At 32.9% G+C, this 72,089-nt stretch overlaps 2 protein-coding genes and 1 pseudogene across 3 annotated transcripts; all 3 read left to right on the top strand.

The window, feature by feature from the left end:
• The first annotated feature begins 6,620 nt into the window (after positions 1 to 6,620).
• On the top strand, positions 6,621 to 25,430 carry LOC129747947 (ATP-binding cassette sub-family G member 1-like). 2 transcript variants are annotated; one of them, XM_055742375.1, is made up of 6 exons: positions 6,621 to 6,954; positions 17,111 to 17,368; positions 23,552 to 24,126; positions 24,190 to 24,285; positions 24,347 to 24,637; positions 24,696 to 25,430. In XM_055742375.1, exons 1-6 carry the CDS (start codon positions 6,890 to 6,892, stop codon positions 25,289 to 25,291), a joined length of 1,881 nt encoding a protein of 626 aa, XP_055598350.1. In that variant the 5' UTR covers positions 6,621 to 6,889; the 3' UTR covers positions 25,292 to 25,430. The 2 variants fall into 2 exon arrangements, with proteins under 2 accessions (XP_055598350.1, XP_055598351.1); XM_055742376.1 differs by having other exon boundaries at positions 6,623 to 6,904.
• A 12,903-nt stretch (positions 25,431 to 38,333) lies between these two features.
• Positions 38,334 to 62,933, top strand: LOC129748390 (ATP-binding cassette sub-family G member 4-like; annotated as a pseudogene).
• Positions 62,934 to 68,854: 5,921 nt separating this feature from the next.
• LOC129741305 (uncharacterized) lies at positions 68,855 to 69,538 on the top strand. Its single transcript, XM_055733028.1, has 4 exons — positions 68,855 to 68,951; positions 69,010 to 69,128; positions 69,180 to 69,307; positions 69,413 to 69,538. The coding sequence occupies exons 1-4, from the start codon at positions 68,855 to 68,857 to the stop codon at positions 69,426 to 69,428; spliced, it is 360 nt and encodes a 119-aa protein (XP_055589003.1). The 3' UTR covers positions 69,429 to 69,538.
• Positions 69,539 to 72,089: the final 2,551 nt, after the last annotated feature.

Genomic DNA, 72,089 nt, shown 5'->3' with positions numbered 1-72,089 from the left:
TTCGCCGACCCTTGAGTCAAGATTTGAAACCTGAAAGCAAAAGAGCGTCCCTCAAAACTCCTATGCGGGAATTTTCATCTCAATCCAATGTAGAATAACGTCAAAATCGCAAAAAACACTAAAGTTGGGTATGGACGACTCCTTCAGCCGACTTCTGATCCGCAAATCGATTGCTCGTCTCTCAAAACACTCATGTGCAAATTTTCATCACAATCCAATGTAAAATAAAGCCAATATCGCAAAAACATTAATCAGTGGATATGGACGACCCCTTTTGCCGACCTCAAACCCTAAATTTGATAACTGTAATCGATTGCTCGTCTCTCAAAACACTCATGTGCAAATTTTCATCACAATCCGATGTAAAATAACGCCAATATCGCAAAAACATAAATCAGTGGATATGGACGACCCCTTTTGCCGACCCCTAGCCCTAAATTTGATAACTGTAATCGATTGCTCGTCTCTCAAAACACTCATGTGCAAATTTTCATCACAATCCGGTGTATAATAACGCCAATATCGCAAAAACATAAATCAGTGGATATGGACGACCCCTTTTGCCGACCTCAAACCCTAAATTTGATAACTGTTATCGATTGCTCGTCTCTCAAAACACTCATGTGCAAATTTTCATCTCAACCCGATGTATAATAACGCCAATATCGCAAAAACATAAATCAGTGGATATGGACGACCCCTTTTGCCGACCCCTAGCCCTAAATTTGATAACTGTAATCGATTGCTCGTCTCTCAAAACACTCATGTGCAAATTTTCATCACAATCCGGTGTATAATAACGCCAATATCGCAAAAACATCAATCAGTGGATATGGACGACCCCTTTTGCCGACCTCAAACCCTAAATTTGATAACTGTTATCGATTGCTCGTCTCTCAAAACACTCATGTGCAAATTTTCATCTCAACCCGATGTATAATAACGCCAATATCGCAAAAACATAAATCAGTGGATATGGACGACCCCTTTGGCCAACCCCTGACCCTAAATTTGATAACTGTAATCGATTGTTCGTCTCTCAAAACACTCATGTGCAAATTTTCATCACAATCCGATGTAAAATAACGCCAATATCGCAAAAACATAAATCAGTGGATATGGACGACCCCTTTGGCCAACCCCTGACCCTAAATTTGATAACTGTAATCGATTGCTCGTCTCTCAAAACACTCATGTGCAAATTTTCATCACAATCCGACGGAAAATAACGTCAATAACGTGAAAACAATATTTTTCTTGTATGGACGACCCCCTTCAGAAGGGGTCGTCCAAAAATCTAAAAACATTTTTCATCATTCCAGGTCCTAATGAGCATCCATGCCAAATTTCAGATCTCTAGCTCTTAAGACGGCTGAGTCTATAGAGGACAAACAAACAAACAAACAAACAAACAAACATACAGATAATTGCTTTTTATATATATAGATGTTCAAATAATTCTCAAAATTCCTATCAAATAAGCTTTTGTTAATTAGTAGCGCAATTATTCACAATTGTTTAAACTCATCTAAATAATGTTTGTCGCATTTTCGTAGATGATGGAAAGAATTAAAGAAACATGAGCTATCAACGAAACGAAAGAACATAAGCCGTAAATATCATGAACTTTTCGGAAAAGATACAACGGCTCACCGGCAGGACTTGAACCTGCAATCTCCGCTTCAGTACAACGGCGCGTTAGCCAATTTCACCACGGTGAACATGATGAAACCGGCGAACCCGAGCAATCGAGCTTTGCCGATCAACTGCTGGACCTTCTATCGAAAACACAATGTATATCCCGCAAGAAAGATCACATGCGGGATATACATTGTGTTTTCGATAGAAGGTCCAGCAGTTGATCGGCAGAGCTCGATTGCTCGGGTTCGCCGGTTTCATCACGTTCACCGTGGTGGAATTGGCTAACGCGCCGTTCTACTGAAGCGGAGTTTGCAGGTTCAAGTCCTGCCGGTGAGCCGTTGTATCTTTTCCGAAAAGTTCATGATATTTACGGCTTATATTCTTTCGTTCTTTGATAGCTCATGTTTCTTTAATTCTTTCCATCATCTACGAAAATGTGATTATTTTCAGATACAAAGATGTACCAAACGATTTCATAACATCAGTATTGCTTGTCGTTTGTCTAAACTATGTGTAATAGTTTTTGCAATCAGCCAGGTGCCGATTTATTTATTATTATTTATTTATTTTATTTATTTTACTTGCCTTGATAGAAAGTTACTATTTAAATTTTCTGAAATAATCTCTCATTGAAGGTTACGGGTATCCTTTTGAGTTTTGCATTTAATATTCAGAGAGTTGAGAAAAAAGTAATAGAGTTTGTTGCATGTATTTAAAAAATCATTGGAGGTTTGTTGTAACTCTTTTGCAACACAAAGCCATTTTTTAAGTTCCGAGGTTAGGTTAGAGTGTTTGCGTGATCTAGAAATTGTCGTGAATTTGAACTCCTCCTTATTATAAACAAAACGTTTTTCACAAATAAAGCTTTTGATTTGGAATCAACATCAAAATGTGTCAAACCACCTTTGCCGACCGGAAGATAAAGCTCATTGCTTGGAACCTTGAAAATATAATCTTTCCAGAGAAATTGTCTCTATATTCTTTTAATTAAAGAAAAATGTTTGTTTTCTGAAGTAGCATTTGACAGATATAACACAGCTTTGAACTAGCACTATAAACTTCAATTCTGTTTTAAAAACTTCGTTTATCCAACAGACTTTGTCATCTTTTCCAAGTTATTCTAATTAAAGAAATTTTACTGTGATAGTGTTTCAAATTTTTTAATATTTTTTAATTGTGGAAATTTGGTTAAGTGCTGACAAATATTTCAGAAGGGCATCCTATTTCAATATAGGTCCCTTAAACTTTTCAACTATATTTTTTTACTAAATTTTAGTATACCCTTATCCGCTTTTGAATGTCAAAAGAACACTATTGAAAGTTTGGCGGCTTGTTATTTTATTTGAGTGTATTCCATTAAAAAAAATCTGAGACCCTCTATATATTATTGAAGTTATTAACTTTGCATCATTACTCTTTTCATGACCGCACCCTGAAAGCCCAGACAAAAATACTAATCAGACCATGAGTGTCAATTTTACACTAATCGTTTGAAATTGCTATATCTCTCTTGGAAAACTTTGGAAAACTTCCTTATGCAACTTAAGTCTGTGTCTTGGCCAATGTTCAGCCACAACGCTTCAATTTATCGTTATTGAAAGTTTGAAAAAAGAAATCTGAAAAAACACGCTTTGGAAAAACTGTACATCTGCTATGATATGGTCATTAAATGTTCACTCAAATAGTATCCATGAAAGCTGAAGTTAGAAGGATTGTATCCCATTTACCCGAAAGCTATTGCCCAGAATGACTTTTCCCCAGAATGACAAATACCCGAAATCAAACCCCAGAATGAACCATTTCCCAGAAAAAATTTCCCCAGAATGCACCATTTACCAGAAATTTTTTTCCCAGAAGGGCACATTTCCCAGAATTTTTTTCCCCAGAATAGAACATTTCCCAGAATGACATAAATCCCACAATATTTGCTGCCATTTTTGCTTGAAATGTTTCTGAAAGAAGTGCTGTGCGGACAATTTTTATTTGTTACATTATATTAAGTTTTCAATTGTTGAATGGAAAAATATTATACTCGAAGTTTTCAAATTGTATATGGTCCAAATCAGGCCCGTGCGATGGACCCGTTCATGGAGGGGGGGGGGGGGGGGGGGTATATTTCATTAAATTTAAATAACTTGTCTTTAAAATTCGATAAATTGATTTCAAAATTTATAAAAAAAAACTGTACTTTAAAATTAGTTAAAACAATTTGAAAATTCAAAAAAAAATATGAAGTTGAAAATGAATAAAAGTCTTAGTCGTTGAATTCAAAATTAAAATTAAAAAAAAATGGAAATAACAAAGTTAGGTTTTGTTTTTTTGTAAAAATTTCCATACATACATATTTTGGTTAAGAAATCCAGGCTGAGAATATGAATAACAGTTTCAAAATTTAGATAAAGAATAGTAATTTCATGTTCAAGTCGCCGAATAGTGGTATTTGGTCAACGGTCGAATACCGAATATTGACTTTTTCATCTATTTGTCCAAACGAATATTTGATCGTATATTCCATTTAGTTTTAATAAAAATAACAAGAGCGATTGTATTATTTTCCTTCCATTTCTTCCCTTTTAATACCCCTCATTTTTATGAGTCGATTTTTTAAAACAAGATGATATAATCTGATGATGGTTTTTTTTTCAACCAGGGCTCCCTCTGATTTTCAAAATGTCAGCATAACTGAAATTATATCTGATGACTTGTCACTTCCAAGGCGTTTATGATCAAAGAGATTTGATTCCCGTTAAATCTAGGAAAAAACATGTCGAAACAGGTGGCAAGAAATTTGATATGGCTTATTTGATATTGAATTAGATGAAGATCGAATTTGTGCAAGATATCTTCCAAAGAGTTGTTTAAAAAAACGATGATCTTCTACCTAAAGCATACCAAACATTCTATCACACGTATCCACGTGGTCGGGTAATTTAGGACGATTATTGAGAAATTTTTAAAAGCAAATTTCTAATCTGCAAAAATTTAGGCATTTTTTTTTCAAACATACAAGAGAAAAAAAAATAAAGGAAATTACTTTAAATTTAATGTTTTCATTGAAACACATCAGCAGTGTTCAAATTGTACCTGAGAATTAAACAATTTATGTTCATTTTGAAACTTTAAAAAAATCGTTTTCAAACACAAAATTTAAAAGTTTTCAAAAAGAAGTTTAAGTTTTTTTTAATAAAAAAATAATCTGAATAATACCGGGCAAAATCCGGGAAGTTTTAAACAATATCGGGGCATGCCGGCCAGATTTGATTTGACTTACATATATCGAAATCTTTATTGGATTTAAGAGCAAACCTGGATATATCAAGCAAAACTGGAATAAACGATAATCAATGTATTAAGTGATACTTGTCAGCATTCTCCTGTACGATCTACGGTGAAAAATACATGGAAACGCCTAAGCTGATGAAATGTTTTTGATGATTGTGCAGCTTTTTCAACATTTCTTTAAGATATGTTATAAATTATCCAAAATTATTTGAAAATTTTGATGAATTTGTTTTTTTATCTATTAAAAAAATAATATTCGGCCTATTCGGTCTATCCGGCCGAATATTTACTTCAACAATTAACTATTAACTTTTTTTGGGCGGTATTCAGCCGATCGAAAATTTGTTAAATCTCTACTTCTGATTAGTGATGATATTAAAATAAAGATAGAAATTAAATTAAAATAAACATAAAAAAAAAATTATTTTGAAATCATTTTTTTTTTTTCAAATAATTGAGATAAGGTGTAACAAAGCGCACCGGGTCAGCTAAATAGTGAAGGTTATAAGAAATAAAAAACACTCAGCTTTTTTCTATTAAGTCTCTGTTCTACGATGCTATTATTTCGACCATCTAGATTTCTTTTTTCCAAATCCATTAGTAAACGCACAAATAGTTAAAAAAAATGGAATCGCTGCAATTTTTTCGAACACTACTGTGGAGTTAGCATTCAGTGTTCCTAAGGCTTACACACAGCATTCCCAGTTCAAAACGGACTGAAGAATCACCAACCGAGAACTGATAATAAGGCTGGTAGTCGAAACCTTGACACACAAAAATCATTGACAAAATATGGGAAAGATAAGAAAAATAAACATTATTTGGCTTCACACATTGAAAGAAAAGGACTTGGATGTGTCTACTGTCTCCAGATGCGAAATGTCAAAACCTCCTAATTTCGTAATTGAGCTCAGCCAACAAAATAGTCCTTTATAAGAGCATTGAATGTATGGTAATGTTTCAAAAATATTTTAAATACCGCTGACACCGGCCGGCCTAGAGGATAGCGTGGAATTCTTCTAAACCAGAGATTATAAGATCGAATCTCGGTCACTGCATACATAGTACTCTTTCTGTGGGCTGCTGGTGCTAACCATTATAACCTTGGAAGATGTACGATTTAGTCTTCTATTGTGTTTAGTCTTATGTAGATTGAAGATCTCTTCAAAAAAAAACATTAAGTTAAATATATTGAGATCCTTAATGTGTGTTTGATCCCATGGTAGGAAGAATATTGAATTCAATATTATGGTACAAAAGATTGTTCAAAAACAACGTAAATATTGTTAATCTAGTGTTTTTCATAGATTGGATACGATTGAAAAGAATTTTAAGATACAAGTCTAATTTGTCAAACTGACAATCTCATAGATTAAATGAAAGCAAAATCAGGAGCGGACTAGGGTTACGGAATCAAAGTGTTATAGATGCTAATATGAATATTTTTTTTTTTTTATTGATTTTTATCTGCTGTTACATAACAATCAATTACGAATAGTTTTGTGACCTCAATGATCGGAGCACTTGAATGGAAATAATCTTATCACGATCGGTGCTAACTATCCGGTTACATCCCTGAGTTGTGACTATTTAGTCTAAGCTAAAAGTTGACTGGACCAGGTGAGACGGCTGCTGCATGCCTGCCTGCAAATAGACGCTGGTACTGGTGGGTACTTACATCGGTGTTCCAAGCATTTGCGCTTCATGAACGCAAAGGTTCTTAGCTAGCCACGCCGCCAGGCAGCTCAGTCTAAACCGGGACGCCTTACAAGATAGTCAACAACGCGCGCAAACTGCTGCTTAGTGGCAAAGTAAGTAAGCAGGTATTCGATTGAAGCGTCATCATTGCCCGAATCATTGACCCGCGCGTGCCTTTGGACCGGAGCTCGAGGCCTATTCTAGACAAACCAAACCCGATTCAAAGTTCTTGCGCTCCTAGGCTTCTAGGCGTAGAGACGAGTGTGTTATGCGCAAGTGCAAGGTAATAAATTATAAGCAAACCGACAACCGATGTCATGTTGCAGAAGTTGGGTAAGCATGTTCGGTGAATTCTTAAAAAGTTTTTTTTTCATTAAATCGGAATCTGTGGAAGTTTCGAGACGCAGTGAACGGAAGAAGTTCTCAAGTTAAGCCCAGCAAGATCCGAAATCAATTACTTGAGATATGTATATGAAAAATATCAACCGGCTAGACCTTTTCGTGTGATCTTAGAGCGGAGGCGTTGCGTATAACACATATCGTCGATCGGATCATATGCCATTAGGCCGTACTGTCGCTTTATGCATATCAAGTTAAACGAAGTTGTACTTCAGAGATTGTTGGCTGCACTTTTTAACACCTGTGTTGCAATTTCATCAACCAGTCGCGCGAACTCTCGGTGAATTTTGCAAGCATTCGAAGGTTCCAGTACAAGAAGTCACCTACTCGAAGACGTACAAAGTTCAACCGGAGCCAGGTTCGGGGAAGTTAAGATTCCTTTTAATCTTTCCGTTGGATCTGTAAAACAGGGCCATTAAAATTGTAGGTCGTATTTTCGTCAACATTTTTAGTTCCATCAAACTTCTTCTGCTAACGAAGGCCGATGACGAATAAAGTGTCTTGAAGCAAATAGCAAACTTAAACAAACAAACAAACAGTAAAAAAAACCTCGACCATAAAACTATTTTTGGTGCGGCGGCTCATGTGCTTTGAATATCAACTAACAAAACCCCAGGAGGTCTGTGGTTGAAAACAGTGTCTGAAAACTCTGTTTTAGCCCGGCAAGTCCTAAGTGCTCTGTCCGATTTCTTATATACTTAGTTGTGATTTAAATCCCTGTACTAGTTAGTTAGCCCTAGTATATAGTGTGTAGAGTGTGCACAAATGATGAATGTTACCTGGCGGGGTTATTAAACAAACATGTTCTCCACCCCTCGGCTCAGTCAGATCCACGTGCAACTGGATTGTGGATTGCGGTTTATTTGCTTTGGAGGTTAACCTCCATTCGGAATCAGGAAAGAATTTCTTTGCGTGTTGGCGCGGAATGCCAAGATCGTCATCTTTGTTACAACTGAAATATGATCTCAGGGCTGCTTCCGAACCGGTGAATCTTTTAGTGCTCAACTGAAATAGTAAGGTTTAGCTTTAACTTGAATTGAAGTTAAAATCAAAGTAATTCAGCTATCTGGTGAGTGTGGCTTTAAGGCTGAATAAAATTACGCCGCACTTTAGACAAAAAAAAGCCCTCAGCCCAACAGATGTGACCTTCAGTTGAGGTTTTGGGAAAAAAATCGATGTGTTTGGTTCTTAAAAATATGTGCCACAGTGTGAATTTTTTTTTTCTTTGCATTTACTGCCAAATCGTTCAATATATTTCAAATATTATAGAGTCAAATGAGTACAAATGCATTAACGGTCCTTCCGGCGACTAAAATTTTGAGAGATGGTTCTACATGGTGAAAAAAATTCTGAGGATTTTTTTTATCAAAACGAACACAAACACACACAGGATCTCAATAAAACTTGATATTTCCTCGAAGAGATTTTTTTTACTCAACCTTTTCGGTGACCGAGATTCGATCTCATGGCCATTGGCTTAGAAGACTTGGACGATATTCTCTTAGCCACGGTCGCCGGATTGCAATGATTCCTTCCGGCGAAAATTATTCTGGGGAAAAAGTTCTTTCGGACGATTGAAATTCTTAAAATTTTTCATTCTGAACAATTGTTTTCGAGGAAATGGAGTACAGCCTTGCTGATACGCTAATAATTTGAATATTTGTTTTCAAAAGTTTTTATTATTCAGTTAGTACCTTTGACGCGAGTTTAATTTGTTGGTCTTGCTTATTGCCATGGATGGCAAAACTCCTCAGATCGGTTTGTCCAGTGAAAGAAAGTGCTATATTTTTCGTGTGCTTCCCCAAGCTGTGCGGGAGATATAAATCGCACTGAAATCAGGAGTGACATTGTAAACACGTAAAAGTGAGCGAGAGCACTCACATCCGCCGATGAAAAGAATTCCCTTCTTCGGACAAATCTATTGCGCATTGTGTCGAGGAAAAATCAAAGAGCTAACACTTTTTTGTACGTTCACGAGAAAATACTCTGCTCTCCGAATCAATTGTGTCAGAGGTGTCCTGATTTCTCAGGATTGATTCATTGATTTTTCAAAAACACTCGAATTGTCCTGATTTTTGGCAAGTTTAAATCAATAATGAAGCTTTCATTTAAATACAAAAGCTTTTGAACATGATTAAACTGACCTTTTTTAGTTGAAAGTAGTTAGATAGCCACCGATGCACAGTGGTCCAGAGATGAAATTTGCCGAGAAACAATTATCTGCGCCCTTTCCTTAAGTTTGATACATTCGATGTCTTAGACAAACTTTAACAACAACTAAAGGTGGAGATTTGAAAATTGTTTTCAACCTGTGCTAAGATAGAGGTCTACATTGTTGTACAATATTGTAGAACCTAATAATTGAAATACACGTTTTAGGCAAATTGCTTTAGGGGTTTAGGGTGGTCCTACAAAAAAACAGTTTTTTCGTTATATCCTTCCGGGTTGATATTAAAGCAAAATTATTTGTTCGGCTAGATTTTAGATAATTATCATGCGCATCTCTTGTGGAAAACGAATTACCAAAAATGTTTTTTGTTTTAAAGTTATTCAGCAATTTGCGTTGAAAAATAACTCTTTTTGAGCCTCCAAATGGAGCCAGTCGAAAATTTTATCGTTGATATGACTTCAACATATACTTTAACATTCATCTGAACTTCAACATTCTTTACAATATAAGGAAATTATGTTTAAAGCGCTTAATTGTTGTTTGAAGCTTAGTAAAAATCGCCAAAATCTCTTTAAAACGATAGAATTTGTAACTGTGTTCTTCAAGAACTCAGAAACAACTAGACCGATTGATGTGAAATTTGACGTGAAAAAAGATATGTTTGTATTTTGCCTCCAATTTGGTAAGTAAATGCTGATTTTGTGATTTTTATAAGATCAATTAACAATGTATATGCTACGCATAAAAAAGTTGTAGTTTGCTAGATGTTAGAGGAGAATTTGATATTTTTGTTTAAAAAAACTTAAAAATAAAATGTTGAAATATAATAATCTCAAGTTAACCAAAAACGCATCTCCAGTTTTTTTGTATCCAATACTTGTATTACAACCTAGTTGATACAGTGAACAGCAGATTTTTGTTTTTGTCTTAATTCAAGATATAGCAGCTCAAAAATTGATAAACTTTTACTAAGCTTGCCATATTGCCCGGATTTTCCCAGATTGGCCCGGATTTTTGATGCAAAATTTCGAGAAAGTCCGGTCCAGCCCGGTTGCCCGGTTTGAAACCACCATGACTAATATAAATTCACAAACACGAAAAACAACACCATTCATCTTTCAGGCTTGTTTTTTTTTGTAAAATACTCGTGAAATCGTATTTTAAGCTTTGAATCGAACCTAAAAAATGATTTCAATTGAAACCGTCTCTGATTTTTTTTAATCCGTTAGAGTCCCTGGAGTGTCAATTTGACACCTCTGACTAGTACCAATATATCTCTCTTGTTTTTCAACCGATTTCAGTTACTCGTACAGTTACTCAAATATGTTTTTCAGACACCTGAACCACATAAGTTTTCCGTTATTCAATCTCTAAAAAAATCGGAAAATATCAAAAAAAGACACTACATCAGCTACGGAATGCTCAAAATGAATTCCTTTTTGTACCAAAAGGCTTAAGTTAGAAGCTAAACGTTGCACTTAAGGATACATTTTTTAGAGATTAGTCATGACCCCAAAAATGTGAAAAAGTGGTGTAAAAACCGTACTTTTCAATCAATGAACCGTCAAAATCTTTAAGTCTAACCAGATAAATTTTAAAACGAGGATAGAAAAGTTGACGTGATTTGGCTTATTTTGGCAATTTTAGATTGTCAAAATGCGGAACACATAGTTTTCAAAGGCAGCTGTTTTTTGAAATTTTGCCAATTTGCAATTTCTCAGATTTTCTTAGACTTAAATTAAATTTTGCACTGGATTTTAAATTTATTAACAATAAATCAATTTTTACTAGAAAGACAATTTCATACCGATTCTAATGGCGCAATTACATAAGCGCTACGATACTTAACAAATTCGTTTTAGTGAGGAGTGTCAAATTGACACTTAGGGTGTGATAGGGGATTTTTTTCCTGTGCTTTCAGGATGCATCCATAAAAAAGTTATGATGCATAGTTAAAAATTTCAAGGGTTCATTGAGGGTTTCCGATGAATTTGTTTTATTTGGATGCACCCGAATAAAGTTACAAGCCGCCAAACTTCCAATAGTGTCATATTGACACTCAAGAGCGGATGAGAATTAAAGTTGTTGGATGCCCAAATAAAAATATAAAGTGTTCTAATTTACGATTTTTGTTCAAATTTGCAAACAATTTCAATAAGCTTGGGAAAAATTCAGACTAATTCAAAACATTCGGGCTATTTGGGCAGATCAAATCCACCCAACCAAGCATATTACTTGCCTTATAGATAAAATTATTTTTATATTTAACAAAGGTTATTTAAAAGTCTAGTAAGATTCTTAAGTCTCTCATTTGACTTCATATTTGAACTGTATTTAGAACTATTTTTGTTGATTCTTGTCCCATTCGTAGCTTTCTCGAAAATTATATTTAGTTACACTTTTTACATGAAGCTCTAGTGAACATTGTGAGCACCAGGTGCAAAAACAATTTAATTTACTTTGAAGCACTTCAATATGAGATGTTTTATGTATTTCCGGAAAAATTTTCATATCGTCTACTTAAATTGAAACATCGTCAACAAATAAAGTAAACAATATCGGGCCAGAATGAGAACCTTGAGGAACACCTGATGTTACATTAACAACTGATGACAGACTTCCTTCAAATCGTACTTTTTGTGTTCTACCAGTTAAATATGACTCAATCCATTGCAAAAGTCTACACTCAGAAAAATACCATTATGCATGCCATAAGTTTCTCTTATGAACTGTCACCTCAAGAAAAATCATTGAAATTCATAAAACTATTTTATGACGCAAATGGATTCTTCAGAATTCTTACTTCAATGAAAGATTGCTACCCTTATAAGAGGAGATATGGAAAATGAAATTTCATGTTTGGTGAGAATAGTTCAAGATAATTAATGTTTAAAACAGGTTATTTATTTTCTGTCTAATTTATAACATCATGGTCACCATCAGCAGCACATAAACAAAATTATTCTGCCGCATCGGGTTCTTTGAATTTGTCCTTTTTGCCGGTCAACACGCAGAAAGAAAAAAAAACATCTGTTTGAGTTTACAAATAATTTCAACATTCACAAAAAAAAAATTACCATAAAGAATAACAAAATCAGTAATGACTTTAAGGAAAACTTTTCTTTTTTTTGATGCCTCGTATGAAGATTAAAAGTAACGACTGAAGGAATGAATGTTTTTATTATTTTTCCACAATGTCGCTTCTTTTTTTTTACACTTAATAATAGAACTTACAGAGGCGAATCTACCAAGCAAGCCTCTCTAATTAAATAAATTAAATTAAATTATAAGAACTTACTCTGAAAATTGAAAGAATTTCATCAAACTCTTATGAAAACCAAATTTACACTTTAAAAAGTGCTTCATAAGACGCATTTTATGAAAGTTGTATGATGAATTTACCTGAGTGTAGGACTAAAACCAGATATAAGATCTTTTAAAAAACCATGAAGTTCATTGGAGGTTAAATTTTTTACTAAATATGCAAGATAATATAGCATCTCTGCGATACTTTCGTACATCAGATTTGAAACCACTTTTGAAAATTGGAACCAAAAAAGATTCTTTTCATATTGCTGGGAGAATACTCGTTTCCAATGATGAATTCAAAAGCCAGAAAAAAAGGTTTGGCTGGAACTTTAAAATCTTTGGGGCAAATTATCTGGACCTGGACTACCGCTATTCGCAAGACTGTCCCATATGCATTTTCGTCATTTTTCAGTTTATCACACAAATCGTTCAAATACAGTTAAATCTTCAATTTAGACTAAAAACTTTTATAACTTTGTTCTCAAAATATATGAAAAAATACCAAGTCATGTCTGTCCCATATGAAATATACCCGCAAAGCTGTCCCATATGTCTATTTTTACAGAATGTTTTAAAAAAGCTCCTCTAATTTACCTTAATTTTACAAATATTCATACAATGAGTCCGACAAAATAAGCATTCATTGAAATTACGAAAGTTAGACTAGATAAAACAGTATCTACAGAAAAGTAAAAAATAACAATTTCCATAATATTTGCAAGCTAAGTTTAACCTAGAGGGTAAATTTCACCAAACTGATTTTTTGAATTTTGCATGAGGCTTATTGAATTGTTCGTTGAAAAACATGGAAAATAGTCATATTTTTCTGGATTTTTGTCATGCTGTTACTCGCTGGTTGGACTTTTATAAAATTTATGAACCAAAATACGCGTACCTGGTTGCAAACGCGTAAGTCATATTGAATTTATTGTTCTCGTTTAACATTTGCAGCCAAGATGCGTTGCTGTTTATGATTCAGCATTAATTTAATTTGTAGGTATTTATACTCTTTCTAAAGAGATAATCGACCGAAAAAATTTCGAAAAGATAAAGAAGGTACAGGTTGTTTAATTGATGGAACGTTGATTTTCCTTTTTTTTTTAGACCTACTCAATTCTTACGATAAACTTACGTTTCATTTATCTAAATATGTCATATACATCATTTCAAACTTATATTCATCAGTTAACAACCAGTGAAGTGAATAATATAGCGCAGATAGAGAGAATCGAATGATCAACTGACAAGAGAAAAGCCAAATATGGGCAGCTTTGCGGGTACATTTAATACGCATGCAAAATATACTCGCCAGGCTGTCCCATTATTATTTTCTCCTCTGCATAAACAAATTCCAAAGCAAAAAAACATTGGACGAAATTATACAACAATTATCTTAATATCTGTGAAGGAAGAAATAGAAAAGGTAACCCAGACAACCATTTGGTGGGTATTTCGAATTTGCAACGCAAATATACGTGCAAATATACGTGTAAATATATCGTATATAAAGTAGCAAAACCAGTATATACGTATCATTTTGGAGGCCATATAGGTACATTAGCAAACATATTCTTGATTTGGATTGTATTAAATTACGATTTGCACGACTTGTCATGCGCATCATTTACGACTACCCTGATTCTTTTTGGAATATACTATGACAATTCACATCATCATATAGATGATTGAGGTTGTAATATACGACATTTTTCGTAACAATATGGAAAGTTTGACTACTTATTTGGTCGTCTTTTGCGACTTGAGTGCAGGGCTCTCATTTTCCGTCATTTGAATAAAAATAGGATTATTTTTTTTTTGTACTTTAAACCAATTGGTTTATTCATCCCCAAAAATAATAAAAATAAGATTATTTCAAAGAAATGCGTTTTTGCTGTCAAATTTCAAGTTTATATCATACAAATTTATTATATGCCTGATTGCTGATTTTTTTCAACGTTCATGAAGTTATTGTTAGTACCTGGACTTGAACCTATGACGATACGATCTGCAGCTCATGATGGTTCCTCGACGCTATCTGGAATATATAAATTCAAGAGGATTTGCTTCAAAGGCATTAATCCAAAAACAAATCTTATATTTCTATAACTAAAATCTTTTAAATCGTAGAACACGTCATCGATGATCTAAAAATAGATCAGCATTTTGAAGCCTCCTTAAATACGAGTCGAATCATCGATGTCGTATTATCATAAACGATTTTATTGAACTTATTTGTATTCTTTTACGATTGCCAGCAAATACGTTTTACGAAAATCAGACATGCGAATTGATTTGCATAGGTATACGATTGCATGCACATTATTACGAATCGATGCAGTTATATACGTTTTTTGTTTCGAATTATTTTATGCATAAAACGACAAAATCTCTCAGTCACGACTGATCACCGTATATCGGTCGTTTCACGGATTTTTTGCGAATTGTCGTACACAAAGGTCGAGTTCATATGTACATAAATACGAGTCTCTCTTCTTGTCGTAATAAAATCATGCCATGCTTTTAAATACGACAAAGAATATGCATGGACCGCACATTGTAGGTGCAGATATACGAAAATGAGTATAAATAACATTCTATACGATGTAATCTGAAGAAGAAAATACGACTTCTGGTTGTCTGGGTAAAGTTTCAACCGAGAAAGCCACGAAAGTTTGTAAAAATCTTTGAAGCCGTTTTTCTCGTTTCGTTGTTTTTGCATATGGGACAGACTTGCCGGCAGCGGCAGTGGACCTTTCGATGTAATGCGATGTAATGCATCCAAAGAAAAAAGTATTTCACGGAAAAATATGTTATTGACATCAACATTTTGCCACGGATCAGCAAGTTATGAAAAATAATCAAAATCCCGATCATTGTCGTCATGCGTAGTATAAACTTCTTGAAAAAAAATTACAAATAGATTACTAAGTATTCCCTATTCTGCTAGCAAGTTTCATTTGTGTTGGTAAATTTTGAACTTTTTTGTCCTTCTTAATATTATTTTCCATCATTTTTAGACTGCGGAGTAACTGACTCAGTCACACAGAAATTATCAGTCATATTTGAAAAAAGTAAATCTAAATAGCAGTTGTTCTGATTTCTGGTATGATTAACTTGATTAAGACACATATCTGCGCATTTGCAAAAGAGGGTATGAAGTGTTTTATTTTCTCCTTCACTTTTATTAAAAGTGATTCATTTTCTTCATCATTAATAAAACTCGTCGCTCATTGGTTGAATTGGTTTCAGATTCAAATTTTGATAAAATGTTTTTAGCAAAATCAAAATATATTTCATACGAGCCATTTTGAGCGCTTTCTGGGGAGAATGACTGAGGCAAAAACATGTATTTGATTTTCGATAACTGATTTAACCCACACATGAACAGAGTATTCAGAGTCTGAAATTTATATGATGAAATTGGTTCTGAGTTATAATCTGTTGAAACTGGAATTGACACTCCTCCACCCGACTTTTTCTCAGACAGTGTTTTATCTCGATCATCTCTGAATACATCAAATCTATCAACGAAAACTTCCTCGCTATTCACGTCATGGTCTCAACTAGTTGAAGTTTTCCAAAATTATTCAAAACAAAAATCAAACAATCTGACATGAATTTGATTCTGAACCTGAATCCGTATTCTACCTCTTAAATTTTAGTAAACTCATAAAACCCGTTTTCTTTATTCCCCAAAGAATAAATTCATATATTTGGATACAAGATCAGCCTTAGTTATACAAACTGACACACCGAGCGCGCAATTAACAGCACGCGTCAGGAAAAATAAACCGGAAAACGGCACGCGTAAGCCGAAAGTCATTTAGAAGCGCAACTAATAACGTCCTCACAGGAGCATCAATTAATCAAAATAATTTCGTTACGTCGTGTTTGCCATCGGTGTTACGGTATCATTAAAATAACTGGTTTGATATTGTTGAAACAAAACTGTTTCAACGGATGTTATAAAAATTTAAATGTCGATAATGGTAATCGGAGTAATTTCCTTTCATTTGCTTGGGAATCACACAGGCTTTGTAGGAATTTGGATCGTTTATTTCTTTTGCGTCTGACCTGTTAAATATGTACTTAAAACTGAATTAATGAATTCAGTTAACCTTTAACAAATATTACTTACAAAAAAAAATGTCAAATATTTAGGGTTTGTCTTTCAATTTGTATTTATTCCGTGTATCGCCTTAAAAGTTCGTTTCTCTACAGTTCATTCGATATAGAAGACATGCTATACCCGATCATAACAAATGACAGTTGACAAGGTGTTTGAACAGACACGATTTTTCTTACATATGGCCTTGGAAGCATTAGCGACTTACAACCTGTGTTGTTGAATAAAAAATGGCATTTGAAGCTACTGCTTATCTTGCTGGTTGTCACCTCTCTCGTAGTTATGACCTACGACAAGAACTTTATTACCATCAGAACCTTTTTAGTGGGTGCAAGACGTCTTTCTAAGGACACCACCAAGAATAATTTCAACAGAACATGCTTAGGCCCCATGCTATGTGAAGTTGAGACCCTCCAAACCAAGCCAATGACCTTCAAACCCACGTAACAAAGTGACGTTTATGTTAATTCGTTTTTCCCCCACAGCCAAGCAATGGTTCAGGCTAACTTCAGCGAGGTGATCGTACCGCTTAAGAGCATAATCGAATCGAACGGAACAACGGGTGGTGGAACGAGTACTTGCCTACGATTCGAGAATCTCAATTACACCGTCCGGCATAATACGGTTTCGAAATGTCTACTGCACAATGTGTCCGGAACGTTCCGATCGGGGCGACTGGCAGCCATCGTTGGGCCTTCGGGTGCAGGAAAATCCTCGCTCATGAATGTTCTTAGTGGATTTCGGTGAGTACTTGGAAGTGTTGAATGAAAATTGATTTTCTGAACTGTAGTTATACTATACTATACTATACTATACTATACTATACTATACTATACTATACTATACTATACTATACTATACTATACTATACTATACTATACTATACTAGACTAAGGTTGCCAGAATTTATTCAGCACATATCCGTGCCGGACAAATCAGGTAATTTTCATATAAAAACGTGGCAAAATCCGAACATTTTATTTAAAATTGACAACCATAAATCCGGGCAGTATCCGGGCAATATCCGGCCAAATTTGGTCAAAACTCAAAAATTCCTCAACAAAAAAAAATGAAATTAAAAAAAACATTCATCTAAACTCATCGATAGATTTTGAACCGTATTTGAGGCTTCCATAAAACCTTTCATGTTTATTTTTATAAAATTTGCTCAAACAATTTTGTTTTGGAGGTGTTGTTGGTTTTTTTGTTTAATTTGCAAAATAAAATGAATAAATCTGGGAAAAATCCAGGCATTTTTCAATGTAATCCGGGAAACTGGGCCGGCCCGGACTGTTCTTAAATTTAGGATAAAATGTCCGGGCAAACCCGGATAAACCGGGCAATCTGGCAACCTTATACAATACTATACTCAACTACTTATGTTTAAAAAAATGTTCAAAAATACATATTTCATGCAAAAATGTCAAAAATGTCAAAAATGTCAAAAATGTCGAAAATGTCAAAAATGTCAAAAATGTCAAAAATGTCAAAAATGTCAAAAATGCCAAAAATGTCAAAAATGTCAAAAATGTCAAAAATGTCAAAAATGTCAAAAATGTCAAAAATGTCAAAAATGTCAAAAATGTCAAAAATGTCAAAAATGCCAAAAATGTCAAAAATGTCAAAAATGTCAAAAATGTCAAAAATGTCAAAAATGTCAAAAATGTCAAAAATGTCAAAAATGTCAAAAATGTCAAAAATGTCAAAAATGTCAAAAATGTCAAAAATGTCAAAAAAGTCAAAGATGTCAAAAATGTCAAAAATGTCTAAAATGTCAAAAATGTCAAAAAATGTCAAAAATGTCAAAAATGTCAAAAATGTCTAAAATGTCAAAAATGTCAAAAATGTCAAAAATGTCGAAAATGTCAAAAATGTCAAAAATGTCAAAAATGTCAAAAATGCCAAAAATGTCAAAAATGTCAAAAATGTCAAAAATGTCAAAAATGTCAAAAATGTCAAAAATGCCAAAAATGTCAAAAATGTCAAAAATGTCAAAAATGTCAAAAATGTCAAAAATGTCAAAAATGTCAAAAATGTCAAAAATGTCAAAAATGTCAAAAATGTCAAAAATGTCAAAAATGTCAAAAATGTCAAAAATGTCAAAAATGTCAAAAATGTCAAAAATGTCAAAAATGTCAAAAATGTCAAAAATGTCAAAAAAGTCAAAGATGCCAAAAATGTCTAAAATGTCAAAAATGTCAAAAAATGTCAAAAATGTCAAAAATGTCAAAAATGTCAAAAATGTCAAAAATGTCAAAAATGTCAAAAATGTCAAAAATGTCAAAAATGTCAAAAATGTCAAAAATGTCAAAAATGTCAAAAATGTCAAAAATGTCAAAACTGTCAAAAATGTCAAAAATGTCAAAAATGTCAAAAATGTCAAAAATGTCAAAAATGTCAAAAATGTCAAAAATGTCAAAAATGTCAAAAATGTCAAAAATGTCAAAAATGTTGAAAATGACAAAATGTCAAAAATGTCAAAAATGTCAAAAATGTCAAAAATGACAAAAATGTCAAAAATGTCAAAAATGTCAAAAATGTCAAAAATGTCAAAAATGTCAAAAATGTCAAAAATGTCAAAAATGTCAAAAATGTCAAAAATGTCAAAAATGTCAAAAATGTCAAAAATGTCAAAAATGTCAAAAATGTCAAAAATGTCAAAAATGTCAAAAATGTCAAAAATGTCAAAAATGTCAAAAATGTCAAAAACGTAAAAAATGTCAAAAATGTCAAATGTCAAAAATGTCAAAAGTGTCAAAAATGTCAAAAATGTCAAAACTGTCAAAAATGTCAAAAATGTCAAAAATGTCAAAAATGTCAAAAATGTCAAAAATGTCAAAAATGTCAAAAATGTCAAAAATGTCAAAAATGTCAAAAATGTCAAAAATGTCAAAAATGTCAAAAATGTCAAAAATGTCAAAAATGTCAAAAGTGTCAAAAATGTCAAAAATGTCAAAAATGTCAAAAATGTCAAAAATGTCAAAAATGTCAAAAATGTCAAAAATGTCAATGATGTCAAAAATGTCAAAAATGTCAAAAATATCAAAAATGTCAAAAATGTCAAAAATGTCAAAAATGTCAAAAATGTCAAAAATGTCAAAAATGTCAAAAATGTCAAAAATGTCAAAAATGTCAAAAATGTCAAAAATGTCAAAAATGTCAAAAATGTCAAAAATGTCAAAAATGTCAAAAATGTCAAAAATGTCAAAAATGTCAAAAATGTCAAAAATGTCAAAAATGTCAAAAATGTCAAAAATGTCAAAAATGTCAAAAATGTCAAAAATGTCAAAAATGTCAAAAATGTCAAAAATGTCAAAAATGTCAAAAATGTCAGAAATGTCAGAAATGTCAGAAATGTCAAAAATGTCAAAAATGTCAAAAATGTCAAAAATGTCAAAAATGTCAAAAATGTCAAAAATGTCAAAAATGTCAAAAATGTCAAAAATGTCAAAAATGTCAAAAATGCCTAAAATGTCAAAAATGTCAAAAATGTCAAAAATGTCAAAAATGTCAAAAATGTCAAAAATGTCAAAAATGTCAAAAATGTCAAAAATGTCGAAAATGTCAAAAATGTCCAAAATGTCAAAAATGTCAAAAATGTCAAAAATGTCAAAAATGTCAAAAGTGTCAAAAATGTCAAAAATGTCAAAAATGTCAAAAATGTCAATGATGTCAATGATGTCAAAAATTTCAAAAATGTCAAAAATGTCAAAAATGTCAAAAATTTCAAAAATGTCATAAATGTCAAAAATGTCAAAAATATCAAAAATGTCAAAAATGTCAAAAATATCAAAAATGTCAAAAATGTCAAAAATATCAAAAATTTCAAAAATGTCATAAATGTCAAAAATGTCAAAAATGTCAAAAATGTCAAAAATGTCAAAAATGTCAAAAATGTCAAAAAATGTCAAAAATGTCAAAAATGTCAAAAATGTCAAAAATGTCAAAAATGTCAAAAATGTCAAAAATGTCAAAAATGTCAAAAATGTCAGAAATGTCAGAAATGTCAGAAATGTCAAAAATGTCAAAAATGTCAAAAATGTCAAAAATGTCAAAAATGTCAAAAATGTCAAAAATGTCAAAAATGTCAAAAATGTCAAAAATGTCAAAAATGTCAAAAATGCCAAAAATGTCAAAAATGTCAAAAATGTCAAAAATGTCAAAAATGTCAAAAATGTCAAAAATGTCAAAAATGTCAAAAATGTCAAAAATGTCAAAAATGTCAAAAATGTCAAAAATGTCAAAAATGTCAAAAATGTCAAAAATGTCAAAAATGTCAAAAATGTCAAAAATGTCAAAAATGTCAAAAATGTCAAAAATGTCAAAAATGTCAAAAATGTCAAAAATGTCAAAAATGTCAAAAATGTCAAAAATGTCCAAAATGTCAAAAATGTCAAAAATGTCAAAAATGTCAAAAATGTCAAAAGTGTCAAAAAGGTCAAAAATGTCAAAAATGTCAAAAATGTCAAAAATGTCAAAAATGTCAAAAATGTCAATGATGTCAATGATGTCAAAAATTTCAAAAATGTCAAAAATGTCAAAAATGTCAAAAATTTCAAAAATGTCATAAATGTCAAAAATGTCAAAAATATCAAAAATGTCAAAAATGTCAAAAATATCAAAAATGTCAAAAATGTCAAAAATATCAAAAATTTCAAAAATGTCATAAATGTCAAAAATGTCAAAAATGTCAAAAATGTCAAAAATGTCAAAAATGTCAAAAATGTCAAAAATGTCAAAAAATGTCAAAAATGTCAAAAATGTCAAAAATGTCAAAAATGTCAAAAATGTCAAAAATGTCAAAAATGTCAAAAATGTCAGAAATGTCAGAAATGTCAGAAATGTCAAAAATGTCAAAAATGTCAAAAATGTCAAAAATGTCAAAAATGTCAAAAATGTCAAAAATGTCAAAAATGTCAAAAATGTCAAAAATGTCAAAAATGTCAAAAATGCCAAAAATGTCAAAAATGTCAAAAATGTCAAAAATGTCAAAAATGTCAAAAATGTCAAAAATGTCAAAAATGTCAAAAATGTCAAAAATGTCAAAAATGTCAAAAATGTCAAAAATGTCAAAAATGTCAAAAATGTCAAAAATGTCAAAAATGTCAAAAATGTCAAAAATGTCAAAAATGTCAAAAATGTCAAAAATGTCAAAAATGTCAAAAATGTCAAAAATGTCAAAAATGTCAAAAATGTCAAAAATGTCAAAAATGTCAAAAATGTCAAAAATGTCAAAAATGTCAAAAATGTCAAAAATGTCAAAAATGTCAAAAATGTCAAAAATGTCAAAAATGTCAAAAATGTCAAAAATGTCAAAAATGTCAAAAATGTCAAAAATGTCAAAAATGTCAAAAATGTCAAAAATGTCAAAAATGTCAAAAATGTCAAAAATGTCAAAAATGTCAAAAATGTCAAAAATGTCAAAAATGTCAAAAATGTCAAAAATGTCAAAAATGTCAAAAATGTCAAAAATGTCAAAAATTTCAAAAATGTCAAAAATTTCAAAAATGTCATAAATGTCAAAAATGTCAAAAATGTCAAAAATATCAAAAATGTCAAAAATGTCAAAAATGTCAAAAATGTCAAAAATATCAAAAATGTCAAAAATGTCAAAAATGTAAAAAATGACAAAAATGTCAAAAATGTCAAAAATGTCAAAAATGTCAAAAATGTCAAAAGTGTCAAAAATGTCAAAAATGTCAAAAATGTCAAAAATGTCAAAAATGTCAAAAATGTCAAAAATGTTAAAAATGTCAAAAATGTCAAAAATGTCAAAAATGTCAAAAATGTCAAAAATGTCAAAAATGTCAAAAATGTCAAAAATGTCAAAAATGTCAAAAATAACAAAAATGTCAAAAATGTCAAAAATGTCAAAAATGTCAAAAATGTCAAAAATGTCAAAAATGTCAAAAATGTCAAAAATGTCAAAAATGTCAAAAATGTCAAAAATTTCAAAAATGTCAAAAATGTCAAAAATGTCAAAAATGTCAAAAATGACAAAAATGTCAAAAATGTCAAAAATGTCCAAAATGTCAAAAATGTCAAAAATGTCAAAAATGTCAAAAATGTCAAAAATGTCAAAAATGTCAAAAATGTCAAGAATGTCAAAAATGTCAAAAATGTCAAGAATGTCAAAAATGTCGAAAATTTCGAAAATGTCAAAAATGTCAAAAATGTCAAAAATGTCAAAAATGTCAAAAATGTCAAAAATATCAAAAATGTCAAAAATGTCAAAAATATCAAAAATGTCAAAAATGTCAAAAATGTCAAAAATGTCAAAAATGTCAAAAATGTCAAAAATGTCAAAAATGTCAAAAATGTCAAAAGTGTCAAAAATGTCAAAAATGTCAAAAATGTCAAAAATGTCAAAAATTTCAAAAATGTCAAAAATGTCAAAAATGTCAAAAATGTCAAAAATGTCAAAAATGTCAAAAATGTCAAAAATGTCAAAAATGTCAAAAATGTCAAAAATGTCAAAAATGTCAAAAATGTCAAAAATGTCAAAAATGTCAAAAATGTCAAAAATGTCAAAAATGTTAAAAATGTCAATAATGTCAAAAATGTCAAAAGTGTCAAAAAGTCAGAAAAATCAAATATTTCAAAAAAAGTAAAAATGTTAAAAATGTCAAAAATGTCAAAAAGTCAGAAAAATCAAATATTTCAAAAAAAGTAAAAAAAGTCAAAAATGTTAAAAATGTCAAAAATATGAAAAATGTCCAAAATGTTAAAAATGTCAAATTTGCCAAAAATACCAAAGATTCTTTTTGCAATTTTAACAATTGATGAATGTTTGCCAATATAAATTGTAATTTCATAAGTTGGTAGGGAACAGTTTGTCAATTTTTTTCTGGAAAAGTTTTGTTCTAAGTTTTATTAACACTTAGGTATACATACGCTTAAATACTTGTTCAAATTTTATTTCCCAGGATAAGTGGCGTAACGGGAAAAATTTTAATCAACGAAGAACAGGTCGACAGGAGACGATACCGACGACTTGTAGCCTACAACGAACAGGATGCAGATCTGCTACCGAATATCACAGTCCGAGAGACTCTAGTCTACACCGCAGATCTAAAGATGCCCTCCAGGGTCCCTCGAATAAAGAAGATTCAAATGGTGAACGAGATCATAGCGTTGCTGGGGCTTCAAAACTGTTCCGAGAATCAAACTCGTGTCCTATCTGGAGGGGAAAGGAAGCGCCTTTCGATTGGCCAAGAGCTGGTTTCGAATCCTAAGATTATGTTTTTCGATGAACCAACCAGCGGATTGGATAGCGAGTCGTCCTATCAAGTCATTTCTTTTTTGAGACAGCTATCGAGACAGGATCGATGCGTTATCAGTGTCATACATCAGCCTAGCTCTGATTTGTTGGAGCTTTTTGACGATATTTACGTTGTAACCGGGGGTCGATGTTTGTACCAAGGATCGTTGGCCGACATGATACCAACTTTTGCCGACGAGGGATTGATCTGCCCTCAGTATTACAATCGAGCTGATTTTGGTTTGTTTAAGAACTAAAAATTATTATCAGTATCGCAATAACATGTTTTTTTTTCTATTCCAGCGATCAAGATGGCATCCAAAACAAACCCGGAGAAGGAAAAAATTCAAAAACTTATGAAACGGATGGAAACAGCATCACTCACCCACGATTCAAACAGCAAGTAAACGGATTCGGTACCAGGAATTCCGATAATCATTGCACTTTGTTGTCATTTCAGCACTCCAAAGTGGACACACCATGGTTGTGGAGCAGAAAAATGTTTCACAGTACGCCATATCGCAGTGGAAGCAGTTTAGCATCTTAACGCATCGAACCCTGCTGGGAACACTGCGTAACTTTACGCTTATGGTATTACGCTTTATCGGTCACATCATGGTTGGACTAATCTTCGGCCTAGTGTACTTTAACGTGGGCAACGATGGAGCCAAAGTTATCACGAACATTGCTTACTTCATGGCATCACTGTTGTTTTCCGTTTTCGCCAACTCCATGACCGTTGTACTTACTTGTAAGATCAACTATCAAACTTCAATTTCTCTCATTAATATCCAATTTGTTGTTTGCAGTTCCCATGGAGATGGCGGTTTTCATTCGGGAATACAAGGGAAACAGCTACTCGACGACGGCCTACTTTTTCTCGAAAATTGTTGCCGATTTTCCATCGATGCTTGGTGGAATAACGTTGTTTCAACTCATCGCCTACTTTATGTCGGATCAGCCGGATGATTTCATGAGAATTCTAATGTTTTGGTTTATGAGCTTCACGATGGCCTGGTTTGCCCAGGTTTACGGAATGCTTTGTGGAAGTATCTTCCCAATCGAAGTGAGTCCGTTCCTGGTGATTGTGACGCTCATTCCGTGCATCCTGTTCAGTGGATTCTTCATCCGATACGATGAGTTGTCGGTTCTGTTTCAACCGCTCACCTATTTGTCTCCGTTCCGATACACGTTCGAGGGTATGTCCCTGGCAATTTATGGAAACAACAGAACAGATTTGGCCTGTGATGAAATGTTCTGTTACTACCGGAAATCAAAGCGAGTTCTGGAAATGTTGGACATGGAAAAAAGCGAATTTTGGACGGATGTTCTGGGAATGCTGATTATTATCGTAACGCTGCATGTGGCACTTTATGTTAGTTTGAGGTGTAAGGTCCGGCGATAGGTTAAATTTGATCTGATATGATGCGAGAAGTGACAGTGCATTTATATGAAATGCAAACTAATTGTGATACTACTGTGGTTCAGAGCCACACTACTAACTATGTAAAGATGAATGTGAAATCGCTTTGAAATATAATGATGTGGAAACTAACCCTTATTTTAAAATCACGTGTTTTTTTTGGCATATTGGTCAACATTGTGATTCTTGAAGAATAATTTTAAGAATTGGAAATTTACAGATGAATGGAGAACAAGTGTGAAGAAAGCTTAAGGAAATTTTGCAATAACCAATCAGAAAATACCCGAACAAAGAGCCTACAAAATTGTTGTTAACACGAATTGCTGCTGAATATGAAAGGACTTATCATCACAAACGCCCTCTACAGTAAACGAACTAATATATGGTTCAATGTTTGATTATTTTTATCAAGTTCAAAGCTAAATCATTCATTGTAAAACGTTTCACATTATTTGAATGCAACAAAAGTAAAATAATAATTAAAAAAAAAACGAAATAGGTACTTGTTATAAAATGGCTGTTAGGGGTATATTAACCCAAACATTCAGTAAGCAAAAACAAGGTGTTGAAATGAATCTTTTGCTGTAATTTGAAACTTTTGAAAACAGTGCGTGTCGTAGAATGCCAGTTTGTTGCATTCTATGACAGGAGACCAAATGTCATAAACAGATCCCGCCCGTTCAATTTTGGCAACATGCTTGTACATTTTGTGTATTACATCATATACATTCTTCTAACACTTATTTCTTTGAAAATGATATACGTCAATTTTGTCAAATTTGCAGGATTGCGAACCGGAAAATCCGGGAAAAACTTTGGAATTTCATCGCGTCATCGGGAAAACCCGGGAATTTCAGCAACTCACTGGGAAAATTGTTATGCTAAAAAAATTTTCACGGAATTTCTAACAAATACGAATATTAATTTTTCAATGTAAGAGTAGTTTTGACAGTCTCAATATAGAATAACTTCATAAACGCTTATTTTCGTACATTAGTACACAAACTTAGTATGATGCAAATATAAGATATCCCATTTTTTCGCTCTCCGCAAGTGTGTTACACTAGACTGAGTCGATTTGGGGTCATTTTTGAGTTTCTCAAAAAAAAGTTATTAGCTGTTAAACAGGAGTATGTCTTTTTGCATTGATAAACAATAAACTTAATTGACATCACTGCTAGGTGCCTAGCGAGGTATTGCAAGACTACTTTTCATGCAATACTTCGCGAGGCTCCAACAGTGATGTCAATTGAATTTATTGTTTATCGATGCGAAAAGACATACCCCTGTTAAACAGCTGATAACTTTTTTGCCCAATAAGATACGCGGTTACGGTCTTCAAGAAAGTTGTTCAGTGGAAAATTTCCTTTAGGAAATTTATAAATTGGCACAAAAACCATCATTTGGCTCGGCTCCACAGAAGAAACAAAAATAATGTTGATTTTTCAGTACAAAATATCCAATTTTCTCATACAAACCTAAAAGTTCAAATTTACCCATGTAAACGTTACTAAAAATTTCTGCAAAAAATCATGGATGAGTTTTGGGCCAAGACGAAGCTTTTAAGACCCCAGGGTTTGAGGAATTCAAAAATGACCCCAAATCGACTCAGTCTAGTGTTACACTTACAAGTAGGGGGAAGTTGTCTACTACCGGACACTTAAGGTTTTTAAGCAATAACTTCAAAAATAGATTTTTGTAAATATTGATTCCTCTACTGATTTGAAGAGTGTCAATATTATGTTCACTTAAGTATATTCGAAAAAAAATAATTCACAGCTTATTCATGTGGTAAGAGAAGTCATTTCAGGTTAGTTTTCAAGTGTTGTCTATGGCCGGACACTACGAATCACTTCACCAAAGTTGTCACCAATGGCACAAAAACGTAGCAAAATTACTGAAATCACTTGCACAGGTCTTTTGAGTATGTGTTTTCCAATACTGAACGTTCTATGAAGCTAGTCATAAAAGTTTTTTGACAAACCGGAATGAAACATTTTCTATGACCGAACAGCAAAATTTAAAGTTTCTCAGAGGACCAAAATAGTTTCGTTATTGAATCCTTATCTTCTGCTAACAACATGAGGGTGCTATAGAGATGAAAAAATGAAAATTTCAAGTTGAAATCATCTATAATTTTGAATAGTTTCTTGTCCGGTCATAGACAACATTTTAGTGTCCGGTCATAGAAGAATCGCATTTTTTTTAATTTTCCTAATATTTCGTTTGAACTCCCGTTATGTTATCTTATATCTACTGTAGTCGAAAGATAACCAATCAATGATGTCGTTCATGTGCAGTTCAAATTTTAGAAGACGAAAACACTGACCACAATGCAAATGCACAGTTTAGGCGATCCTCTCCGTACTACTAGGCATAAGCTTTAGATGCCTATCATTGGTTTACCTTTTCAGATTGGATTACCATATTTCTAACACCATATCAGGCTACTATTTACTTTATTTTCATGGTGTTAAAACATTATTCGGATATTGTGTGTTCGAAAAATCTATGTTGTCCGGCCATAGGCGATGTCCGGCCATAGACGACATCCCCCTATAACTTAAATGTTATGTATTTATCAATGAAATGAAACTATAATCATCAAAATTAAACACAAAACGTTTGGTAACTCAATGATATCAAGTTTGTTTAATTTGGTCTAGTGGTTTCTGATAGAGATGAGGCGTGTTGAATTTCGGTGTTTCTCGACATAGATTTCTTTGCACATTATGTGTTACCTTATAACCTTTTCTGTTAGGGGAGATGAGGGCATAACGAGCACCCAGGGCATAATGAGAACTACGCTTTTCTACGAAAGTACGTTTTTTCTTAAATAAATTTTCATGAGGATTTGTTTCGTACTTCCTATAGTATTAATTTTTCACAAAAAAAGGAATCTCCTTATCATCTTTACAGAGTTATTTAAAAAAAACTAGCTTGGTTCTCAAGTTACGAAAATATTATAATTTTTGAGCACCACGAAATAAGCTCTTATGATCTTAAAATAACCTTGATCTATAATGTACGTACTGCAACATGATGTGCACATTGTTTCTCAATTTTTACCATCATAAAATTTTTGATTTTTCACTTTTATCAATTTTAAAACACGTTTTTACTTAAATTTGTTGACTAGGGGCATATAGAGCACCATATTATCGAGGCATAATGAGCATTTTCTGCCGTAGAATCTAGCAGAGAATTAAAATTGATTTATAGCGCCACACCTTGACTAGTTTTCATCCGACGATTTAGCCTATTGGTAAGGTGTCGGAGAGGTAATCAAAAGACTAGAGTTAGATTTCTGTTCGAGGTGATTTTTTTTCCATTTACAATTCATGATCGATTTTTTTATTGTTACATTATACGGCTAGTAGCATCATCCTCCGAACAAAGCACATAATGTATGAGCGTGCGTGAATTGTTTGTATTCTACAAACAGACCTAGATTATTTTGTTATTGCTTTGTTTAATGAATCTACGACTCACCTGACTTCATCGAATTGAATTCGCTGCTAGATTCCCCGGCAGAAAACGCACATCTTGCCCTGATTAATGGTGCTCATACTGCCTCAGGGGGGGTTCTCATTATGCCTCCACAGTTGCTGGTTTTCAGCTTTTGGCAAAATTTTTTAAAATGCATTTTTTAACGTTTTCATCTAGTTTTTCACGTTTCAGCCCGTTAGGGAATAGGCTTTTCAAGTGTCTGAACACGAAACAATAATGTAACCTCCATATTATAGCTATTTTCTATGGTTAAATAACCGTTTTCCTTAAGGTGGCCATTATGCCCCCATCTCCCCTACCTATCTATTTTTCACAACCAGTTTTAGTTTTAATTTCAAATGATTCAGTTTAAAAAAATAGTTTTATGCGAAAAGCAACTGTTTTGACAGCGTGAGATGGTTTTAAATAGAGTTACATTTTTCAGACGAAACGAATCTCTATGTCACCAGAAAAAGATATTATTCTTCAATGTTGTCGTTGATGTCGTGTATTTCGTTTGAATTGGCCTGACGATCGATGCCTCATACTTCAAGGGTTTTTTCAATCTTCCTATGATTTATTTATGCTTAAAGTTTCCTTCGCTGAAATATACGTCTTATATATTTGAAAATTGTGATGAAATCAAGCTCCTGTCGAAATCTAAGGTCTTTACTCTGATACAAAATGATATCTTACATTTTAACGATTGAAGTTCAGCCCTGTCTTATTCACGAATTTCTATATTTTCATGAACCATAAGTTCAAATGGCTGAGCTCTTATAAAAATATTCATTGTTTTGTATAAAAAACATTTTTTTTTTGAAAAACACAGCTTTGGATTAACAAATTCTGCAATCTTATGATTTTAAGTTTTGTAAAACAAATCCCTGCTCAAGTTGACAAGCTGATTTGGCTTGATGTTTCAATGTATTTTCAACATATTTCAATACGAACTATACTTTGTCTACAACTCTATATAAATTCTAAAAGAAACTCAAATTTAATCATAATTTCTAGATTTTTTTTTGTTATGTTTTTAAATCTCTATATTTTTCCAATATATTCTTTTCGTTCCAACACTGCAAGTTATATATTTCAAATTCCGTGGAGCTTGAAAATTAATTTCTTTGATTCAGGGTTCCGAGAATCACTCAATTCTTATGAGAGACACTGAAATGTTTTCAACAGCGAAAGCAAAACCTAAATTGTCGGTTGGTTTATCTCCTAGCGGGGCAAAGATTGTGTTCGACAGCGCTGCTCCGAGAATCAAAGAAATAAAATTTTAAAGAGAGACATTGCTTCTCCAGTAGGAATTCTCAACTGATTGAGGAGCTTCCTGATTTTCTCTTTTTTTGGAACGTAGAACGCAAAGCGACGCATTGTCGCCTCAGCATGACATCAACCTGAGTGAGTGGATTTTCGAATTTGATCTTGTATCAGTAAAGGTCTCAATCACTTCTAATGCACCAGGTAGTGAGCTTGAGAGATCGACTTTGATGCGAATCTGCTCTCGCTTTGGAATCTTGTTTACATTGATTTCGCATTGTCGCTCTGCCGACTTTCTAGGGAACTACAGGCAGCAGCATTCGGCTTTGAATTTTTCCAACTAAATAGAAACCTTTCAGGCGCTTTCTTCCGATTGATTTTCGGAACACTGCTTCGATTGCCACGAATGCTTCAACCCTTCCTGTTGATGTTCACTCACACAGCTCCTGAGCAATCAGAATTTAAACTCCATGCAAACATGTTCGCGTAGCAAGTCTTTTCAGAGTCCCTCCCAATCCATTGCTAGGACCTTTTCCTTGAGCGGTCGCGAAAAATTTCCATTCAGCTGGAATGCCGAAATCTTCTTCATGATGTATATTCCTTGTAAATAAATGCAAAATTCACCGAGAAATCTGCTACTACAAGTACTCTTCCAACTTTAAGGTTGTCTCTTGGTTTTTTGAAACAATCCATTTGTTTCTATGAAATGAATTGGTGTTTCGTAACAGATGGTAGTTGATCAATGAATGTTTCAACAAATGAATGTGAATCAACAATACAGTTGTTAAATTACACTTTTCTTGCTGTGTCCACTGCTTGTAAGGTATTTCTTCATCAACGTGGGTTCACAAGATCTTCTTAATTTTTTTAAGTCTCCACTCACAACCATTGCGATATACAATAGTAATCTACATACGTGCAGATTTTTGACATTTACATATTTAATAAGTCTCTTATCTTTACAAAAATTTGTTGCTTGTAGCTCTGCTAACTGCAATATGCTGATTTTAAATTGAATTGGACCAGGAAATTGTGAATGGGAGTATCAAAAATTTAAGGGGCGACTGTAAAAAAATATTTGATGGACAGTAAAACTTATATCTTTTATATCTCGAAAACTAGAAATATTATATCGTGATTATAGTTCGTTCTTGCGTTAAAATGCATTCATACTATATTATTTTACTTGGATATTGCGAAACTTCTTATAAATAGCTGACCTTTTTACGGAAAAACATATTCGACCAACAATAATTCATTTCTATGATGTTCAAAATAGTGAGTCAAGTAACGAAAAATGGATTGTATCCCATGTACCCGAAAACTTTTGCCCAGAATTATTTTTTCCCAGAATGACAAATACCCGAAATCAAACACCAGAATGAACCATTTCCCAGAAAAACATTCCCCAGAATGCACCATTCACCAGAAATTTGTTTCTCAGAATGAAATATTTCTCAGAATTTTTTTTCCCCAGAATGGAACATTTCCCAGAATGGCACAAATCCCAGATTTTTTCCTTTAGTATTTTATTGGTTTTTTCTAATGAATTCTTATAAATTTCATTTGATTCGAAATTTATTTTTTCAAATGATTTTTTAAATGAAACTACAGGTTTAAAATTTTCCAACTAAATTTATTTTAGAATTAGAACCAACATTGTGCTTTGTTTATGGTTTGGGTACTTTAATTGATTTAATGCTAACCATGGTCATTTAAAAAACCGTTTTGGTATCCGACTCCTCACGATGCGCGTTCGAACTTGAAAAACAATTTGTCCTTCACGCTGTCCCCTAGATCACCTCTAGCTTTTACGCAGACCTAGGAAGCCCCGGCAGACCTAGACCAATGTATTAGGGCCGCCGCTTCCGACGGCGGGTCGGCAGCCACCTCGAATTTTGAGCTTCGGAGGTTTTGTGCCGCCTCGGCCCCTTCATCCTCGTTGGTTTGCTGCAACAGATTAGTATTATGGAAACCCAACTTTTGTGGAAAAAAATCTATTTTAATTTTTTTGAATTTCAGGTTGGATAAATATATTTCATTTTCTGGGAAATTGCAATTCTGGTGAAAAATTTTCTGGGAAATGGTTCATTATGGTAAAAAAAAATTCTGAGAAATGGTCCATTCTGTTGATTGCAATTCTGGTGATTTGTCATTCTGGGCAAAGGTTTTCTGGAAAATGGAGTAAAACCCGAAAAATGTTTCAAAGATAAAAATATATGCGAATGTACTTTTCATCTAAATTAATTGACTAGAGCAAACATTAGTTTTATAGAAATCGGAATTTTTGTCTCAAGATTATAGAACTGTTCTTGCATATATTTAGCTACAAAAACTTTTGAGAACTCCTACATTTTAGCTTAACTCCACGAAAATGAAGAATTTTGCAAAAGATTTTGGTTAGTATCTCGAATATTGAAGTTTGAATAAAACAAGTCCAAAAAGGTAAATTTTCAAATAACTGCTGAATCACACATCACATTGGGGCCGTCCGTTAATGATGTCACGCGTTATGGTGGGGAAGGGGTTTCGGTTTTTGTAACAAATTGTGACGTAGGGGAGGGGAGGCAGCTTGAGCGTGACATCACATATTATTGCAAGAAAAAAGAAAACAGCAAAGCAATAACAAATAATTTTATCCTTAAATCAATAAAATTATACTAGCACCATTTCACTTAATGAATAATAATACTAGCGTAATCACTCTGGATAAATTCTATGTGTATAAGAAAGTTCTCAAGAACACCTCCACTGCAACACTCAGGAAAGTCCGTTCCACTAAAATTGAGGCAAAACGTGAGCAGGAATGCTTGGCTATTATGACCTGTGGAGAAGATTTGGATTGCGAATGGATTGAAGAAGAGGAACTAAATTTCCCGGTCATTGATATGGAAAGTCATCAGTGTTTTAAGCAATGATTGAAGGCTTGCAAAAAGTTTGTAACCTTGTTTTTTCCAATCTTTGAATAAAACTGATGATAAATAGAGATACATTTTTAATCCCACTTCTAAAGGGTTGAAAATTTTATTTTCAAATACGTTATGAAAACGTGACGTATTACACAAGGGGGAGGTTGCGTGAGTTGAGACAATATGTGACAAGGGGAGAGGGGGGGTCAATTTTTTCGAAATTTTTCGTGACATCATTAATGGACATACCCATATTTGAAAAACGCTTAATTACGTCAGTTTAAAGCGTGAAAGCTGGTCAATCTATGAAAAGAAATATGGATAAAATGCATGAAAACAAAAAATATCACGTTTAAAGGTTGAAATGAGTTAGCGCATGTGCGAATCTTTAATACTTAGATATACAATTTTTTGGTAACTAAGTTCCAAATTTTTTTTGAACTCTGTTTTGGTCTAAAATAATCATTTGAAGCCTTAATTTACGAAAAATATCATGTTTTATTAAGTATGTCGATGTTCCAATTAGTGCCATATAATTGTTCCTAATGTTAACATATGAGGAAAAATGTATCAGCGTACCTACCCAATATTACACTATTTGTTCCTGATTTTGCATATGGGTCTGTTTTTTTAATACTTTAATGAAAAAAATCTCAAAACTCACCTTTTTGTAAATTTTACAACGTTTTTGGAATATGGATAGAGAAAGAAGGACTATTTAAATATTCCTGAGCTTATTAAAATTCAAACTTTTACTTTTCCAATGGATACATACAAAGTAGAAAATTCAAATAAGATACAGTCAAACAGAGCATCATGCAACAGCATGGTTTGATGTTACATTTGTGTACCACAATACTTATTTTACTTTAATTTTAATATAATGTAATAAAATTATCATTTGATGATAACAAAATGATGATGCCATAGTTTCTCACATCGTGAGATAGTTTATTAAAGTTTTTCATTCCCATAGAAAACTTTACACAATGTGACAGATTGGCTTAATGATATTCCCTACAAACTTTATATTGATTTCATTATCCTATATCAACACTGTTGGTGTATGAATATTTTTCGGACAATCATTTAATTTAAAAAAAAATTCAAATTCCGTTACCAGTCTGGACTAAAATGCATCGACATGCAAATCAATGATTCACAGCAGGGCCGTAGGAACAATCGACTCATGGGGGGGGTTTTGGTGTCTGATTTTTTACCTATGATGTTTTGGCCAACAATGCACGAGTACACAAAATTGAAAACAAAAAAAATGTGTTTGTAACTATATGAATATCAATTTTTAAGTACTTAAACATCAAATTTTTTCGTAATTAAATCGTAACTTTAGAAAACTAGTCGTTAACCCAAAAGGTGAGCTAAACTCGTTGTCATCGATGGTTAAAATCTTTGATTTTTTTAAGAGTTTGGTAGATCAAACTTAGTTGATTTGGGCATAAAATAAGCTTCTTCTAGGCGAGTCTTCCATTTCTTAAAAAAAACTTATTCTTCACTCGAATCAAACAAGCCTAATCTTTCAAACTATTTTGCAAATTCAATAAATTTTAACCTTTCATGAAAAAAAAACCATTAAAAATTATCCGATTTTCAGAGCAAATTTCTCGATGCAATTCAAAGTTGCTGAGATCACAGAAAAATCTGTAATTTCACAGAATTTTGAGCAAATTTTCGTCACAGAATCTGTGTCACAGAACATAGAATTTTGAAATATTCACAGATTTCACAGAGTTTTTGAATTTTGAATGGATTTCAAAAATTATAATGTTTTTGGCCGATTTAAAATTTAGATTTCTTTCTTTAAATTTGAAAAGTATGATAAAGTTGGTTATTGTAATTGATTTTTCCTTATTAAAATATTGAAAAGACCTCATTTAAATATCATGAACTTCCAATGAAATTAAAGGAATCACAGAAAACCATCACAGAGTTTTTGAGTAAAATCACAGAAAGTCAGATTTTTTTTCTCAAAAACACAGAATTTTTTTTCGGCAACCTTGATGCAAACTTGAACCAAATGAATGGTTTTAATATAAAATTTGGCTTTGAAAAAACTGCAATATTAACACATTGCGGACCAAATTCTAAATATATCTTGTTTTTCGCTTGTTCGCTTTTTAAACAATACATTGAGAAAACATATAATTTCGTGCAGATCTTTTAGATGCGGCAGTCTCGAATTCTACTTTTTATTTGTTATTTTCAGCTGAATTGTGTTTACAAACTAATTTTGTTTAAAAATTGAAATCTGGTGATTGCATTGACAAGAAATCTTAACACATAAAGGACCGAAAAAATATATGACGAGAAACACCGAAATTAGGCATTCTACATCTCAGAAACTTCTGGACAAAATTTTACAAATTTAGCTTTTTTAAGTTACCGCAAATGTTGTGTTCAATTTTGTTGAATAAAAAACGCAAGCGAAAAAACGAGATATCTTGTATTTGGTCCGCAATGTGTTAAAATCGTGATCTCTTAAATTTCTCAACAAGCCTAATCTTTTTTTCAATTTAGAATATGTATTCTGAATCTGAATTCAAAAATTATGCTTTGAATCTGTAGCCAAATTTCCAAACGATTTCTGAAATGTACAAAGATTACGATTTCCGAATCTTAATACCAGATCAGAATTTTATGAGCCAAGTTTTAGAGCCCTCATTCATGATTAATCAAATTCTGTAGTTCAGATTAAATCTTAATTCACTGTTCAAATTATTTTCAAATTATTTATTGTTTATTTGTATTGTGAATTTGAATTAAAATATGAATTTACAAAGATCTGAATCTGACTTTTCAATTTTGCATTGCCATTTCGAAACTTTAAATTTTAGAATTTTGTAAAAGAATTAGGTTTGAGAACTCGATCTCGTTGATCATGTAGATTCAAATTTGATATGAAATTCACCAAATCTGAATCAAGATTTCGAAGAAGCTTTTAAACTCTAATTTCTTATGATTATTTGAACTGAATATCAAGAATCCCGAACTGGATACAGAATCGGAAATGCGAGAAAAGGAATACAATTTGGGTTTTGGGAGTTATGGAATGAGAACCTTCAAAATGGGTTTAATTTAATTCAAAATGTAATATCCAGACCTTAATTTCGATAAACAAGTGAGAAAATTTTGAAAAAGTGTAGCAGAATTTTGGATTTGAGATGAGTTTTTGAGGTTTTGGCATAAGTTTTTAGTCTAGATTGTTACTCTTGATTGGCCTTACTCTATTATCATAATTTGGTTCTGAATTTAAAATTTTGAGTGTAGAGTAAAATACCTAGCTTGCCGTTTTGGATTCTCATGGGGGGGGTTTAACCCCCAAAACCCCCCCCGTTCCTACGGCCATGATTCACAGTTTAAATGTTGTTTCCATATGCTTGAATATGATGTAAAATTGTAGTATTTTTTATCCCTGAATGTATACAGCACCCTTAGCTTTCTTTTTTTTTTTAAATCTTTGACAGAAAAAATATAAACTTTAATTCTTACAAATTCAAAAATAACAGCAGATCGTGCAGCAGATCACAAATATGTCAAAAACTATAATTATTCCAACTTTTTTTTTTGATTTTTCATTAAAAACAAAGGTTTTTGCAACTAACCCCTTTTTCTTAGTAGGGTGAAAATCGCATGTATTGTAAATTAAAAAATAACTGGTGGAACCAATTATTTTTCTGACTACGTTAATTTGATGTTCCATTAACCTTAAAACTTTTGATGTACAAACGGTAGGATTATCTGTAGACATTAGGTTTTTAGAAGCCATTGAAGTTGAAAAGTGTTCATGATGCCCCAGATGACGATATACAACGTATTTTATTGAGATTTTTTTTTATTTTACCTTTCAATTCTGTTCTCGTTGAGAAGCATTCTGTTACTTGATTGTTTCCTTCTCTGTCGCGAAAGGTGCGTTCTTTACAACCTAGCGAAAAAATTTTTTCAACATTTTTTGCTTTGAGATACACAGAAGTAAACAAAAATCATATTTTATTAGCTCAAAACAGTTTATTTTAACAGTTAATTAAAACACAATTCAATCAATCAAATTTATCTCAAATACATTCTATGACTTTGATATAGTTTGGAAAACTTTGACTTTGTCCATAATTAGGAACACATTGAAAATAGTGTTCCTAATTGTGGACATATGCTTTTTTCAGTTTTTACACGAAAAAAACATGATTTTAACATACTTATTACTTAAATCATGATAAAAAACAATCCGACGAAAAATTTCAAAAAAATCGGTTGACAAATTCAGCTATTATCTTCCATTTCAAAACAGGTGTTTTTTAAGAAATTTTCTAACAATTCCATTATATTTGGACATACTTTGAAACAATCCGAATATTACGAAAAATCCTGTGAGTTAGAAAACTTTTTAAAATTAAAGTTCACATGATCCGTTACATTATATTTTTTTTAAATAATTGTGGTAAGTGAAAAATAACGTCATAAACAGTCAAAATTGAAAAGTATGTTAACATTAGGTACACATGCCAAATTGGGAACACTTACCCTACTGTGAATCAATTCCACAACATTTTACAACGGTGACCAGAACAGGCACTCAGCTCGATCATTTGATTTTGTCTTCAAGCTTCCTGAATTTGAGAAAAAAATGTTGGCAACCTTGATCATAGTATTTTTAAAGAATTTGTCAAAGTGTGAAGATCTGGTCCGTCGTTGACCGTCCCTTCAAGAAGCCGGCCTTGACTTCCCATGAATCTGTTTGCTTGTGGCGTTAGACGGCGGAGTAAGATTTGGGACAGCACTTTGGCGCGTGACAGCGAATGGCTTCCTTAACTTCACTCATCGTCGTGATGTTGCTGTTTCGAGTCCCGAACACCACCAGGACGTTGTTGCCAACTCCGCTCCTGCAAAACGAAGATTGAGTGTATGGGGTTTAGAGTTGCATATTATCTACCATTTGGCAGTCATGTGCACTTGTCAACTCAAATTTTAACACTGTTTATCAGTGGTTACGGCGTTAAGAACAGCCGTGATAAATTCGAATTAAAAATTACGTCTTAGGTCAAGGTTGTGCTGTCACTGCTTCTGATTAATTCCCGAAAAGTTCATTGATTATGGTTTTTGGTTCACGTTTTACAACTGAACCATAAGAGCGATCCCGACATCACGCTGGATTGGCACAAGTTCAAGAGCAAAACAGAGAAAGTAAATAAAACCAAACAACATGTGTTGCGTTGTGTTGCGTTGCCTCTATGACTATGCATAGCGACGATTATCTCGCTTTTCAGTTTTTTTTTTCGTTATTTTTTTTTCGAAAATGAAGCGATAAACGGCTAGAATTCGAGATACGCCTGTCAGTTCAAGTAAACATACCTATCGAAACAGTCACGAGATGATGCTGCTGTTGCTGTTACGGCTAAAAAACTGTGAATTGAAGCAGCTTTCAAAGTGAAAGTAAATCAAAAATCATTTCCTAAACAAGAGCATAAGGTACAGTACGTTTTGCGCGGAACTGTCTCTTAAAGCTAGCCCTAAACGAGTAAAGGTCGCAATGTGAAATCAGGATATCAGTGCCGAATTTTCAACACTCTCATTCAGCCTTATCAATTCGGGAACAAGCTGTTGACGGAAGAAAAAGTCGCTCATTTGGGGAAAACGTGCTTTTTAATCGAAACGCTGCATTACGCTATTTGGAGTGAATATTGGAAGTTGGCGATTCTTCGAATAAAAAATGCTTAAAGTGAAAGCATTGTGATGTACAAATTTTAATGAGAGAGAAAAATATACATTGACCATCTATTTGGGAGAGCAATATAAGGAAAGGTAAACAAATTATTTTGTTTTTTTATTGAATTATTTAACAATGCATAATCAAATGACAAAAATGACAAAAATGACAAAAATGACAAAAATGACAAAAATGACAAAAATGACAAAAATGACAAAATTGTTCTGAATCAAGAACAGGACCTTTATATTTGTCGCTGTTTTGTCGCTTTGAGTTTCCTTATTCAAGGTTCATGGTTACACCTCACATGAACATGTTTTTTTTTTGTTGTTTAGGGTTACATTTTAACCTATTAAATGGGATGATAATTTCCAAGATTGTTTTAAGTTTAACTCAGCTCCGTTCTATAATTGCAAGTCATATATGTTGGCAAAATCCTAGGCATTACTTATATCTTTAAAAGGTCGTATGTGCATATTGGATTTTTCATATGTCATAATTTTTATTTCATTTTTGAGAAAAAAAAATTAACTTATGGGTATTCTGTTTGCAAATACATGCGACCCGTTGACAATAAAGATATTAGATTTGAACCCATCATAGTCGTGCGTCATTCAAACATGCGCCGGTGAAAGGCGCTTCATAGGAAGATGCCGCTCAGGTGTTGTAAAGGTAATTTGGAAGATCAAGAAAGATACATTCATCTCCCTCTCCAACTTTATTCACTTTGCACGTCAAGCTCTTTTTCTCTTGCTAGCTGATCTCGTCTAGTTTCAATTCAACGATCGTTACGGGTAGTTGCTTATTTCGCTTATAGGCACACACAGTTCGAGTTAGACCTACAAAACGCTGAAACTGGTTTTCCCTCGTTTCCGGCTTGCGATTTGGATAATTGTATAGAGTTGTAGTTGGTAATGTTTGAGCAGCGCCGCGACCGTTAATATTTTGCACATCTTGGTAAATAGATGCTGTAATTTGAATCCGAATGAAGTGTATACGTAACATGACTTACATTGAAGTGAGCCGGTTATCGTGAGTTTGTTACTATAAAATAAAGCCTAGTATTATTTTAAAACTTCGGAAGGTGAGTTTATAAGTTTATCTATTTGATTATTTTCTTTGATGCATTGATTTTAAGTAGATCAATTATTGTTTTTCTCTCGTTAAATTACATAAAATTTAGACAGCACCCTAAACGACAGTACTGTGACAAATAGCTTGTAAACTGATGAGATGTAAAGTCAGTTATACGATTTCAAAGAGAATGAAACCTTTTCGTGAAATTAAATTGCTCAAAAGTGAAATAAACTTCAAATTCTACAAATGCTACAAATACTACAAACTCTACAAATTCTACAGATACTACAAACCCCACAAAACTCAGGATAGTATACAAATTCTACGATTCCTACAAATTGTACAAACTCTAAAAATTCTCCAAACTTCAAGAATCAACCAATTCTGCACATTCTAAAAGAAAAATAATTTCTAGAAAATATTCAAAATTATACAAATTCTACAAAATTTTACAAATTCTAAAAATTCTACAAATTCTACAAATTCTTCAAACTCTACAAATTTCAAAATGTATAAAATTCTACAAATTCTAAAAATTCTACAAATTCTACAAATCTTACAAATTCAACAAATTCTTCAAATTCTACATATTCTACAAATTATAAATATTTTACAAAATCTTAAATTTTACATATTCTAAAAATTCAACAAATTAAAAAAAATCAATAAATTTTAAAATTCTACAAATTCTCCTAATTCTAAAAATTTTACAAATTCTACTTATTCTACAAGTTCTACAAATTCCAAAATTCTACAAATTCTACAACCTCTACAAATTTCACAAATTCTACAAATTTAACAAATTTCACAAATTCTACAAATAGTACAAATTATAAAAATTCTAAAAATTCTGAATATTCTACCAATTCTACAAATTCTTCAACTTCTATAAATTCTACAAATTCTACAAATTCAACAAACTCTACAAATTCAAAAAATTCAACAAATTTTACAAATCTTAAATTCTACAAATTCTAAAAACTCTACAACCTCTACAAATTCCACAAATTCTACCAAAAAAAAAAAATTCTACAAAATTTTCAAATTCCACAAATTCTACAAATTCAAAAATTTTACACATTCTTCAAATTGTACAAATTCTACAAAACCTACAAATTCTACAAATTCTACAAATTCTACAAATTCTACAAATTCTACAAATTCTACAAATTCTACAAAATAAACAATTTCTATAAATTCTACAAATTCTGCAAATTCTACAAATTCAACAAATTCTACAAATTCTACAAATTCAACAAACTCAACAAATTCTACAAATTCTACAAATTCTACAAATTCTACAAATTCTACAAATTCTACAAATTCTACAAATTCTACAAATTCTACAAATTCTACAAATTCTACAAATTCTACAAATTCTACAAATTCTACAAATTCTACAAATTCTATAAATTCTACAAACTCTACAAATTTTAAAAAATTCTACAAACTCTTCAAATTTTACAAATTCTAAAAATTTAATAAAAAGCAAAAAATTATACAAATTCAACAAACTCTACAAATTCTACAAATTCTACAAATTTCACAAATTCTAAAAAATTCTACAAATTCAACAAATTCCACAAATTCTACAAATTCTACAAATTCAACAAATTCTACAAATTCTTTAAATTCAACAATTTCCACAAATTCTACAAATTCTACATTTTTTTTAGATTCAACAAATTCTACATATTTTACAAATTCTACAAATTTTTAAAATTCGACATTTTCCACTAATTCTACATATTGTACAATTTATTCAAATTCTACAAATTTTACAATGGCTACAAATTCTTCAAATTTTACAAATTCTACTAATTCAACAAATTTTGCAAATGTTACAAATTCAACGATTTTTACAAATTCAAAAAAATCAAAAAATTCTACAAATTTTAGAAAGTAAGCAAATTAAAAAAAATCTTCAAAATCTACAAATTCAACACATTCTACAAATTCTACAAATCCTACAAATTCTATAAATTCTATAAATTCTACCAATTCCACAAATTCAACAAATTCTACAAATTCTACAAATTCTACAAATTCGACAAATTCTTCAAATTCTACAAATTCTACAAATTTTACAAATTCCACCAATTTTACAAATTCCACAAATTCAATAAATTCTACTAATTCTACAAACTCTTCAAATTCTACAAATTCTACAAATTCTACAGATTCTACAAATTCCATAAATCCTACAAATTCTTTAAGTTCTTGAAATTTTAAGAATTCTTTAAATTCTACAAATTCTTCAAATTCTTCAAATTCTTCAAATTCTTCAAATTCTACAAATTCTACATACTGTACAAATTTTACAATTTCTATAAATTTAACACATTCTTCAAATTCTACATACTCTTCAATTTCTATCAATTCTACAAATTCTACAAATTCTACAAATTTTACAAATTCTACAAATTCTACAAATTCTACAAACTCTACAAATACTACAAATTTTCCAAACTTTACGAATTCTATAAATTTTACAAACGTCACCAATTCTAAAAGTTTACTAATTCTACAAATTCTACAAATTCTACAAATTCTACAAATTCTGCAAATTCTAGAAATTCTATGTATTCTACATATTCTACAAATTCGACAAATCTTACAAATTCTCAAATTTCTACTAATTTTCAATTTCCGTTAATTATGGGAATTTTAAAAATTCTTCAATTTCTACAAATTTAAAAAATTCTACAAATTTAACAAATTCTTCAAATTCTACATATTCTACAAATTCTACAAATTCTACAAATTATATAAATTCTATAAATTCTACTTTTTCTTAAAACTTAAAACATTCTATGAATTGTACAAATTGTTCGAATTCTACAAATCCTACATATTTTTCGATGTCTACAAATTTATCGAAATCCACAAATTCAACAAAATTTTACCATATTTATTTTTCATTTCCAATTTCTCGAAGTAGGATAATCTTCTCTTGGTTCAAAATGATTGGGTTCACATATTTTTAAAATAAAAAAAAAATCAGTCAAAGCGTAGGTAATAAAAATTAGATCCCTACAACAGTCAAATGTGTCCTCTTTTCATCATCCCTTCACCTAAACCCCAAACCAATAAATTTTTTTTGCTAGGATGCAGAGATAAACTCGGTCCTAAAGCACAAAATTATTCTTTCATGCACTTCTCTCTCTTCAAACCTATCATTTGACAACTAGGACGAGGCCGGCGCCGTTATTGATGTTTAAAGTGAGCATCAGTGTTGAGTGTTGTGAATGTTCAACCAATTCCAGGTTACATTCTTTTGACCTATGAACAAAATTGATGGCATCGGTTTATCACGGAGAAGAAACCATCAAAATTTTGAAATAAAATATGACAAAAATATGATAGTAGGGTAAATGATCTTGAGCGGAACTGAATGGCTAAATTCGACGCAACTCGGAATAGTTGGTCAACCGGTATGGCTTTTGGTTATATCCGAACAAATTTTTTTTCATTTTTTTTTTTTTTTTTCATTTTTTTTTTTTTTTTTTTTTTTTTTTTTTTTTTTTTTAATTGTAAACCTATTTATTAAACACTACAAATTTGATTTTTACAGAGTTGCGATAGTGTATTTTTAAATAAGTGTATTAAAAGATGCTCAAATAATTCCCGAAATGCTTTTCAAATAAGCTTTTATTATTTAGGCGCGCGATTCTTAACAATTGTTTAAACTCATCCAAATTACGATTGCCGTGGTGCTCTAAATTATAACTAATAGTTTCTTCAATCAGCCAAAGTGCTGATTTATAACGAAAGTTTCTTTTGTTGATACTAATAGCAAAGATTATATCTGGTTCAGAAAAAGTTATACCGAGTCTTCGTCTGAGCAAAAGTTTTGTCCAGGTCCATATGGGAATTGAATCTGCACACTGCTTTATAATGTGTGTTGTTGATTCTATATTATTACAGATTTCACAAATTGATGTCTCTGCACCTTGAATTTTATTGGTGAACCGCTTTTCTTTACTGGGAAAAATATCTTTAAAGATTTTAAAAAGAGATGTTTTTACTTGTGTTGATAAAAAGTTACTATTTAAATTTTCTAAAATAATCTCCCATTGAAGGTTAGGGGTATCCTCTTGAGTTTTGCATTTAATATTTAGAGAGTTTATAAAAAAGTGATATAGTTTGTTGCATGTATTTAAATGATTATCTTGTTGTAATTCCTTTGCAACACCAAGCCATTCTTTGAAGTTCCGAGGTAAGGTTTGAGTGTCTGCTTGATCTAGAATAAAATTGTCATGAATTTGAACTCCTTCTTTATTTATAAACAGAACATTTTTCACAAATAAAGCTTTTGCTTTTGAGTCAACATCAACAAGTGCCAAACCACCTTTGCACACTGGAAGATAAAGCTCATTTCTTGGAACCTTAAAAATATAACCTTGCCAAAGAAATTGTCCACTTATTCTTTTAATTGAAGCAATATGTTTGTTTTCGGGAGGAAGAATTTGACAAATATACCACAGCTTTGACAAAATAAATGTATTAAGTATCCATGTTTTATTAAAAATATTCAAGTTTCTTCTGTAATGTGGTGCAAGAGTAAACTGTAATTTTCGTATATAATCGTTATAATTTTTTTCAGTCATTTGTTTTATATTTTGACATATTTCTACTCCTAGTACTTTTAACGTTTTCGTTTCTTTAATTAGCTGTGGGCCTGATGGGCCATTATTGATTCGTAAAAATGATGATTTTGTCAAGTTGAGTTTTATTTTAGAATAAATGCTAAAATAGCTCACTATCTCTAATGCAACATCAAATTCATTATTATTCTTAACGAAAATAGAAATATCATCTGCATAGGCAATAACGTTTATGAAGCTATCGCCTATGAGATGTCCATTGATATTTTCACATAATTTTCTAATCAGTGGTTCAATGTACAGAGAGAATAAAGCCATACTTAACGGACAGCCTTGCCTAACTGAGCTTTGTATTGGGATAGAACTTGTTAAAAATCCATTGAATAAAATTTTGGAACTAGCGTTTTTTGTATAACCTTTTTAAGCATTCTATAAACTGGACTGAAAAATTAAATTTTGATAGGATTGCCCATATAAAATCGTGATCAACACGATCAAATGCCTTTTCAAGATCCAAGTTCAATAGTAATCCCTTCAACAATTTTGATTTATTTGCTTTCACCATCAAATTTCTTATGTTTCTTAAGACATCTACACATGAACGATTCTCGACGCAGGCGGTTTGGTTGGGCCCTATCAACTTACCCATTAATGGCTGTATTCTATTCCATAATATTCTTGTAAAAATTTTACTATCTGAATTTAACATACTTATTGGTCTGTAATTGGATAAGACATGAGGGTCACCTGTTTTGGGAATAAGCGTGATGATGCCTTCATAAAATGATGCTGGATATCCTCCATCTAACAAATAATAATTAAACAAATTTACAAGGTCATTTTTAATGAGATCAAAAAAAATTTCATAAAATCTATAACAAAGGCCATCCGGACCAGGACTGCTACATTTTGATGCTTGTTTGATAACTTTTCTGAGTTCTTCTTCAGTAATAGGCTCGACAAGTTTTCTGTTATCGTTATCATCCAGAAATTTATTCAAGATGCTTAATTCACCGGTGAAATCTACTGATTCTCTGTTCTCTTTTTGAAAAATGTTTTGATAATAATTGAAAATTGTTTGCTTCAATTTCGTTACATCATTTGTTATTTCTCCTCCTATTTTTAATTTAATTGTTTTCCCGTTAGATTGATTAATACTTTTAGTCACTTGAAACATACTTAATTTTTCATCAGCTAGAAGATTTGTAGATTTTATTTTATAATTTGTCATGTTCATTCTCCTCATTTCGATATTCATCAACTGTGTTTTGACAATGCTCATTTCTGATGAGACATTTTCATTTTTGTTTTGTTTATCACATAATTCGCTTAAACATTGATAGTAAAAACTTTTAGTATCTTGAATTTCTTTATACATTTGAAAACTTGCGGTTTTGAAAAATTGCCTAATTTTTTGTTTAACGATTGTATTCCACCAAAAATTTAAATCCGTGTAAGATGATCTAGATTTCAGGTTTGTATATATTTCTTTGAATTTCTCTATAATTGTTTCATTATATAGCAAGTTTGAGTTAATTTTCCAATAACCTCGCCCAAGAAAATTCATTTGCATTGAATCTGTCACCCGGTACTTAAGCTTCACCCCATGGTGATCAGAAAAACATAGCGGAATAGTTTGAATATCAAGCACTAAATCACAAAATTTCCTTGACCCATACAATCTATCTAAGCGCGATTTCGAGTTACCACGAAAAAATGTAAAGCATTTATTTTTTCCTTTTTTAAATTGCTCAATATCAAGCAGATTCAATGAAGTAACTAAGTCCTTCAATCCGAATGAAAAATTCTTGACCGAACCATTCGAATCATCTGGCAACAATATGCAGTTAAAATCTCCAACTAAAACGTTCTCCTTTCCAGAAATCAAATGAGGCAAAATTTCGCATGTGAAAAGGTTGTCTCTTTCCTTCTTGAAGTTATTCCCGGAATGAGCATAGATATTGATGAAGTTAGTTAATCCTACGGTTATTGATAAAATCCTTCCATTAGGGTGCATTAAAACGTTTTCATACTCAATATTTTTTCTCAAGAGGATACCCGTACCCTTACCATCAGTACTTAAATTGATAAATGATTTATGTGTATTTATAAAACAAAAATTTTCAAATGCGACCTCTTGTAAGAATACAATATCAGCATCACAATTCCAGATAAGATCTCGCAATAACATCTTCTTCACCATTGAATTTAATGCATTCAAATTTGTTGTTACTAAATTACGAACCAACGACATAATGAAATAAGTGGAGGATAAACAATTGCAACCCAAAGTCAATTAAACAACGATAAATCGAACACAATTTGAGCATTTCTTAATACACTTACCATCTTATGCACTCTTTTTCATCGTAGCTGCTCTCTCTCGGGTTCGACGTCCAATGATTTCGATTGGGCTTGATTCCGGAATCGCCGCAGCCGCTGCAACCGATGTTGTTTTGCTCGTCTGCTTTTTCTTCTTAGTTTCTTTTTCTGACGCTGAGCTGGGATTGGATATAGTCCGCTTGATTTTTTTTTTTTTTTTGTTTCGATTATAGTCGTTTTACCATCTTTATGGCATTCGCGACTTTATCAACGTTGCAGTTGGCGGATCGTTATTGAAAAACTATCCGGTACAACTGTGTTCGATGTTTACTCTTGGGCTCGAACTCACGGACATCGGCTCAGGAGACAATAGACTTGCCAACTGAGCTATATCACAAGCCCATAGTCCGCTTGAGGTTCACCTTCTCCGAGTCCATTTCGTCGTCACCGTCGTCGTCTTCGTCGTCATCGTCGTCAACGTCAACTCCGTCATCGTTTTCGTGTTCATCATCGTCTTCGGCGCTGCTCACCACTTCAACCGATGGTGCCGATTTTGTGGCAACTGATGATGTGAGCTCAATCTCACCGAGGGAAGTGAGTTGCATCGGGGCTTCACGCTGTGGTCTAATTTGAGATTTAATCGGTAATGTTGTCATGTTCGCAGCGATATTGCCGATGTTCGGAGTAACTCCGATCGTCGCGTTCTTCAGAACTTGGCTGAACGATGGTGGTTCGGTTGATTTTTGCGCACTGGTACCGTTTTCTCCTACTTTAAGGCTTGCAAGTTTGGGACACTCGGCCTTTAGGTGGCCCTCGCACTTGCAAAAAAAGCATCGGTTTTTTAATCCTTCGTAAAACAATCTTACTTTAAAGTGCGCGATGAAGATATTTGGAGGGAGCTCCTTGGTGACCTCCATATGTATCCCTCGGATGCCGCTGAACACGGGGAAGCCCGAGTTCGCCGCAAACTTCTCACGAACTTGTTGCCGAATCGTTCCAAATTGCCCCAACACCGCAGCGATCTCCTTATCATCGATTTCGGGCGGCAAGTTAAAAATCCGCACATACCGAAAAATACTGCTAGCCACCTCCAGTCTAACCGTAATCTTGGTCCCATCTTGGTAGAGGAATGGATATTCGGCGTCCATTTTGCTCGTAAAGCTATTGAAATTTACTTCATCCAGAAACTTCAGGAAGAAGCAACGCTCGTTTTCGTCCTTATACAATGAATGGACAGCTGAAGCCTTTATCGCCAACTTATTCCCAACGAAATCGAAGACGTCCAAGTAAGCCGGCGGCTTAGCGGATGCACCGAAAGCAATTTTGATTGTATTTTTCCGCGTTCTTTCCATCTCGGAAGACTTCGAAATGGATTCCGTTCAAGTTGAAGGAAGATAAAAAATGATCTCACTGACTAGAGAAAAGACAAATCACGTGTGATCGCATCGACGTCCGAGCGTGAACTGGTTCAGCGGTTACATCTTGGTTTCTGCTTTCTTATGATGATTTTTTGAATATTTTAGAGTAAATCCTAATAACTCTAGAGCTGTTTTACTGAAGTAAGAATTCTGATCTTGAGCGGAACCACGCTGATCTTCAGCGGAACTAAAATATGATCTTGAGCGGAACCATTTTCTTCTGTCAACAACTTTAATAGCTCTTATTCCTAATTCTTGTGTAACTTTGAAAACTTCAATTAAATTTCATCATTGAAGATTTTAAATTTTAAAAATTAATGTTTTTACGTGAAAAAAAGAAACTTAACGTTCCAAAGCTGTTCTCAAAATATCCGTTCAAATTTATTTCTTGCTTAAAAAAAGTCCAATTTTCCCTTTGATGCACTGTATTCTATTTTGAAAGAATCGATTCTCTAAACTCAAATTTTAGTTTTCTCAATCTCAAAAATTGAATTCGTTAGTACATTTGATTGATTTTTTGGATGTGCGTGTTTAGGATCATACTGCCCCGAACAACTTTTGAAGGTAACGACCAAGTTAGTAATACAAAAGAAAATGCCTTGAATTACAGATTTGGCAAAAAAAACTGTACATTGCTCTAAATCAATGTTTTTGAGAAAAAACTCTTAGATTTTTTAATCCATATTCCCTAAATTCCTTTAATTTTTTTGGAAATTCGTGATAAATTGGGTCATTTTCATATTTTAGTTGGGAAAAAACAGTTTACGTTGGAAATCTTTTCATAGTTTTCTAATTCAAAGTAAAAAACCTTAATTTTCTATTGACCAAAAAAATTATAATTATGGAAATCCATTCGGAACTAAAAAAAATCTGTAAAATCTGTAAATATTTCAAAATTTCGTGTTCTGTGACACAGATGCTGTGATAAAAGTTTCCTCAAAATTTTGTGAAATAACAGATTTTACTGTGATTTCGACAACCTTGCTGTAAGCAACTTATTCATAGAATAAAGTTCATAACAAATTCCAGTTTCTTATGAATCACGTTAACATCTATTTATTTTAAAAATTTATGGAAACAATAATTATTCATCTCAATTAATAAAACAATTATTTCTCAAACCGATTTCCAGTTCGAGCTCAAGTGTAAAGTCAAACACAAGGGAATCGGATAGGTTTTCAACACCAGACCACCAATTGAATCGTGAAGTATTATAAAATAGCTAACCCGGTGTGCATTGCTACACTTTGTAAAACTGAAAGAATGTGTATAAAAAACAATTTAAATTATTGTTTATTAGATAGTATACAGTACCGTTCATAATTGTATAGAAATTTGAAGCACGCGCAGTGTCACATCGACTTTGAACTTCCATAACTTTTTACTCTAATGATATTTTTGGATCGAATTTTTTGCGTTAGATAGATCAACTATCACACTATTATATCACAAAATTTGAGCTTTCTGGAGTTCGTGTGGCCTGAGAAACAGTAAATCTACGAAAATCGGACTTTTCGGACTTTTTTTATTCAAACTGCAATATCTCTGAAACTACGCTACATTTTTTATTGAATTTTTGCACAGTGATTGTTGAAATATGAAGCTAGCATGTCTGAAGTTTTCGAGAAGTTCTATCGATGATATCAAAAGTTACGCGAGGTGCAATATTTCAGGCATGAACATAGAAATGCGATTTCTATAGAATTTTGGACGATTCATGAGAACAATATCGTTTCCACCACCAATCAGACAAAAAATGTCTGGCAAAAGCAATGAAGAAAAGAAAAAAAATGGAATAAATTATTCATTTGTGTTTTCAAATCAGAATCCCACGATTTTGTTTTGATTTTTCGGTTGAATTAAACAGAGAATATGATTTTCCTATGGAAACATTCGTCCAAAATTATATAGAAATCACATTTCTATATCCATGCCTGAAATATTGCACCTCGCGTAACTTTCGATCTCATCAATAGAACTTTTCGAAAATTTCAGACATGCTAGCTTTATATTTCAACAATCACTTTGCAAAATTTCAATAAAAAATGTAGCGTAGTTTCAGAGATATTCCATTTTGAATGAGAAAAGTCCAAAAAGTCCGATTTTCGTAGAATTACTGTTTCTCAGGCCACACAAACTCCAGAAAGCTCAAATTTTGTGATATAATAGTGTGATAGTTGATCTATCTAACACAAAAAACTTGATCAAAAAATATCATCAGAGAAAAAAGTTATGGAAGTTCAAAGTCGAAGTGGCAGTGCGCTTGCCTACAATTTCTATACAATTATGAACGGTACTGTATCTGTGGTATATCGTTTTAAATTGGAATGTGAACATCTAAAACAATCTCTTTAAAAGAAAGCTACTTCATAAAGTACGAATAGTAATGGCAATGAAAATTGATTCTTATTCTGAAATAATGACTAAACTTTATTGGCTTCATTAGTTCTCGAATTATGCCAAAAATATGTATGAAAGCTTTTCTTCTCCTTTTCGTCGTGCCTCCGAAAGAAAGATTAAAAAACACTTTTCTTGAACACCAGTAAATTAAACTTTTTGTGTGCCTTGTTTGGTACGCTGTGACACCAATTAATTAGTTTTTGTTCAATTCGAACTTAATTATACATTTTTTCTTTCCCTATAGCTGATAGAATAAGAAATATACAAATGTGCTGCATACATTCAGGGGTAAAAACTGCGTGTGAGACATTAGACATAAGGCAGCGCACCTAGCGGTTTATTTCGGAAGCTAGTAGTTCCGCTCAAGATCAAAGATGGTTCCACTCAAGATCATATTTTACTTTTAGAAACTACGCTATTAATTGATATTCTGATGGAAAACTTGATACAAAAACCCGAATAATGCTTTTTTATGAGTTTTTCTACCATTTTAATCATTGAGAATCAGTTTACAACGATCAAGGGTGATATAAATTGACGTTCAAATGACTTTGAATTAGATTGATGAAAATTGCAGCAGAAATGCGTATGTTTTTAAATCTCCTAATAACATTATTTCAGTTAATAAATTTTAGCAAAAATGTCAATGCTTGTGTTCAAGCCAAGCTTGAAAATCAAGATCGTCCTAACAATAAAAATATTTTGCGCCCACCCTAATTCTCGACATATGCGCACCACCCTATTCAACGGCAATCGACGAGAACCTGCGTGTGTATGCGTGAAAGAAAACGACCGTTGGCTTCTGCCTGCTGTATGAATACACACACACAGACACCCCGTACGAGAACGAGTGAACGATGTCGCCATTTTTTGAATTTTGAATTCAGTTCCGTTTTAGACTTCCGCTTGCGAGCACCTTATGAAAGTTCCGAAGTTATATTCCTCCATATGTTTTTCCAAGAAAAATCCAAGTTGTGTAAATAGTGTACATATTGTAAATATAAGTTAAGAGAACAATCTAGTATTATTATTTAAGTGAATAGCAAATTCCTTGCACTTCCGGCAAATTGTGTTTTCGGACTTCGAATCAGTTCCCAACGCGAGCAATTTACAGTCCACGGCTCCGACAGCTTGTATGAAAAGATCTTGAAAAAGTGTTTTTTCAACAATTTGGTAAGATTCATAAACAATCATTGCCTAGAACTTGAAAAACGTAAATGGTTCCGCTCAAGATCATTTACCCTATCTTGACAAAAAAATTACGAAGCTCTGAGAAAAACATGAAAATTAATTAAAAATTAAATTACGGAATTATGATAAAATAGTTTTGTTGATTATAAGAGTCGTTCTGGATTCGAACCTCAGTAGGCAACTGACTTGCCAACTGAGCTACATACATATATGACAAGCCCAAAGTTATGTCTTAGTTTTGTCATGTTTAATCATTATTTTATCATGTTTTTATCACATACTTCACAATTTTGTCAAATTTTTCTTATATTTTTGCAAAGAGCTACAAGTATCAAGATAGTCGGGCTGTTGTTTTTTCGTACAAATAGTTGGCGTCACCTACACAATGTTCATGGTGCTGCAGCCCTGCGAGATGGGATCCAAGCTTTGCAGCTTTCCTCACAAGCATTGCAGCTTTGCATTCAAGCTTTGAGTGGAAGCACATCATCACACTAACACTTAGGAAATCAAGCGTAACTAATTCACTCACACAATTGTTATGTTTATATTGTTTACAACAATGCAATATGCGCTGGTGCATGTGTGTGCGTGAAAAAAGTTCAAACTCAAGCTTGGATCTCAACCCATCAACCCTCATTTGACGCCAGAATTCAGTGGAAGCCGATAGCGTCAAAGTTTTTCCATATTTTTGCCACAGTTTTGTTAATTTTTGATTGCTTTATTTTGTCTTATTTTTATAACATTGATTATATTTTTGAATATTTTTTTTTCAGTGCTTTTTTTTAAATTTTTACTTTTTTTTGTTCAATTTTTGTTAGACAGTCTTTTGTCATGTACTTTATGAGCCCTTCCACTCCATGCCAATATTGTGGGGGGTTCATTCGATTTTCAGTATTTTTCAGCATTTTGAAGTTAGGTGGGAGCCGCCATGTTGGATTTCAAGATGGCGTCACTGAATTGACTTCTACGTATTGAGCCTTTCCACCAAATACCCATATTATGGGGGTTTCATGTGTTTTTCAGCTTCCAGCATTTAAAGTTAAACGGAAGCTGCCATATTGGATTTGGAGATGGCATCGGGCAACGAATTTCAACATCGATCTGATCAGCTCGATAATTTGTTCAATGAGAAGCGGTTTTTCGCGTGAATTGGAAACTCGCTTCGCGCTCACTGTGTCCTGATGAGAATGAGAAATTATTAAGCTTTGTAGGGAGACTCCAAGTCGTTCAAGTCATCTGTCTTTGCAACAATCCACACAATTTATCTTTCTATCTGAGCACTGGTTTATCTCATTTGAACTCACAATTAGTCTTTTTTTTCCGCACAATTGGGCACAATTTATCACAACTTCAGTCATTGAATAACTGCACAACTTGCGTGATCATTGGCGTATCTTCTCTCTTCATCTCAATCCCCCGAAAATTCTGTGTTCTCTCGAGAGAATCTCCTTGAATTCGGCGTGAAGCTTCTTTATGTGAAGCACTATGGAAATATAACCGAAATCAACTTTTCTCTCACATTTCTCACAGTTATGTCATGAAAAGAACAGAACGACGAAAGATTGCATTGATAGATTTATGATATTGGATTTCCGGCTTGTCACCGAGATTGTTTGTTATCTGAGGTTATCGAAGGTGCCTCGTAATGCAGTGAGGTTTTGATTTTGCGCCGAACTGGATCAGTTCACTTGCGATATCTTGCATCGTTTTCACATTCCGATTGCTTCCGAAATGCTTAAATAGGTTATTAATGTTGTAAAATTCTTTCCATAATTAGAAGCATTATTAAAAATTGCCGTCGAAAAACTTAAACCTACTGTTTTCAGATATTTTGAAAAAAAAATGCAATATTTGAAGAATGTTTAGACAGACAGACAGACATCGTGTAAACAAACAATTTCGATTCAACTCACCTGAGCAAACGTAGGTTCGAGGATATTTTTTGTATCGAATTAGAAGATGATTGTTTCAAATTATGCTTGTGCCAAAGGCCGGTTCTAACCTTTTATTTTCGTTTGGTCTCGTATTCGAAAAAAATGTTAATATTGCCATGAATTGTGAAACAAATTTATTTCCTAATGTTTTCCGTTTCTGCAAGGTCCATTAATGTTCACATTGTTTAGATTTGATCAAATTCGACTTGTAGTGTGCTCATACGTAGTGTGTTCCATAACTCTCTTCATATGAAGTAAATTTCCAGTTCGATTCAGTTCATACAAACTTAGCTATATCTGAATGAGTAAATTTTAATTTAATACAAACTTTGAAATGTAGTATTTTTTCTCTTTTTTAGATACCATTAAAATGCACAACGCAGCAGACGTCATCATACCGCTTATTAAGCAAAAGAGCTCTCTACCCGACTCAACCGTCCTATCATTCGAAAATCTTTCCTATAAAATTCATCAGCATGGCTCCAAACGGAAGCAACTACTCAAAGACCTATCCGGGTGCTTCCGTTCCGGAAGACTAGCCGCCATCATCGGACCCTCCGGAGCCGGAAAGTCCAGTTTACTGAATGTTCTTAGCGGTTTTAAGTTTGTGAAATTTAATTACATATGTTCCAATTTGTTTATCGAAATTCAAATTTTACATACTTCCAGGAGTAAAGGTGTCGATGGACAAATTCTCATAAATAACGAATCGTTGGGAAGAAATCGTTTCCGGCAGCTAGTAGCATACAATACTCAGAGTGCAGCTCTACTTCCAAACATAACCGTTAGGGAGACTTTGAAATACGCGGCCGATCTCAAGCTTCCTCCGAGCGTAACAACCGAACAGAAGAGCAAGATTGTTGATGAAATCACGGCACTTTTGGGACTGGAGAAATGTGCCAACAATCAGGCTCGAGTGCTTTCCGGTGGAGAACGGAAGCGGCTTTCGATTGGCGAGGATCTGGTGGCCAATCCCAAGATTATGTTCTTCGATGAGCCGACCAGTGGGCTGGATAGTGAATCTTCCTACCAGGTGATAGCCCACATGAAGGAACTGGCCCGGCAGGGTCGATGCGTAATAAGTGTGATTCATCAACCGAGTTCGGACCTGTTGGAGCTGTTTGACGATATATACTTGGTGGGCGGATGGAAATTGTTTGTATCGGGGGTCGTTGGACGATATGATACCAACTTTTGCCGAAAACGGCTTCATCTGTCCCAAGTTTTACAATCGGGCTGATTTTGGTATGAATGATTTGTGAGAAAAATAAGAAAATTCTATTATGATTTTTTTTAGCTATCAAAGTTGCATCACAGGCAAACGCTGAACCCGATGTTATGTTTAAATTATGTAAATACATGGAAGCGCAGCAGAATAATAACAAAGAAAAAGGTGAGCAAATTTATTTAAAAAAAAAACCAACAGAGTTAACGAATTTTGCATGAAATCTTTTTTGATGAAATCATTATTTTTGAAGCTTACTGTAGAATGGATGAAGAAATTATTTCAATTTCAACTGTTCAAAGATCAAGATTTCTAAATAACACTGACGATAAATAGATATTTGTTAAATTTAATAATCTAACTAGGAATTCAAGCAAACTCTGATTATTTTAAAACTTATTTTAGTTCATTTTTCACATCTTTGAGCTCCCTCATCTGAACGAGTGTGCCAATTACACTGTCGTAAGATAAATTGGTCGTAACTTAATCCACCTGTAGTGAACACAGATTTTTTTCTTAATTGTATCATAGCTTTTTAACTGATAACGTACAGCCCTTTATCTGACAGAAGCAGTTTGTTTTTGACTCCGCAACGGCTTCTTCTGTTTTTTTTTATGAGTTTACACCTATCTTACCTTGGCACGACGGTCAATGCTACGAAGAGGTCCCACTGTTTTGGCTACATCCCGAACTGAGGTCTTTTTTCTGCTGGACAGTGGTCCAAACCCAGAAAAGCTGGCAAAAAGTCGATTTTTTAAGCGGTCAAGATTATCTATCCATATATTTCACCGTGTTCCGGCACTTTCAGGCTACACGAAACCATGAAGATGAAAGTCATAAGTTTACTCGTTTAAGAGTTCTCAAAGAAATGCTAAGGAAAGTCTGAATTTTGTTGAAAAATTACACAAAAATTAGTTTACGTTGAATAAGAGGATTATAATAAAATCATAATTTTTTTTGCTTCACAGTAATAATTTTAATATTTTTGCTAGGCCTTCTTTACACCCATTTGAAAGAACATTTTAAGATAAAGTTGATCATTTTTAAAATGTTATTTATTCACAAAAATGATAAAATTTTCAAATTTTCGAACTTGAACTAGAGATTAAAAAAAAAACTCCACAAAACTCCACTCAAATTTTATGTGGGAAAATTTCTGAACTACAACAAATTGTTAATTAGGCTGCCTAATTTTTGCCATTTTTGGAAAACGGTTTCGAACAGTAGAAGCACTTTTACTTGAAATTTGACTTCTGAATGAATAATCATTTCGATCACGAACTAGATTGATTTCTAATTGGATCTCATAATTCAGTTTTATCGAGAATTCATTCAAAAACATCCCTATAATCTTTTGAAGCATTGGCAATGTTAATTTCTTTCTATTTTCAATTATAAGTTTTCCAAAATTATCAGGAATAACTGTCAAAATACGGTTAAATCTCGGTTTCTCAAATATTCTACTGGTTTGGATCTAATCATAGAACCTATTTGCTGATAAAATTTTATGAAAACTTATTGGAACATGAAAAAAAAAACATTAAAAATTTTTGGAAAAAAATTTTTTTCTTACGTTTATTTCAAAATTTTGATAAATATTAGCGAATATTAATAAATCTTACATAAAATATTTATATTGATTAGTGAAATATAGTACAGTTGATGAAAAATTGAAAAAATAATCAGCACCATATCGGGAAATTATGTAATGAATTGATTAAACTTTGTTTTTGTTATATTTGAGTGGATTTTACCGTCAATGAACCTTTCTAAGGTATGAGACATTTTGCAGCAAACTTTTGAAAAATTTAAACACTGGAACCACTAACTGAGCTTTTAATATTTTTCAATTTCTTCCGGTAAAGTTTGACAAAAAAAAATTTTTTTGGGTAATTCCCAAGCAACCAAAAGTCCCATAAAACAGATACAAAAACGCATACTCAGCCCATCATTGATATGAAGTACGATCTAATCAGCTCTAAATTAAAGTTCTTATCGATACTTCCAAGTTTTAAAACAAGTCTTAGTGATCTTTTATTCAGCTTCCAGCGGCCACTTAATTCAGCTTCCTAAAAATCGCAAAATAAGCAAAAAATCTCTCTCTTCCTCAACTGCACCCTTAGCATCGGTTTATGTCACCTTCTATTGATTATTTTGTATGTTTTGTACATGGTGCCGCCATGATGCCACGCGCCGGATTTCAAACTCGACAAATTGCTCAATTGCATGTTTTTTTAAATTTCCTACATATATCGCATCAGAATGGTCACTCAATTACTAAAATACTTATTGAAAACACTTGCCCGGCTTGGGGATCGAACCCCGACCTTCGTGGTGAGAATCGAACACGCTACCACGAGACCACGCCTATATGTTTTTCTAACTGAAACAAAAACTCAAAATGGTGATTTGTTGTTGAAAGCACATCAATGCACTTTTTGTGACTTACCAAATTCCGTTTTGAGCACTTTTGTGCCCTTTATGAGACTTAAGTCCCGTACAACGTACATATCAATCACTTTTTCAGCTTTTTAGTTCATTAATGAGTACATATAGTTCACTCAAGGAAATCGGGCAGTTGATTCTTTTTGTCAGCCAATGTGTATCTTTCAATGCCATCATTCAAGTAAATTTGTGACTTTAGGTTGCTTGGGATATGGAAAAAATAAGTTATATTCAGTGAAAATATAATTATTGAACAATTTCATTAAGTTTCAGAAGCAAAAATTGTGAAAACATACTTTTGGTCAGGTTTTTATTTGAAAATTTAACCACTGTCTGGCGTATGCATGCATGACTTTTTGGTCCAAATTTTTGTCCACTGGACTCGATTTCTGCCCTGTTTTTTGTCCACTTAGCAGATTTCCTCTCCATACTTTCGAATCAGATTTCAGAACCCTTACTTACTTCTTTCATTCTCGCCAAGTGACTCAGCAAAATGCTGGGTACACCATTTGTGCACGATATTTCTGCGCTTTTTCGGAAAAATGTTTCTCGTTTTCACGAAAATTAAGAAAACTGGAGCTCAAGATACACAGAGTTTTAAGTTGAACTATGAACAACAACACACAGTGAAATTTGGCTTTTATGACCAGGCCGTGCGAAGGACCCACCCATGCTAATTAAAATGCCAAAACACACAATAAATAAGTAAATGAATTTCTATCATTATTTTCTTATTCATATTTATCACACAAACTTAATAAACTAATGATCACATCAAAAAAAATTGCCAAATAAAATCACAATGAAAGTTTCAAATCAATGGTAATTTTGGTAAGTCGTTGATAACTTTATGCTCTTTACTCTGAACTAAAAATTTGCAAAAGAATTTCTAAGCAGTCTAGTTTTCAAATAACCTAATTAATATATTTTTCAAAACACAGATTTAAAAAAACAAATCTGAATTCTAAAATAATTGTCAGATCAGGTTAAAAATAATCCATCATAAATTGTTAGGAACTTTTTTTGTAATTGTTATTCATTATTCATCTTGATTTACATTGCTTCTTGATTGAAAGTTCCCACGGTTGTTTTTTTAATTAATGAAAAATAAAATCGCAATTTTAAAGGTGTATTTTTATTTAGATCGGAAAAATAATTTTAGAACCTGAACAAAATATGAAGATGATAAGATGAATTTTTTGGCATTTAAAACTTTTTTTTCTCTATGAACACTTCTTACCATTATAATAACTTATTTATAGAATCTAATTGCAGCTTTTCGGTGCTTATGTTTTAATTATTGATTTGGTAGATTTTAATCCTGGATGGACTAAGTCGAATTGGGGGTCATTTTTGAATTTTTCAAACCCTGCGGTCTTAAAAGCTTCGTTTAATCCAAAAATTATCCATGATTTTTTGCAGAATTTTTAGGTAACGTTTACATGAGTAAATTTGAACTTTTAGGTATGTATGGGAAAATAGAATATTTTGTACTGAAAAATCAACATCATTTTTTATTTCTTTTGTGGAACCGAGCCTGCTTATAGTTTTTGTGCCAATTAAGAAATTTTCCGCTGAACAACTTTGTCGAATACCATAACTTTGTATCTTTTCAGACAAAAAAATTATTAGCTGTTTAATAGGTATATGTCTTTTGGCATTGATAAACAAGAAATTCAATTGACACCAGTGCTGGGTGCCTAGCGAAATATTGCAAGACGTGGGGAACAAGCAGTGGTGTCAATTGAATTCATGGTTTATCAATCCAAAAAGACATACACCTGTTAATGAGCTAATAACTTTTTTGTCTAAAAAGATACGAAGTTATGATATTCGACATAGTTGTTCAACGTAGAATTCTCTTGAAGGAATTTATAAATTGGCACCAAAACCATGAGCAGGCTCTTTCACAGAAGAAACAAAAATAATGTTTATTTTTCAGTACAAAATAATCAATTTCCCATACAAACCTAAAAGTTCAAATTTACTCATGTAAACGTTACTTAAAAAATCTTCAAAAAATCATGTATAAGTTTTGGACCAAAACGAAGCTTTTTAGACCCCCGGGTTTGAAAATTTCAAAAATGACCTCAAATCGACTCAGTCTAGTCCTGAACTTGAGCCTTTTGTTAATTTGAGCAATCACATTTTGTTTTTATTATATGGATTTTCAAAATGTATCAGTTTCACGTTAAACCAATCGTTGGTAACTGATAAACTATCAAATCTAAGTTCAAGATGAAATATGATTCTGATTTGGTTTATTATACTTTATATAATATTTTCATGATGATGATGCATGATCTAAAAGTAAAATTCAACAGTTTTTTTTTCAAAATTTTGAATGATATCATAAAAATTATTTATGAAATCACTACAGAAAGCTAAAATAACTTGGTTTCTTTCACAAATTTGATAGAATCTGCAAGACGATTAAATTCGTGCTTTAAAAAGTATCTTAAATTCAAAACGATTAAAAACTTCTTTAAAAAATCGGTAAATGAGTCATAAAATTTAAACATTTACAATTTTTTTTCACAGAACTCAAAATTACTTGAAGTCTTGATAAAAGATGATGATAAATTTAAACTTATAATTTTAGAATGTAATGTTTTTGTTTTCAAATTTTGTCGAAAAGTGCAGAACTTCCTTTAAAGTTTTTACCTATTTTAAAAAGTTATTTAAATAACAAAAGTTGATAGGAAAATTGCTTATTAGATTCAGGGCACTCGAATTATTCAAAATTTCTTTTCAAATTCATTTTCATTACACCTCGCAAAATTCAAAACAAAACCCAGATCCAGACAGATTAAACACAACATAAATTTGAATGTAAAAAGCAAGACACACATCTTCATTGTAATTGTAATGGCCACCCACTTAAAGAATCGAAACATTTGCAAAAAAGTCTTAGATGATTTATGCGAATCCAGAAGGTCAGAGTCCAAATTTTTGCCAAATCTGATTACGGGAAGAAGTTGAACTGAATCTTATTGTATTCTGAAGAAGCATATAAAACGTTTTTTTTTTTAAGAAATACTTCTATCTTTACGAATCGATTGCTTATTTATGTTAATTTTAATAAAAATTCAATTAAGACTAACGTTTCACCTGAGGGCTGCAACTCGATTGGACCTAAAACAGAAAATTTATTGTGGTCCAAAGATTGTATGGTCGCAAATTGTCGTTTAACACGCAATGAGAACAATTTATTCATTATGTTTTATATATTTGTGGCTAAAATACGATCTTTAAACGGCAATAACGTTTATGTTTTAAGTCGAATCAGGTTGCAGTTTTCAAAAAAAAATTGAAAGAAAAGATTAAAACTTTAATAAAATTAACATTCATTTCATTTGTGGGGAAAATAGTATTCGATGAAAAATCAGTTTTTTATGCTTCTTCAGAGCACAATAATGTCGCAGAATCCCTTTAGCACTTGAGATTTAGAGCGACACCTTTCCGTTATCAGATTAAGCAAAAATTTGGGCTATGGCCTTCTGATGATTCCCTCAAATCATATTAGTCCTTTTTGCAAGATTTTTATTAAGACGTTTATCAATCCTGACAAAAATTTTACCACTAGAAAAACAAACCTTACAAATCAAGAGGCTGTGATTGGTTTCTCGGTACGACAACTAGAGGCGATGAAATAATTTAAAACAGCCCGATTCTAACTGGTACAAGCTTTAGTAAATGAACTTATCGAAAATAACTAAGGTAAGGTGGCCAAAATTTTTTCAGCACATATTCAGGCCGGACAAATCTGGACTATTTTATCTTATAACCTGGCAACATTCGGGCAATTGTTTTCAAAATTGACAACTGATAGTCCGGGCAATATCTGGGCAAATTTTGACGACACCCAGAATTTACTGAACAAAAATAAAAAAAAATTCGAAGAATAATTGTTTCATCAAAACTTAACAGAAGATTTTAAATCGCTGTATATACTTCCTTTCATGATTATTTTAGAAAAACTTGTTCAAAAGTGTTTGTTGAGGATGCAAATATAAAAAAATTTAGCATCACAATTTGTTTTTTTGTTGATTGATTTGGAAAATAGTGTGACTAAATCCAGGCAAAATCTGGCCAAAATCCGGGCTTTTTCAATGAAATCCGGGCACCCGGGCTGGACCGGACTTTTCCCAAATTTTGCATTTAATATCCGGGTAAACCGGAAAATGACGAGCAGTCTGGCAACCTTAAAATAAGGTATCCATCATCATTGGGTCACATTTTTGGAAAAATATGTCCCTAAAATCATATTTCAATTGGATATGTAGAATATTCACAATTCAAAAACTTTTTGTACATTTTTTTTTAAATATAGAAGTGTGATAAAAAGTTAACCTTTGTTTTACAGAAAATTCTAAAAAAAAAACACTATCCTTTCACAAGTTAGAATTGTCCTTGGAGTTTTAAATTCAAAGTAGCCGTGAACTGTTTTTAATTCAGTAAATTTGTGAACAGTACAGTATATCTTGCTAAAAATTGAGATTTAGATTCAATCAAACAGTCGGAATTAAACATTTTTTGCTTCCACAAAAAAGTTCAAAAGTTATGATAGTGATATTGAATATGTTTAGCTCTGACCTCAGATTTTTTTTTATCTTTTCCTCAACAGACTGTCAACCGAACGACTTGAGGCTGAACCCTGGGGAAACATCCCATTCCCAGTATCCCATCTCTCAGTGGAGACAATTCCTGATACTGACCCGTAGAACGGCCCTTGGAACGGTACGAAACTTTGTCCTCTCGGTGTTACGATTCCTTGGGCACGTATTCTTCGGATTCGTGGTTGGCAGCATCTACTACAACATAGGGGATGACGGAGCTTATGCTATCTCAAACATCTCGATGCTGATGGTCGTAATGCAGTTCATAGTGTTTGCCAATGCCATGACTGTCATTCTAGTGTGTAAGTATTCCAAATTTAATCCAAAAATCCCTCAAGTAAATTTTTGACATGATTACAGATCCCCTGGAGATGAGCGTCTTTGTGCGGGAGTACAAGAGCAACTGCTACTCGATAGGTGCTTACTTTTTCTCGAAAATCGTGGCCGATTTCCCGCCGATGCTGGTCGGGGTAACCATATTCCAGATGCTGGTGTACTACATTTCCGGTCAACCGTTGGACCTGACCCGGCTAGGAATGTTCTGGGTGATGTCCTTCTTCCTAGGTTGGTTCTCCCAAGTTTTCGGAATGGTCGGAGGAAGTGTGTTCCCCATCGATATCTGTCCGTTTATGGTTCCTGTTACGCTGATTCCGCAGATTCTGTTCAGTGGATTCTTCATTCGATACGATGAGCTACCGGATATCTACAAGCCACTGACCTATCTTTCTCCGTTCCGATATGCATTCGATGGTATGTCCCTAGCTTTGTACGGAAATGGCCGGCAGGATTTGGGCTGCAGTGAGCTGTTTTGCTACTATAGGAAATCGAAAAAGTTGCTGGAGCTTTTGGATATGGAGGAGAGCACCTATTGGATCGATGTTGTTGGAATAACCGTTATTGTGTTGGTACTACATGTGGTGCTGTTCGTGAGTTTGCGATCGAAAGTTCGGTAGCAAATTATGCTGAACGAATCTGTCAATTGGTGGAAATAAATTTCAATGAATATGACCTTTACTCCCATCATAATTTTTAAAAAGAACTCCTTGAAAAATAGACACTTTTTGTACTTTCAGAAATTCGAAGAGACAAGTTCTAGACAACATCATTGCATGTTAAAATTATCTTCGTAACGACATAGTCATACTGAAGGATATTCTATGGTTTTTCTAAGCAAATCCTCAAAAGATATTTCAATCTATTAAATGCATAACCGCATATACACTACATTCTCCTTCGCCTCTTCTGGACTGCCCCAAATTTGTATGGAAAATTTCAAGCTTGTGAAATGCTATGCGCTGCAGGCTTAAATTGATCTTAGGTCTAGTACAAGGTCTCATGCCAAATTTGGACCAGATCGGATCACGGAAGGGGGGAATATAAAAATCCAGTTTTTTCCAGACTTAAAAAATGGAGTAACTTTTTTTACTAATAATGAGTTGAATATCTCCCTGAAAAAAGTTACCCCATTTTTTAAGTTTAATATCTTTTGTGGCTTAACTCGAATCGAAATGCAGTCTTCGCATGAAATATTTGTCATAGTTTAGGCTTTAAGAAAACCCGAAACCCCTTCCCGTGCTCCGATCTGGCTCAAATTTGGCATGAGACCTTGTAATAGGCCTAGGATCAATTTCAGCCTGCAGCGCATAACTTTTTCAAATGTGGGGTCATTTGGGGCACACTACCCCACTCTTAAGTGATACAATATTTAATGATTCGATACCTTTTTCCATTGCAATTTTCCATTTTATTTCTAAATATTTTTCAATCATGCTCACATATTGAAGCTGTTCAAGTGCAGTTTTTTTAAATGAATTATAAAAATACAGCAACGATGAACGTTCGGTAACTTTAATGAAGAAATCACATTTATGTTTACAAAGTTTGCCAACATAGTGATAAGTACCTTTCGTTTATTTTGTTTCAAGGCTCAAAGAAGATTCAAACTTTATATTAATATCTCAGATTCAGACTTCATATCCAAATTACGTTTAATATTCATAATCCGAATTTAACATCCGCACTCCTTAGTTCTACAATTTTGTTATCATTAATGTATTTCGTAATAAATATAGGTTTAAGGCAAAGATTTGAGAATTGCTATTTCATGCTACAGGATTATTTTTGGTTTCAAATTATTGATCCAGTTTCGAGAGTACAAGAAATATTTTAGCAACTTGAACTTGCAAGCAAAACTAAATCCAATTTAAATATAAAAACTTAAGTTAGGTTTTCATGTTATATTCCCCAACGTTAGTATTTTAAAAATAATAGAATTGGACCTCTATCTTCAGAATTCGATTTGACGTGTCTTCATGAATAATATGTACATGTCAGATATGATTCAATAACTAGGATCAAATCGCACGAGATTGCAAGGTCATCTTTCAGACTCAGCTTCGAATTAAGATGCGCGGATTAGATTGATATACATTTTTTTTTATTAGACTCAGGTTTTAAGGCTCCAATCCAAATCAGACTAACATCTTAGCACAGACAAACAGACGGGACACTCGGTTTTCATTTTTCGCAAACCTGTTCCGAAGCTAGGCAATGTCGCCACAAGAGTGCTCTAGGATCACTAAGAAAAAAATCTGAGATTTCATCATGGTAGCTGTGATAATGATGATACATATATTCATCACCATGGGAGTTATTAAGCAAACACTAGCGACACCATGTCCTCCATAGAAAAGTTTCGATTAGTTAGGGAGCTTTTGGAAAGCTTTTGAAAACGGCCATTTGTCCTAACTCCGAAACGTCAAAAAATTTACCTGGCAAGGCGGATGGTGTTTACAGTATGTTTATTTCCGTTTGTTTTTATCCAGCAAAATCGAAATTTACAATGTTGGAAAAATTATCCGCAACAATCTGCAGAAATAATCGAACCAGAACATTAGTCAAAGGCATAATCCATCGGTATGTAAAGCTTTCTGTCTTCGTTTAGGATCGAGCTTCTAATAGCCAGTGCATTTATATTTTAGGAGTTATTTCCCTGAGAGTTGTGCAGATGTGTTGGGCGTATCCAGTTTCGCGGCTGATGCATTTTTTAACATTTGACACAGGAAATTATGGTTGCTGGAGGAATTACTAACTCTTTCGAAAGCTCAACGAATTTGGAAGGCTGTCGTACTGTATGCCTTCATGAATCATAAATTCAGAGCTAACTTTCGACATCTGTTCCGGAGCTAATGCGTTACCGAAGACGACGATTGGAATCTGACTTTTGGAATCCGACGACAACGGTTGCCTTGACCAAGGGTAGACGCTACCAGACTGCGGTGGATCCGTTCGAAAAGCAGGGTTAAAATCTGGTGTAACATGGCCACTACGTTATCACCATTCAAATCGAATCGTGCAAACAAAGCAGATCAATTACGAAAACCGCATTTTCAAAACGAGAAGAATGACTGATCCCCGAAACAATCTTTTTTCGTCCCTCTTCCATCAATGGTTGTTCATGTTCACGAAAAGTACAAACAACAAAGCAAAAAATACATTCGCATTCGCATTCGCAGGAACAGTCGCCTAAAACTTCGGTTGGCGCTACTCGTCAACTCCCCGTTTTATGAAATAACAGCCGCTCGGACTTGCAACATTTTCTATCGAGATTGTGAACAACAAAGCAAAAAATACATATATGAAAAAAAAAATCAAATTAATTCTTAGTCAATGAATCTGGAAGACCGCCAAAAATGCTTGAGGAAGCGAATTTATCGAGGATGATCCAAAATACTATCAGATGATTTTTAAAATAAAGATTAACCTCTAAAATAACTCTTGAAGCATTGTAGAGTAAGGCTTAAATTTTTATTCTGACAAAATCCTGAGAACTTGACACTTGACATTAACTCAGGTTCATTTTTTTTTTATTAAAAAAAACATCTAAAATTTCATGATACATACATAGTTCTCAACAATGTTGAAAACCTGACCAAAAAAATGGGTTACATGCAAAAGCTTAATATGAACAAACGTAAATTATTCACCTGAGGTCTCAAAATAAATTGCAATATGAAGGTACTAGGAAATCAAAAAAGTAGTAAAATGGTAGGTAGTTGTATTTTGAACAAAATATTTATTCACAATTGAATTCGAAGTAGTTCCATTTAATAAGTCTTCATCGGTTCCGGCTGAAGGAATGTTCGATAGTTCATTTGGTCGTCGACTCGAACCTTGTTAAAACCAAATGGTATCTATCGACGGGGTTTACTCATACTCAAGGGGTTACCTAGTCCGGGGCGATAAAGCTGTTAATTTTCATGATATGACTCTGCAACATAAAATTGTAATTTGAATAATTTAAAATATTTACGCTAACGAAATAATGAGGCTATGATTAAAATCAATCCGGTTCCATAAAATCTAGCTGTGTGGGATGACGAAATTCCGTTTTCCTTTCCTTTTACTGAGCTGTTGCTGAAGTTTCTTATATTTATCCTCTTAAAGCCTTGCGTTTAATCCACTAACTTGTGCACTGATCTTCAATGAAATGGAATGTCTCTCTCAATCACACGCAAAACATAAAATTTAGAAGAAAATTTACAAATTCTCAGCACAATCATTTCATTTTGTACGAAAGTGATTGGTAGGCAATACCGACACCAGATGGCAATGCAATCCCTTGCAAAAATTTGAACGATTTTTCTTCTAAGTGTCCTGTCTGTTTGTCTGTGTGTCCAAAATACTATAGAAATCGCATTTCCAGATCCATGCCTGAAATATTGTACCTCGCGTAACTTTTGATCTCATCGATAGAACTTTTCGAAAACTTCAGACTTGCTAGCTTTATATTTAAATAATCACTCTGCAAAATTTCAATAAAAATGAAGCGTAATTTCAGAGATATTGCAGTTTGAATGAGAAAAGTAGAAAAAGTCCGATTTTCGTAGAATTATTGTTTTTCAGGCCACACAAACTCCAGAAAGCTCAAATTTTGTGATATAATAGTGTGATAGTTGATCTATCTAATGCAAAAAAAAATTGATCAAAAAATATCATCAGAGTAAAACGTTATGGAAGTTCAAATTCGAAGTGACAGTGCGCTTGCTTTCAATTTCTATACAATTATGAACGGTACTGTACATTGAAATCCAAATGGAAATGTTGATTAGAGAGGAATAAGTTTGAGATATTACATGCAGCGTCATAACTTAACTTGCTTTATTCATTAAAATCTACTATTTATACAATGAATACGATGCAAAGCAATGAACTGATATTTCATTTAGCACTTTCGTGTCGTTGCATGAACCAACTACAACGAAATGCAAATTTGCTTCAACGACGAATATTTAATTTTTAGCTTCAATTTAAGCCTCTCGGAGCTTTGTTATCCTCTCAGGGACTTTCAACCTCTGATTTATTCAGCCTCTCGGACCTTTTTTTCAATCCTCTCAGGGACCTTCAAGCTCTTTAATTAATCCACCCTCTTGGAGCTTTTTTTGCTCCCAGGGACCTTCTCAATCTTTATTTAACCAAAAGCCTCTCGGAGCTTTGCCTTCCTCTCAGCGATTTTTACTATCTGATTTATCAAATGAATCTCATTGCTTTTAAATCCTCCCAGGGAATGTTTCAATCTAATCCAACGATGCCACATTTTGATCGGTATTATCTGTGTATCTCTTTCTGTTATATTGAGACTTTTATGGGTAAGAATAAGATACACTGATAATACCGATCAAAATGTGGCATCGTTGATCTAATCTATCAAAAGCCTCTCAGAGCTTTTTTAATCCTCTCAGGAACCAGAAGGCTTAGTTTAAGCCTCTCGGAGCTTTGTAATCCTCTCATCCTTTCTACCTCTACAATCACAAGGGGTTCAACATGAGCTTATCAGAGCTTAAAATTCTATCTAGAATTTTAAGTTGCTTCTCAGAGCAATTTCTTTGCATGGGTTTTCGATTCTCAGAAATCAGAAATAATTTTGAAAAAACCTTCACGAGCTCTTAGAAATAAATCCTTCTCAAAATTGTCTAATCCCTCGCAGCTAGACGTTCTCCAGAAAACGATATCATTCACCCGTAAATAGAAACACACAGCATCTTCCGGATTATCTAATACTTCTCATATTTAAAGAACGATAAAAATAATTTACCCGGACATTCCAAATTATTACATTATAATTGTACACTACTTTTCGCTAGCTTGACTTTTCATGATTCGGTGCATCAAACGCCCCATTTTGATTGTCTGAACCTGTGGATTCAATTCAGTCAGAATACGTTTGTAACGCTTTGAAACACTTTCACGACCGTACTTCTATTCATTTTTCTTTAAACTGAAACTTCCTTACCCAAAGTTAATTCCTTTCTGCATCATATATGAAGATATGTTCCTTTTTTATGGCTGCGTTCTACACAGAAAAAAAAATCTGAATCCTTAACAGCACGTAAATTGAAAACCATTAACATTACAGGGCATAGAATTAGATTTCGTTATGTAAATTTACAAAAGCAAAAGTAATTGAACCATAAGCAGCACTGAAATTGAATCACAATAATATTACATGACACCGAACATGATTTGCTAATGTAAAATTCCGTCATATATGATGCTTCTTTTTATTTACTTCATATGTGATGTAATTTTACAGCACTGAAATTTAAATACAATAATATAACATGACATGTAGCTTGATTTTGTAATGTAAATTGAGAACATTGATTCATTAGCAACACTGAAACGAAATTTCCTATTATTACATGACACGGAATTTTACATAATCATTTCAACAACAGCAATGGAAAATTCCATCAAATCAAATGTGATCATTAATAACATCTGTTTTGGCAAAAAAAAGAAGTTGCTAAAACTAAAGTTAAAGTAAGTTAGGATCAGTGTTTATTGATCTGTGAATTGAGCATTTTAATCGTGATTTTAGCATCCGCGATTTACACCGACGACGCAGATTACACCGAGACCGAGATGAGAAAAGCCGATGTAAACAAAACGGCAAAAACTCGACCTGCACAACAAATGACATCAAAATTAAAATCACGGAACCGTTTCTGTTTTGGAAGGAGTAAGTTTTTAATACTATTGATTAATACGAATTCCAGTATTTTTCCATTTCATTCCAGGAATCAAAGCGAGCACTACCATGCCGTCAAACTGGAACTACTTTGGGACGCACAGGAGGAACCAACGCATAAAACTTTCCAGAACTTCATCCTTACTCTTGCTGACTGCTTACGTTCAGGTGAGTTTTTTTTAAACTATAAAGCTCAGTAGTGAACGTTTCACATTCCAGCTTCCAGTAAAGTCGGCCCAGGCGATACGGTTCCAATCAAGGCAAAAATGTAACCCGATAATTTTAGAGGACAAAAAAGTTGATGATCCAATCAGAAATGAAAACCCAGCAGCAGAGATGTTTTTCAGGTAAGATGTTAAACCTATGTCTTATGATCAGTGGTATTTTTTCGTATTCATTCACAGATTTTAACACGTAGGCACGCTTTTTCATGTGTATTTTTGTCGTTGTAGGTATAATGGAATTTAACACAGTTTTCCGTATTTTGTGGCGTAAGAGCAGCTGCCGTCATTCTCAAACTCATTCTGACATCCGTTGGTAGTTGATGACGGTCCCTGGAATTCAGATTTAAGTATACGACACAGTCTATGCCGCTTGTTGAGCTGACGTAGGGCAGCTCCGCGGACACCACAAGGCTACTATCCAGGCAAAATCAAAGTGTTTCAGTACCAGAGGAATCCGCTCTTAAAAGGAAGAGCAGGTGGATTAAAAAATCTAAACCAGTTTATAAATTCCTTCTTGGGAACTTACTTTAGAAGTTCGATAAGTAGGCGTTCCGGCATATTCGGTAACGCAAGAAAAATTGGTGATATTTGTTTGAAGTATGTACTATTTTGTGAGTTTGTCAAAATCAGATGTGAAAATGTGAGATAGTTTTGTTGCCATAGAGGAGAATAAATTATTTGTATAAAAAAAAAACTTTTTAATCCATACAAAAACGGAAGAAATTTGTAAAATTACATCATTAATTATGTAAAGAAAAATAAGCATCATATATGACGGAATTTTCACTGCGAGTTGAATATTACACGTCTGTAAAATTTTACGTCTGCAAAATTTTACAGGCATGTAATATTAAACTCGCACTGAAAATTCCGTCATATATGATGCTTCTTTTTCTTTACATCACATGTGATGTAATATTACATATTTTTTTCGTAATGTGTGGGTCAGGCAAATAGAAATTTTGCTGCAGCATTTTTGCAGCATTTTTTACTTTTCGACAAAAAAAAATGAACACCTTTTGAAATGATTTGTAATCGTTTATGATAAAAATTCGTGCCGGTTTAAACAAAATCAACAAAGCTGTTATTTCATGGATGAGACATGCTCAGTTTGGTGAAACTTGTAAACTTGACCGATCAGGAACGAAAAACTAAATTATATCAAGATGAGATATTTTGATAGGTACTTATTTTTTTCTATCTAAATGAGTTATAATTCAGTACTCGTAGAATGTTAAAATATCTCAAATTGCATCAAAAAATCTATACGATCATAGCTAAATTATATCAGTTTTAGATATGCTCCTTTCAATATTATATCTCGTTCCGATAGCATAGTTTGATATTGGGCAGAACAAAACCTATAAAATTATAACTTATCAAGATATGTGCTTCGAGAAAAATTACTAGTGGAATGTCAATAAACCATATTATCTGCTTAAACCATGTTCCATTTTTGGTTTCCCAAAAGTTGGATCCATTTTTAAGATCAGTTGAGCGAAACTCATTAATGTACGGTTTGGGCCGTTGACTTCGATGTCCGTGTTTCAGAAAAAGTTGTACATATATCAAAAAAAGATATAATCATTTTATTTTGCGACAACCCGAAAAAATTTTTTATCATTGAAAATTATCTCAACCCTATTCAAGTCTGTCAATCAGAATGAGATATCATTCAGATTGGAGAAACTTAAAACCCCAACAGGAAGGGGGGGAGGGGCCTCTCAAACAAAAGACAAATTTTAGCATAACGCGAAAACCAATCGAGCAAATGGCAATTTGGCATGAGAAGGTATTTTGATACGAAAAATATTTCAATGATTATTTGAGACCCCTCCCTTTTTGCAGTTGAAAGGGGGAGGGGCCTCTTTCATATTTTTTTACATAATTCAAAAACTAATAAAACAAATGGAACCAAATTTGGCATGAGAAGGTATTTGGATACGAAAAATATTTCAATGTTTATTTGAGACCCATCCCTCTTTCCAGTAGGGAGATATAAAGGGGGATGGGGGCCTCTTTTATATTTTTTACATAACTCAAAAACTAATTAACCAAATGAAACCAATAGTGGCATGGGCGGGTATTTGCGAAAGTGACATGTTCTAATGATTGTTTGAGACCAACCATTCAATTTTTACTGCATAACTCAAGAACTACAACAGCAAATAGAACCAAATTTTGCATGGAACGATATTTGTTTACAAGAAATGCTTCTCTGAATATTTGGTATCCCTCACTCCTTCTTAAAGGTGGATGAAAAGGGAGAGAAAAGATCTTCCTTACAATTTTCAGTATAACTGGAGAGCTGATCGAGCAAATTTGAACCATATTTGACATGTGAGGGTATTTGGATACGAGAAATGTTTCTATAATTGAAGTCCAAACTTTTTTTTCAGCGCAAAGATATAAAAGGGGAAAGGGGGGGCTTCCATACATTTTTTTTTGCATAGCTCGAGAATTAATAGAGCAAATGAAATAAAATTTGGTATCCAAAAGCATTTGAGTTCAAAAAATACTTTTATGAATATTAAGTTCTCACCCCTCCATTCAATGAGGAGAACGGAAGGGATAGTACTTCCTTTCAAGTTAATGCATAACTGAAGAATTTACAATGCAAATAAAGCCAAATTTGGCATGGGATCGTATTTCAATACGAGAAATTGTATTGTGTTGCAATCCGAAACTCCAGCTGCAGCTCTCATTTTATAGCGGTTGCTTATGAATTACGTTATAATTTGATTTAAAATAATGCAAACAAAACAGCAAAAATTTGAATAAATTCTGAACGTATCATTCGATTTTGAAAGGTGTAGCAAAGCACACTGGGTTAGCTAGTTAGATATAAATATCTTGGTGAGATACGATTGAATTATCATTTTGATATGCTCTCCTGATCGGGTAT

This window comes from Uranotaenia lowii, chromosome 2 (assembly GCF_029784155.1).
Source record: "Uranotaenia lowii strain MFRU-FL chromosome 2, ASM2978415v1, whole genome shotgun sequence".
Taxonomy (NCBI): Eukaryota; Metazoa; Arthropoda; class Insecta; order Diptera; family Culicidae; genus Uranotaenia; species Uranotaenia lowii.
Note: the sequence above shows the minus strand (reverse complement) of the source record. Positions and strands in the feature narration are given on the sequence as shown.

Excerpts from the sequence above, each read along its gene's own strand:
- LOC129747947 (XM_055742375.1), top strand. The coding sequence starts at position 6,890 with ATGCGCAAGTGCAAGGTAATAAATTATAAGCAAACCGACAACCGATGT. Across the intron at positions 6,955-17,110 it reads TGTCATGTTGCAGAAGTTGG|CCAAGCAATGGTTCAGGCTA; the intron begins GTAAGCATGTTC and ends TTTCCCCCACAG. Across the intron at positions 24,638-24,695 it reads CATGACCGTTGTACTTACTT|TTCCCATGGAGATGGCGGTT; the intron begins GTAAGATCAACT and ends TGTTGTTTGCAG.
- LOC129741305 (XM_055733028.1), top strand. The coding sequence starts at position 68,855 with ATGAGAAAAGCCGATGTAAACAAAACGGCAAAAACTCGACCTGCACAA. Across the intron at positions 68,952-69,009 it reads CCGTTTCTGTTTTGGAAGGA|GAATCAAAGCGAGCACTACC; the intron begins GTAAGTTTTTAA and ends ATTTCATTCCAG. Across the intron at positions 69,129-69,179 it reads TGCTGACTGCTTACGTTCAG|CTTCCAGTAAAGTCGGCCCA; the intron begins GTGAGTTTTTTT and ends TTCACATTCCAG.